The sequence below is a fragment of the Castor canadensis genome, chromosome 13 (genome assembly GCF_047511655.1).
Source record: "Castor canadensis chromosome 13, mCasCan1.hap1v2, whole genome shotgun sequence".
NCBI classification, from domain to species: Eukaryota; Metazoa; Chordata; class Mammalia; order Rodentia; family Castoridae; genus Castor; species Castor canadensis.
Window position 1 is genome coordinate 95151614 of NC_133398.1, and position 71782 is coordinate 95223395.

The 71782-nt window shown below is 40.7% G+C and overlaps 1 protein-coding gene, 2 non-coding genes and 3 pseudogenes across 6 annotated transcripts; 3 read left to right on the forward strand and 3 right to left on the reverse strand.

The window, feature by feature from the left end:
• Positions 1 to 1706, forward strand: part of LOC109676392 (cyclin-dependent kinase 20-like) — a 9487-nt pseudogene extending 7781 nt beyond the window's left edge.
• Positions 1707 to 9360: 7654 nt separating this feature from the next.
• Positions 9361 to 46979, forward strand: LOC109676391 (F-box/WD repeat-containing protein 12-like). Of its 4 annotated transcripts, none has more exons than XM_074052320.1 (11): positions 9429 to 9539; positions 12597 to 12684; positions 12915 to 13014; positions 16005 to 16165; positions 16595 to 16713; positions 37686 to 37895; positions 41843 to 42001; positions 43151 to 43361; positions 44326 to 44504; positions 44586 to 44713; positions 46456 to 46979. In XM_074052320.1, the coding sequence occupies exons 4-11, from the start codon at positions 16048 to 16050 to the stop codon at positions 46562 to 46564; spliced, it is 1233 nt and encodes a 410-aa protein (XP_073908421.1). In that variant the 5' UTR covers positions 9429 to 9539; positions 12597 to 12684; positions 12915 to 13014; positions 16005 to 16047; the 3' UTR covers positions 46565 to 46979. The 4 variants fall into 4 exon arrangements, with proteins under 4 accessions (XP_073908418.1, XP_073908421.1, XP_073908420.1 ...); XM_074052318.1 differs by having other exon boundaries at positions 9446 to 9539; positions 12597 to 12634; XM_074052317.1 differs by lacking the exon at positions 12915 to 13014 and having other exon boundaries at positions 9361 to 9539; positions 12597 to 12634.
• Positions 10154 to 12472, reverse strand: LOC109676390 (ribonuclease H2 subunit B pseudogene; annotated as a pseudogene).
• LOC141415533 (small ribosomal subunit protein eS8 pseudogene) lies at positions 13022 to 15985 on the forward strand (annotated as a pseudogene).
• Positions 28143 to 28279, reverse strand: LOC141415984 (small nucleolar RNA SNORA42/SNORA80 family). Its single transcript, XR_012440923.1, has one exon. It is a non-coding gene; the product is annotated as a small nucleolar RNA SNORA42/SNORA80 family (small nucleolar RNA).
• Positions 28312 to 28411, reverse strand: LOC141416046 (small nucleolar RNA U13). The gene has a single exon (XR_012440972.1). It is a non-coding gene; the product is annotated as a small nucleolar RNA U13 (small nucleolar RNA).
• Positions 46980 to 71782: the final 24803 nt, after the last annotated feature.

Sequence of the window (71782 nt, forward strand, 5' to 3'; positions counted from 1 at the left end):
GGCAGGTACTCTTACCACTTGAGCAACTCTGCCAGCCCTTTTTTGTGATAGGTTTTTTCAAGATAGGATCTCACAAACTATTAGCTGGGGCTGGCTTTGAACTGCAGTTTTCCTGATCTCTGCCCCCTGAGTAGCCAGGATTATAGGTGTGAGCCACTGGTGCCAGCTTAGTGATAGGTTTAAAACATTTCACTGGCTTCTTAAAAAATTAAACATAGATCTGCCATATGATCCAGCAATCCTACTCCTAGAGATATACCCAAAGGAATGAGACACAGGTTACTTCACAGGCATCTGCACATCCATGTTTATTGCAGCACTATTCACAATAGCCAAGTTATGGACACAACAAAGATGCCCCACTACTGACGAAAGGATCAAGAAAATGTGGTATCTATACACAATGGAATTTTACTCAGCCACAAAGAAGAGTGAAATTTTGTCACTCGTAAGTAAATGGATGGAACTGGAGAACATCATCTTAAGTGAAGTTAGCCAGGCTCAGAAGACCAAAAATCATATGTTCTCCCTCATATGCAGATTATAGACCTAAAACAAATGCAGTAATATTATTGGACATGGGTTACACGCTAGGGGGAGAACACGTACATGAGGAATAGGGAAAAGTAGGAAATCCCAAAACTTGAAAGTGTTTGATGTGTCCACTGTAGAGGAGTTAATATAGTAACCTTAAAATGACAGAGATCAATATGGGAAGGTGACCAGGAAATAGTGAAGAGGTCTGGTAGAGATGAACCAATTCGGGTTATAATACACATGTGCATGGAAGCAATGCTGGGAATCTCTCTGTATAGCTATCCTTATCTCAACTAGCAAAAACGCTTTGTCTTTCTTATTATTGCTTATGTCTTCTCTTCAACAAAATTGGAGAAGAGGGAAGAACAGGTTCTGCCTGGAAGCGAGGGGGGGTGAGGGGACAGAGGGAAGAGGTTGGGGTCGGGGGAGAAGTGGCACGAGATATATGCATATATGAATAAATTTTTAAAAACCACTTCACTAAGAAATGTAAGGAGAATAAATGTTCTGGCTGAGATAGATTGTTGCCTCAATTAAAAAAGAAGCAAAACTAGTATTTTATTTTGAAGGGGAGGGGTTGAGACAGGGTTTCACCAGGTGACTCAAACTGGCCTTGAATTCATGCTCCTCCTGCCTAGTCTTCCTAATTGTGGAATTACAGGCCACCACACCCACCGTGTTTTCAAGAGAGAAATCTAAATTATAAATTTCAAACATTTGCAAACAAAAGGACAAAAAACAAAATTTGTGGTTACTTGATATCAACAAATTTTAAAGCAAAGAGAATTACTGGGGGTAAACAATTTTAATGGTAAGATACTCAGTTAACTGGCAAATTTGTTTACATTTGTATACAGGTAATATTCTTTTTCCTGGAAGAGGTAACTTTAAAAAAAAAATTTACAGTGGGATACAACAAAATGTAGCAAGCATGAAAAATTCATTTCGGTGAGCTTTGACAATTGTATAAATGTGTATAACTATAATCCAAACAAGATACAGAACATTTCTACCATTCTAGAAAGTTCCCTGTACTTCCTTCTAGCTAACCCACCCCTCATTTGTATTGTCATTGCTTAGTTTTGACTGTTCTAAATTTTGTACAAGTAGTCATACAATATGTATTATTGTTTTCTAACCTTCTTTACAAACATGCATTTGAGATTCACCCCCGTTGTGTTTTATGAGTGGTTCATTCTTCCTCTTTTTTTTTTTTTTTTTAATTTTTTGAGACAGAGTCTCACTGTGTTGCTCAGGCAAGCCTCAAACTCACGATCTTCCTCCCTTAGCCTGCCTCCCAAGTAAGTGGTATTACAGATATGCACCACTGTGCTTGGCTTTAAATTTTGAAATAAATATGAACTAAATAGTAAAAGAACTAAAAAGGAGACAAATCCACTTCCAAAGTAGTTGGTTTAAATTAGGCATCCAAGAAAAGGACAGGAAGACAAAATAATTCAGAAAGTAGGGAATTTGACCTTCAAGAAGGTGAACAGATTCACCTAATGGTTGTATATTCTTAAAAACAAACGTAGACTTTAGAAACCATTGGAAAAGCCTATTTCAGTAAGGAAAACACTCCAACCTCAGGATCGGTGAGCATCTCAAAATAAGTGGAAAAGGCTTTTTGAGGCGAAAAGGTAAGCAGAGCTAGTGGAAAGTTTTTGAAGGAGGAGGCAAGTGCTAGGAGTGAGCAGACAGCGTGAGCAAGATGGTTTTACAGGAATGTGTATTTCCTGTCTCTAGATCCTTGGGATGAGCTCTAAAGGGAGTACATCTCAGTACTTGCCTAAACTTAGGGGTGGGCCACCATTAGGGGTTTGGGCATGGAGAGAAGACTGACTAAAGTTTGGCCAAATCAGTGAGTGGTTACCAGGCAGTCAGGTAATTGTGAACACTTGGTCAGTGTAGCACACAACCAGATGGTGCAGGATGCATGTGTCAGGCACAGAGCAATACATTGACCACCCAGGGCCAATAACAAATCTCAAACAATCCAAAGAATATGAGATAAATACTTTTTAAATGTAATTAAAACCAGTAAGAAAATAACATCTTTTCCCCATATGTTTGAAATTTAAGGTCTGCATTTCTAAAACAACAGAACAAAGATAAGAAAATAGAAAACACTGTTTTGATGCTAATAATATACATCAATACTTGTGCTGCTGCAAGAGTGCTTAGAGATTAATTTCTAATCTTGATGATACAGAAATAACAAGATTAAAGTGGTTTGCAATGCCCTGGTGACAAGCCTCTGTAGTCCCAGCTACTTGGGAGGCTGAGGCAGGAGGATTGCCTAAGGGTTCCAGACCAGCTAGGACTAGGGGTATAGCTAAAGTGGTAGAGCATTTACTGAGCATTTGAGAAACCCTGGTTCAATCCCCAGTACTGCAAAAATAAAAGCTGGGAGTTGGAGATTACAGTTCAGTGGCAGAACATATGCTTAGCATGTGCAAAGCCCTGGGTTCATTACTCTGCCAAAAAAATACAAAGGCTGAAAATAAGGGTCTACCCATTATAATTGTAATAAAAGCAATTACATTTAAATAAATAGAAATAAATCAGAACAGAAATTAACAAAATAGAGAAGTGAATAATATATAGAGGAACAAAAATAAAAATTGGTTCTTTAAAGATATTAACAAAATTTGGGTGATGATCAAGAAAGAGAAAGTACAAATTCTCAATATCAGAAATGAAGAGGACAAAATACTAGAAATAACTGTTTAGAAATTTGAGATTTGGTAAAAACAGATGCACAGAAAAATGCAATTTATAATAACCAAGGAAATTGAAATGTCTTTAAACTATTAAAGAAATTGAACATTTAAATAAAAATATTCCCATAATGCAATCTTCAAGTCCTGGTAGCTTTGCTGCTAAATTCTATCAATCACTGAAGAAAGAGTACAAAGATACCCAAAAGTAGAAGACAAAGCCTACTTATGTTGTGACATCAGCAATGGTCTTTAATACTAAAGTGCAACAAGGATGTTACAGAGAAAAATTACATGGTTATTCTTAAGAATATAAAAACAAGAAAATAGATATGACTTGGTAATAACCATTTAAAGTAATAAAAGAAAATCAGAATTTTTGCCCAGTAAAAATTTTTTTTTTTTAGGGGTGTGTGTTGGGGGGGGGATAAGTGGACAGTTGGGATCTTGCTATGAGCCCAGGCTATTCTCAAACTTGCAATTCTCAGGGCTGGGGGTGTGGATCAAGCAGTAGATCAAACCCCCTTGCCACCAAATTCTCATTTCTCCACTTAAGTCTCCCAAGTGCTAGGATTACAGATGTGTGCCACCATACTGGCAGGAAAAGTATCTTTCAAAAACATAATTGGCCCTTTGCATTTTGTAGGTTGAGTCAATTACAGATTGAAAATATTTGAAAAAAAATACAATAGAACAACTATTTATATAACATTTATACTGTATTGGATATTATAAGTAATGCAGGGATGATTTAAAGTATCCAGGAGTATGGACATAAGTAAATTATTAGCAATTATTATAAGCAAATACTGTGCCATCTTATATAAGGGAATTGAGCACCTGCGGACTTTGGTCTCCATGGGGTCCTGGAATAAATTTTCCACAAAAACTGAGGGATGACCATAAAGGAAAAATGAAGACTTGCCTTGATGTATAAAGCTGAAAGAATTCATCACTAGCTGAAAATGACAGAAGGAAAATGATACCAGATGGAAATCTGCATCCACACCAAGGGATAAAGAGCAATGGGAATCCTAACTGCTTTTTCTTACTGAAGTGTTTAGTAGTGTTCTCTAGTGATACCATCTGAGCTTGTAAAGGTCATCACAAACTAACAAAGTCTCAGAAATTATCACAGTCCAGAGGAATATAGTGAAACACGACAACTAAATATACATAAAAGAAATAGAATATGGGTCAAAGAGAAAAAACTTTTTTTGGTGGCACTGGGGATTGAACTCAGGACCTCATGCTTGCTAGGCAGGCCTCTATCACTTGAGCCACTCCACAAGTCCTTTTTTGTGTTGGGTATTTTTGAGATAGGGTCTCCCAAACTATTTGCCTGGACTGGCTTTCAACCACAGTCCTCTTGATCTCTCTATCTCCTGAGTAGCTAGGATTCTTAGGCATGAGTCACTGGTGTCCTGCCAAAGAGAAATTCTTAAGTGAATCTTAAAAAGAATTGAGTGAGAAATGAAGACACGATCACAAGTTCAAGACCAGTCTGGGGTACAGAGACACACCCCATCTCAAAAGAAAAGAAAAGAAAAAAGAAACTTGATACCAATGGTGACATATAGACCAGCTACTAGGGAGGCTGGTGTCTGAGGCTGAAGAATCTTTGAGCTCAAGAGTTTGAAAGAAAGAACGTTAGGGAGGCTGGGAAACTTAACAAAAAAAGATAAAATTAAGTCTACAATGTGCCAAAGAAAGAAAACAATATAGCTCAGATTGAAACAAAGAGACAAACAGTAGAGAAAATAAAACCAAAATCTGGTTCATTGAGATCTATAAAGTTGACAAACACCTAGCCATACTGATCAACAGGAAAAAAGGAAAAGAGACATACTACCAATTTGGGGAATGAGAGAGATGTTATTACCAATTAGATTTAAAAAAAAATCAGAGTATTATGAACTTTATGCTCATAAAATCATCAACTTAGATAAAATAGTCCATTTTTTTGAAAACCAGAAATACCAAAGCTCGCTCAAGAAGAAATATGTCACTGGAGTAGCACTGTATCTATTAAAGAAATGGAGGTTGTAATTAAACCTTTCCACAAGGAAAATTCCATTGCAGAAGAACATTAAAAATATACTGCTTTTGTCTTAACCTTCAAACTGAACTTTACTCTGATTCTGACACTGACAGTATAACTTTCTTACTGACCCTGACTTAACCCAATTTTTAACCAGGCTTAAAATTGGCCTTGGCCCACCCATTCTCACCAGGACTCTGAAATTACCAGTGACCCTGCACGCACCCTGTCCTTAATCTGACCTTGGATTAACCCCAGTCCTACACTACCTTGAGTCTAAACATTTTCCTGGCTCTAATCCTGAGGGTGAAAATCATACCCTAACTCTAGCTTTGCCTCAGAACCCACGTATGAATCATTTTCAGATTGACTCTGAACCTCAACCTTACTCTGTCCCTAAAGATAAATTACACGGTGACAGTGATTACAGTTACCCAACCTGAATTTGAAATTGACATGGAACTTGAGCATCGCTCTGACACTGAACCATAACAAAGCCCTGACTCTCACGGGTTATGTCATCAACCTTGACTGCTCTGGAACTAGACTTAGAACCTAATCCTGTTACTGAACTTCATCTGAAATTGATGTCAGTCCAGATACTGACCCACCTTGACCTTCAGCCAATTCTATCCACACAGACTCTTAAGTATGACTTCACCCTATTCTTGAACTTGACCACAGCCCTAGCCTTTCCTTGATGTTTAGACTTATACGAAACCTGACTCAAACTGAAATCTGACACTTAACCTTATGCTTAACTTGAATGTCTCTTAACCTAAGCTTGATTTAACCTCAAGCTTAATTCTGACTTTATGACCCTGACATACACATGCCCTCACCCTCACTAAATGCTTTGCCAGACTATGACATATTACTGTGACCCTTGCTATACTTGGCCTTGAATTTGACCAGAACTCTGAAACTGATTCTCACAATGACTCTCACCCTGATCATAGCCCCACTCTCATGGACCCTGACCTTTCACCTCACCTGACCTAGAACTTAACCTTGTCCATGTACGTCATCCTGAATGTAATAATGAAACATCTCTCATACTGATCATGACCTTGAATCTGACACTATCCTAGAACATTACCCTGAATGGAACATTTGCCTTCAATCTGACTTTGATTCTCAACCTTAATCTTCCCCTGGACTGAATCCCCACCTAGACAATGACTATCATCCTGACACACTCTGACCTTTGACTTGAATTGTACACATACATAAAACTAAGCTGTACTTTGACCTTGGGTACTATACTGACATTGACCTTGACTCAACTTTATCATGACCTTGAATGGATGCTGACATCAACTTCACATTGAAACTGAACCTGACCTTATACTGACTCTTCCTGCCTGTGACCCTCAAAAACACTGACTCTGTGATCATTACATCTCCCTCACCCTAACACTGATGCTCAGGCAGAACCAAATTTCACCTTTAATCCACCTTAATTCCATTTTGACCTTGAACTTGTTTTTGAACCTGGAGTCTGACCCTGAAATTGTACTTCATCCTGACATTGATCCTCATTATTATGCTGACCCTCATCCTGAACCTGTTCATCCTAGTTCTGGTTCATTCTCACATTGAACTTGAACCTGACTTTGTCCATAACCAGACACTAACCTTCACCTTGACACACCAAATACATCCATGTTGTATGTAACTCACGAATACGTTGCCTCATATGGTGACACAGCTTGGCATGGTTTGAGTGTGTCCCTCAGAGGTTCATGTGCTATAAGCTTGTCCCCAGCATGGTCATGTTGAGGTAGTATAACCTTTAAGAAGTAGGGCCTAGTGTAAGGTGGTTAGGTTATTGGGCAGGGGGGAGGGGTTTGCTGCCCTCAAAAGGCATCAATGTAGCTCTTGTAGGAACCCACATAATTCCCATGAGAGCAAAGCAAATTGCTTTTTTTTTTTTAAAGGAAGTCTGGCCCCTGAAACCTGGCTTCCTGTCTTACCACTTGATTTCTTTCACGTTTGTACCATAATACTGAGGTCATCACCAGATAATGAACAGATGGCACCACCTGATCTTGGATTTGGGTTCTCTAAAACTATGAGCTAAATGAAACTCTTAAATTTTACTGATGTGGTAAACAGTACAGAGCTTGAAATGGAACAATATTCTGGATTATACAGGTAGGCCCAATCTAATCACATGTAGAGAACCTTTCTTGGGTGCACTGAGAGAGAAAGAGATGAAGTGGAAGAAGGAGAGGATCTTAGTCCATTGGTGACTTTGAAGATGGAATTAGGAGACCAAAAACCAAAGAATCCAGGTGGCCTCCAAAAATTGGGAATGGCTGACCACTGGCAGTAAGGAAATGGAAACCTCATTTTTTTGCTTTGTTGCCCAGGCTGGCTTTGAACTCTGAATCCTCCCGCTCAGCCTCCCTAGTGTCGGGATTACAGATATGAACCACCATGCCTGGCTCCTGGAAACTCATTTTTATTTTTATTTGTGGTGGGACCGGGGTTTGAACTCAGTGCTTCATGCTTGCAAAACAGGCAAACAGGTAGAGTTACCACTTAAGCCAAACTTCCAGTCCTAAAAACAGTGTTATTAGCATATGATAGTTATATAGGGGTTTAGATGTGACATTTCCATACCAACATAAATGGTCTTGAGTTTGACAATGTTCACCCAGGTCAGGGTGAACAACCTCAATGCTGACCCTGACATTATCCTCACACTGATCTTGACTGTGAATTTAGCACGACTGTAATCCTGAACATCAACTTCATACTCACACTGTACATTTACCATCAACTCTGAACCGTGCCTCACCTGACAGTGGCCATCGTCTGACCCTTTCCTACCCTATCCCTGAACTTGGCTTTGATTACGAATTTGACCTTCACCGTGTCACTGACCATGACCTCCATATTCATCCTGACCTTAACTTGATCTCAAACTTAACTTTGGCCGTAAAACTTCCTTCACACTGATTTTGACCTTGAATGTGATTTTTATAACTATGACCTTTCTCACCTTGATCCTTCACCTGCTACAGACTTTTCCCTGACCTGGACACTCAACCTCACTTTGATTCTGATCCTCTTCACTCTGCTCTGATCATACTTCCTACTGACAATGACTGTGACCTTGAAAGATTTAGATCTTGACTTTCACCCTGAACTCTATCCTTAACTAAATCTCATCTGAACTTCGCCAGGGACAGGACCAAGATAGAGTAATGTCTGGGATCAGTATCAAGGCTATGATAAAGGCCAACGTAAGGGCAAGAGACGCTGCAAGGGTGAAGTCCAGTTCCAAGGTGAGAGGGGGGCTGAACTGAGAGTGAAGCTAGATTGAGGGAGGAATAGAGTCAGGCTCAAGGTCAGGATGAGGGTGAAAGGAAGAGTGAGGGCAAAGATAGGGGTCAGGGCAAAGACCAGGACCAGGTTTAGGGCAGGATGAAAGGATCAGTATTATGGCCAAGGCCACGCCCAAGACAAAGGACAGTGCCAAAGAGAAAGTCAGTTGTAGGGGAGGAACAGTGAGGGTCAGTGCCAGGAAAAACACTAATGGTAAGGAGGACAGTTAGGGTCAGAGCTAGGGCCAGGATCAAGTTGAAGATCAATGGTAGGAAGAGGGTCTGTTGAGGGTTTGGAACAGGGAAAAGCCAATGATAGAAATAGGGAGTGTCAGGGTCAGAGCCAGGAAGAAGTCCAATGGTAGGGAGTGGGATAGTGAGGTGGGGAGAGGGACAATGAGGCCTTGGGTTAGGAAGAAGGCCAATGACAGAGAAAGGGACAATGAAGGCCAGGGTCAGGACTAGAGTGAATGGCAGTATAGAGGGTGGGCAAGAGTTGGGGCAGGGATAAGTTGATGGTCACTGAGAAGCAGGGAGAACTATTTGGGGAGGAATCCTTCCAAAGGGAATAAGTAGGCCTAGCCACCTGGAACTGAAGTACGCGGCAGCAGTTCCGCTGGGTACACAGCACTTAATTAACGGCCCGGAAGTGCAGACGGGCGGGCGACGCAGCGCGTGCAGGCCGGAAGTGCGGCTGGGGTGGGTGGGGTTTAGGTGAGCGGGGGACGGAAGCGGGGCGGTCGGGTCGCCGCCGGCGGCGCGGAGGAGGGCGGCGGCCGGTGCCCGGCGGGCGTGGCCGGGAAGTCCGGCGGCGGGATGGTGACGCAGCTGGGGCTGCCCGAGCTGCTGCACGTCTTCTCCTTCCTGGAGGCGCGAGACCTGCTGCGCGCCGTGCAGGTGAACAAGGTACGGCGCGCTGAGCTGAGGCGAGAGCGGGACGCGCGCACCCGAGGTTGGCTCGGGGAGCGTTTTCCTTCCGGTTCCCGGCTTGCCCGAAATACCCTTCCAGAAACTTTCTTCCTCCGGGGTTGTGCCTTACCCGCTCCCGGTGCACGGCACGCCCCTCTTCTCCCCAGGGCAGCTCCTCTGCCTGTGGTCTCCCGTGGCCCTCGCTTGTCCCCTGTCGTTTCCTTCATGACTGCGCCCGTGGCACCCGTGTTGAGAAAATTGATGTCACCTGCCCTCCACGCACTACCACCCCGCGTCCCCTCTCGGGGGCCCGGCACAGCTGTAGTTAAGTGGGTCTCAGTATGATGCATTTGTGTAATGTCTGGTTTTCTCTGCTAGACGCATTCCTGCGAGGGAGTCTGTCTTTTTCAACACTGTCTCTAGCACCTAGTGTATGCCCTGACATTTAGTGTCCCCTCAATAATTTAACTAAAGGGTTCACAAGCATCCTGATTTGAATGCCAGCATTTTTTTTGCTTTATTGGACTTTATTTTTAGTTTCAGTCTTCAAATTAAAAACACGTTTGTTTATTTGCACAAAAAAGGCATTAATACTGTTCATCCCACTCTTGTTAACTTTAGCCAAAGACTTCTGGGCTGCATTTTGCTATTTTTCTTTTCAGTCTTCAAATCTTTAAACTTAGTGTAAGCTGTTGCTCATACAAACTCATCTGGTAACTTTAGTTTCTTGGATAGAGGGTTTGACAATGAAGCTGAATATTCTAGAGACTTCAAATATTTCAATAGGTCATTACTTAATACTTTTGGCATGTAATCAGATATCAGACCATAGCAAACATAATCCTCTTCCATGTCACTAGAAACCTGGTGATCAGAGAAAACGCACCTGACTGTAATGCTGCCATAGCTGGATCAACGTTTTTTCCCTCCAGCCACTTTAATGTCTTCTCTTTGCTATACTTGTGATATTTTTTGTTGTCTATTTCTTTTTTCTCTGTTACATGGTAAAGTAACTTGTCAAGGTTTGGAAGTTTCAGGAACAAGATAAGATTTGGAAATACCTCATACACTATAACTTGATCTAGGGGCCGAAACTTTCCCTCTTTATCAGCCTGTATAAGGTAGTGGAAGAGCGGAAATAGAGGGTCCATAGAAGTGGCAAAGTGGAGAAGACCTCCTGATTGAACTGATTGAGTTGTAAACCAAGAATGGTGTTTTTCCTTGAAAACTGATGTTAAACAGCTGTGCTGTGGGAGACACAAATTTAACAAGTAAATGGCTCCTTCCCCTGAACATGGGTTACAAACAATTTTACAGACATAAGGCCACATTTAGTCTTTGAGGCATCTGGTATTCTGGAACCAGGAACATGTGCTGCTGGATGTGACTCCCCTCTCCCACTAGTCCCAGCCTACCCTACCATAAATGGCAGGAGGAGGGTCTGATCTGGGTGGTGCAGCCCATGAAGGGACTGGCAGAGCTGGGGAGGCACCTGTGGGACTACCCCACACTTGTGTTCTTTTGTTGTTGTTGTTGTTGTTACTGGGTTTGAACTCAAGGGCTTTCATTTCCTAGGCAGGCACTCTACCACTTGAGCCACTCCACCAGCCCCAACACTTGTGTTCTGTTTTTAAATTTGCCATGTCAAGGTTCTTCCAATTACCAGTGCAAGGCCCCAGCTGGGGAAGGAGTGGCAGAGGCTCTTACCTCTCCTCTGTGTTTCTCTGCCAATGGTAGGTGCTAGGTGTTCATTGTATGCCTTAGGACTCCAAGGCCATAATTGTAATTTTAAGTATATCTAGTAAAACATTGGGTTATCACCTCCACTTTTACTGATAAGGAAACAGTATTACACAGTGGTTTGTCTAAGGTGACCCACATTGTCACACACTGGGCAGTTTTCACAGAAGTAGTCTATGGGAAACTTAGGGGCAGAGTTTGAAAAGAGATGCCTTCCACCCTTTGGTAGCACCAACATTTCATTGTCTTAGTTTACCATAGGTAAAATTAAGTCAGTAATCTCTACCTCGTGATGTCATTGTGAAGGCTGGAATCTAATAGACGGATCCTCAGAGGTGGATGGCATTTATTTTGTAGGGCATGTTACATATTATAATTCTCCATTGGGAAAATAAGATTTCAGTTGGGGTTTGAACTAGAAACTATAGAAAAGGAAATGTGCAGATCTTTGTTTTGTTTAATTTTGCAAAATAAAAACTTTACATTACTACTAGCCAAAAGATGGAAGTCATTTGGGCTCCAGAATCCAGGGTGGCAAGCTAGAGAGGTCAGGAAGCAGGCCTGGACCTGAGATAGGTGTGGTACCCTGACCCCCATTCCATGTGGGGACCATCCTGACTTTCAGAGGGAAGATACTTTGGAGAAAGAAGTTTGTAAGAGCAGGGCCCGCATAGTATCCTTGCCTGTAGTCTGTTCCCATTTTTACCACTTTGGCATCTCTGGGACATTTCCTTGGTCAGTGCCTTAATTTACTCCATTGATGCAACCCTCATCTAAAGTCTCCTCTGATCTCCTTTCCAGTCCTTCCTGCTCATAGCAGCCAGAGCCATCTTCCTAACATGGTTTGACCCTTTACTCCCCTGTTCAAAGTTCTCAAGTAGTTTCTCATTTTTTTTTTCCATGAAGACTTCAGGAAGCTGGTCTCAGCCAAATGCCAGCTCCTTTTTCCATTTCATCCCCACCAGAACCTCATGTTCTAATTAAGGTAAATTACTCACCCATCTTTTCCACACTTGAATCATGTTTGGACAGCTGTTCTGTTTCTCCCTGCAATGCTTTGGTGGTTCTCTTAGAGAATAGCTACTCACCCTTTGAAACTTGATACATAGTTACTACTCTAGCCTGTGGCTCCCTACCCACCACCCCCTCGAGTCCCTCCTTACTCTCATTGTTTTTATGTCCAAATACATCTCCGATTCGACAGAGTGCATTTTCTGGAATGCAGAGACAGGGTCTGCTTTAGCTCTTTGTCCCTTCCACAGGTTGGCAAGTGAGGTGCTATTGACTGACTCACTTCTTTCCTTCCTTTTATAGGTGTGGAATGAGGTTTCAAGGACCAAGGAACTGTGGAGGTGAGTGAAGAGCCAAAGCTGATCCTGCACAGGAGAGATGGAGGTGCTGAGTAAGCATTCTGGGCATTGTCTGCATTTCTGGCTCTGTTGAGTGTGTAGAAAGAATTATTCTAGGACCTCACCACCAGAAAACTTCTCTTTGCTTAGGGATATAGAATAGAATGGAGGATTGATATAAAGTATGCTTACCAACTCAGGGCCAGAAATATATAGTGAAAGAATACAGGTGGCTGGCAGAAGACAAATCAGAAATATGACTATAGCTTTTTTTTTGAGACAGGATCTCACTGTGTTCAGGATGGCCTTAAACTTGCTGTATAGTCCAGGCTGGCTTCAAACTCACAATTCTGCTTTAGCCTCCTAGAGTGCTGAGATTACAGGTATGTAATCACATCTCAGTAACTGCACAAATTACTGTTTTGGTTTTTTTTTTTTTTCTGGTACTGGGGTTTGAACTCAGGCCCTACATCTTTCATCACTCTACCAGCTCTTTTTTTGTGATGGGTTTTTCCGAGATAGGGTCTCTCAAACTATTTGCCTGGGCTGACTTCGAACCAGGATCCTCCTGATCTCTTCTCCTGAGTAGCTAGGATTACAGGCATGAGCCACCAGTGCCTGGCTTCACATTACTTTTAATTCAGCTTTGGTTTAATGACACAGCAATATAAGTATGCATGAAGTATGCATGAAGGTGAAAATTGAAAACATTTTAATTATTAAATGTCTAAACTTTTCTTTCTATTCCATTTCTTCTTTGGAACCTAACTTCTTTTGTGCAAAAATATAACTATCAGAAGCTGGAAAAAGAAAAAAAGAACTATCAGATTTCTTACCTCTTGCAGAATACAGTACAGCCTTGACTTTCAACTAGGAGTTTACTTAATTTTAGTCACTCATAATGAAAAACACTGTTCATGCATGATGGTTCTTCAGAACATGGAGGGAATTTTTGTTTCATTTTTAGGATCATTAAACCTTGAGATATTTGGGAATTTATTAAGGCCAATCTTACTTAGTTTTTAGTATTATAAAACACTTTTCTATTTGTTGGGTTTTTTTTATTGCTAATATTAATTAGAAAAATAGTCTTAGGATTTTTATTTTGTTTTTGGGATTTTTGAGGGAGGTTTTACTATGTAGCTCAGACTGCCTTAAACTCATGCTCCTACTCCTTCCTGAGTTCTGGGATTACAAGGTATGTACACCATACCCAGTTTATAAATCTCTTTTCATGGCATACAATGTATAAAGATGTAATTTTTGACAAGAACAACACAAAGGAGGGAGGAAATAGACTCATGTAGGAGATGTTTTATATACTACTGAAATTAAAGGTTGTAGTAAAACTGGATTGTTGTAAATTAAGATTTAAATTGTAATCTCTAAGGCAACCGCTATAAGCATGGTGGAACAACAGTATGGTAGAAGAGCCAGGGTAGTTCATGCCTGTAATCCTAGCTACTCAGGAGGCAGAGATCAGGAGGATTGTGGTTTGAAGCTAGTCCCAGGCAAATAGTTCGAGAGACCTTATCTCGAAAAAAATTGACTGGTGGAGTGGCTCATGCAGCAAGAATACCTGCCTAGCAAGTATGAGCCCTGAGTTCAAACCCTAGTGCTGCTCTTTCCAGCCAGCACCAAGCGATGAGCATCTCTTGGGACAAGTGGCACAAGCACCACGAGACTGGGGGCAAGAGAAAGCCCTGTCACAAGAAGCAGAAATGTGAGCTAGGACACTCTGCTGCCAACACTAAGATTGGCCCTTGACGTATACGTATAGTCTGAGTTTGAGGCGGCAACAAGAAGTACTGTGCACTGAGGATGAATATGGGGAACTTATCCTGGAGCTCTCAGTGTTGCACTCACAAAACAAGGATCATTGATATTGTCTGTAGTGCATCCAATAACGAGCTGGTCTGCACAAAGACCCTGGTGAAGAACTGCACTGTGCTCATGGACAGCACACCATACCGACCATGGTTCGAGTCCCTCTGTGCACTGCCTCTGGCCGCAAGAAAGGGGCCAAGCTGACCCCTGAGGAGGAAGAGGTTTTAAAAGAATGATCAAGGAAAATTCAAAAGAAATAACAAAGGAAGGAAAAAGAGTGCCAATATCAGCAGTCTTCTGGAGGAGCAGTTCCAGCAGGGCAAACTTCTTGCCTATATTTCATCCAGACCAGACCATTGTGGCAGAGCAGATGGCTATGTACAGAGAGCAAGGAGCTGGGAATTCTATCTGAGGAAGAGCAACGTTGGGAAAGGCAAATAAGTTGTCCACTATGCTTAGCTCATGCAATAAAGCTTATGTTTATTGTTCTAAAACAAACAACAAAAAACCCTAGTGCTGCCAAAAAAAAAAAAGGTAGAAGAAATGACAAAGGAATTAAAATAGTACACTAGAAAATATTTAACACAAGAAGGCAGTAATGAGGGAATAGAGGGGAAAAATGCTTAAGTCCTAGTAAATAAATAGCAAAATGATATGTATATCTGCTCTTGCCAGTAACTACATTAAACACACATGAATTATGTAGTCTAATAAAAAGGCAAAGACTGGGGTGGGGACATGGCTCAAGTGATGGAGTGACTGTCTTGCCGTGAATTCTATCCCCAGAACTGCCAAAAAGAAGAGGCAAAGATTGACAGTGGGCAATGAAAAATGCTTTCTGCATGAGACATACTTTATTTTGTTTGTTTGTTTGTGGTACTGGGGATCAAACTGAGGGTCTCATGCATGCTAGATAAGAACTTACCACTGAGTTACATCCCCAGCCCTGAGACAAATTTAGATTCAAAGACAGATTGACAGTAAAAGAATAGAAAAAGATATACCATGCAAATAATAACCAAAAGACAGCTGAATTGCTATACCAATATCAGACAAAATGGACTTTGAGACAAAACAATGTCAGTACAGACAAAGGTGTTGTATAATGATAAATGGGTTAGTCTAATAAGATATGTCAGTGACATGTGCCTTTTGCAGCACAGCAACAAATACATGAAGGGGTGACCAAGTTGAGAGAGAAATAGATCAGCAACAAGAATTGGAGACTTCACAGAAAGTAGGCTTGTGAATCCCAGTTGTTTAACCTGTGTACCCTCAAGTGTACAGTAGTGATGATACTCTACTTCTCAGGGTTACTGTGAAGGTTCTTTGGATGTACAGAAGAGCACTTCATGCCTGACACATAGCACTCATTCAGTGTTATTGTCCTCATTTACAGGAGAGGAAGTTGAAGCCTAGGTAGACAAATGAGTTACCCAAGGTTTCTAAGCCAGCAAATGGAAAAGCCAGGATTCAAAACTAGATCTTTTGGCTCCAAAATCTGTGACTGCTGTTTCCTGTCTGGGTTTGTGGGTTTGTTCTTCAGGCAGTTGTGTCTGAGACGCTGGTCCTCCTGCAAAGCCTCCCAGATGGTTTTGAGCACACAGACGTGGAAGCAGTACTATCTCTGCCGGTCTGAGCTGGAGTTCCGAGTGGAATCTGGGCGCCCAGAAGACTTCACCTGCAAAGCTATTGATGGGCACACAGGTATGAGGTGGGGAGTGTGGTAGCTGTGCCTCACCCCAACCCATTCCCTGGTCAGGTCTCACGGAATTTAACATTTCAGCCAATGACTTGGAAAGTGCTACTTGATGAGTAAGTATCCTGCTGGTTTCTCTATCACTTGTGTTATACATTTGATCCTCACAACAACCCTGTTAGTTCACAGTAGACAGAAACAGAAACCAAGAAAATGGGGAGTAGTTTAAGGTCTCATGGTGTGTGGGTGACGGTCCTGAGAGTAGAACCCAGTTGTAACTAACTCTGAAGGCCTAGCTCTTGTCTTTGTTGTGTCCTGAGTAAGCACATACTGTGTTCTTGAGACAGAAAAAGAGTAATTAATGGTTTTCCTGCCAACCCTTTTCACCAAGCAGAGTGTCCACATCCCAGGCCCTTTCTGTCTGTGTTCTGTTACAGGACAGATAGATCAGCTGGCTTACATCTCAACCAATGAGTACCGGTTTGATGGAAGGGAGAAGTCTGTGGTTTGCACCGTGTCCACTGACTGTACTGTGCGTGCCTGGGATTTGCGTGAGGTGAGCTGGCCCCTGGGAGAGGAAAGCAAGGATGAAATTGCTTGGATCCTTACTGTGTTCTTAGTCTTAGCCATGCCCATTGTCTTGTATAATCTTATTTATTAATTTTGGAAAACTTCTGAGGTAGGAAGTGGCAGCCCCATTTTGCAGATGAGAACGCTGAGGCCACAGGAGGCTCAAGTCACTGTGCCAGGTTACATTGGTAACAAGTGAGGGGTTGTACTCACGTTTGAAGCTTGAGCATGACCAGTCTCATGTGACACATTCTCAGCCTCCTGCTGTGTGCTGGGCATCTTAGCTGCTGTGCCTGTTCTCACACTGTTGTTGCCAGCATTATTGGATTTTGATCTTGAACCACTCAGTCATGTGCTCTTCCACATGGTGCTGGCCCACTAGCAATTTTGCCAAGACTATTAGACCTTTTAGTCATTGCCATGTGCAGACCTGGACAATTGATAAACATTTAAAAATTTTATCAATGTATTTGTTGTATGGGGGGATTCTTGTGACAATTATAAATAAGCTTATATTGTACATTGGTTATATTACCTTCACCTTTTCTCCCCCTCTACCCTCTCCCTGCCCCACTTAAAGCTATTGTAAGAGGTTTCTTTGTTCTGGTTCATATAAGAATATGAAGTCCATCAACTGTATGATAAGCATTTTAAATTTCATTAGTGCTTATAATTAAAAAGTTTTGTTTTCATATCAGTTTTCTCATTGCAGCAGCCAAGCAAGACATTCATTATTATCATCCTAACTTTACAGAAGTATAAACTGATGAGCTGTGGGCCTGGGACCACACACAGTTGGAACCAAATCTCCTTTAATGGGCATTTTCCTGGAATCTGTACATCACTTTGCATTTTTAGGCACCTTTAGTGGCTAAAAATTTTTATTTTTATTTTTTGTGGTGTGGGGGACTAAACCCAGGGCTTTGCACATGTTAGGCAAGTCCCCCTCTTCTGAGCTACATCCCCAGGCCTAGTGCCTTACTTTATATGTAATCTCTTGATAAGTGGGTGCTCATCCCTCAGGTTTGCTGGAAGTGACAATTTCCTTCCAAGTGAACTTAGTATACAAGAGAGCCATGGCCGGTGAGAAGAGGGACCACAGACCAGGACTAATCAGTGCATCAGGAGACCTTGCTGAGCCCAGGTCCTGGCTTAACCTTGATTCATTGTGGGAAAGAGACCTGCCTGCGGGTTGTGGACATGTGGCTACAGGTAGGCTTGGGCTCAGGGACCCTTGGGTAGCAAGACCTGAGGGCTGGGGCCATTCATAGTTGGCAGAACGAAAAGATTTTAACAGACCTTCAAATAGATTGAACACAGTTCTTTGGGCCAGAGGCCAGCACAGTTTTTCTTTCAAGAGCTAGTCAGTAACTATTTTAGGTTTCATAGGCCACAGTCTGTCATAACTACTAACTCTGTGGTTGTAGCACTAAAGCATCATAGACAATACATAAACAAATGAGAGTAGCTGTAGTATAATAAAATCTGTATTTATGAACACTGAAATATGAATTCCACATTATTTTCAGATGTCATGAAATATTCTTCTGAATTTTTTTTAAGCCAAATAATCTAACAATAGGCAATGGACTAGATTTGGCTGCAGGCCATATGTGCTGGACTCTGTCCAGTCTGGGATATCTGGGAACCAGAGGTTGTTCATGCTGTTCTTCTGGCTTCTCAACCACAATACCTTTCATGGGCAAATCCTCAACCTTTTGTTTTGTGGTTTTTTTTGGTGGCCCTGGGGTTTGAACTCAGGGTCTTCCTTGTACTTGCTAGGCAGGTATTCTTGCCACTTGAGCCACACTCCCAGCAAAAGCTTTAGTTATTTTTCAGGTAGGATTGGCCTCATGCTACAATCCTCCTTCCTATGCCTCAGCAGCTGGTACCACAGGAATGCACCACCATACCTAGCTTTTTACTGATTGAGATGGGTCTCAATAATTTTTTACTTGGACTGGCCTCAAACCATGATCCTCCTGTCTCTGCCTCCCCTGTAGCTGGGATTATAGGCATGAGTCACTATGCCTGGCTTCAACCTTATTTTCTTTTTAAAAACATTTAGTCATATGCTATGGCCTGAATGTTTTCATGCCCTCCAAGATTTGTGTTGAAACTTAATCCCCAGTGCCACAAATTGGGAGGTGTACCCTTGGGGTGGTGATCATGTGGGCTCTGCCCTCATGTGTGGGATTTAGGTGTCCTTATAAAAGGTCTCGATAGAGAGAGTTGGCTTCTCTCCTCCTTTCCACCTTCTGCCGTGTAAGGACAAACCACTCCATCTCCTTTTGATGATGCATAAAGGAGATTTCGCCAGACAATTGAACCTACCAGTACCTTGATTTTGGATTTCTTAGCTCCAGAAATGTGAGGAAATACTTTCTGCTCTTTTCAAATTACCCAATCTCAGGCATTTTGTTATAAGCAGCACAGATGACTAAGACAGCTGGAATCATAGTGTGTAACCTTTTTGTTTTTTTTTTTTTTTTTTTTTTTTTTTTTCATTTTTCTTTTATTATTCATATGTGCATACAAGGCTTGGTTCATTTCTCCCCCCTGCCCCCACCTCCTCCCTTACCACCCACTCCACCCCCTCCCGCTCCCCCCCTCAATACCCAGCAGAAACTATTTTGCCCTTATCTCTAATTTTGTTGTAGAGAGAGTATAAGCAATAATAGGAAGGAACAAGGGGTTTTGCTGGTTGAGATAAGGATAGCTATACAGAGCATTGACTCACATTGATTTCCTGTGCGTGGGTGTTACCTTCTAGGTTAATTCTTTTTGATCTAACCTTTTCTCTAGTTCCTGGTCCCCTTTTCCTATTGGCCTCAGTTGCTTTAAGGTATCTGCTTTAGTTTCTCTGCATTAAGGGCAACAAATGCTAGCTAGTTTTTTAGGTGTCTTACCTATCCTCACCCCTCCCTTGTGTGCTCTCGCTTTTATCATGTGCTCATAGTCCAATCCCCTTGTTGTGTTTGCCCTTGATCTAATGTCCACATATGAGGGAGAACATACGATTTTTGGTCTTTTGAGCCAGGCTAACCTCACTCAGAATGATGTTCTCCAATTCCATCCATTTACCAGCGAATGATAACATTTCGTTCTTCTTCATGGCTGCATAAAATTCCATTGTGTATAGATACCACATTTTCTTAATCCATTCGTCAGTGCTGGGACATCTTGGCTGTTTCCATAACTTGGCTATTGTGAATAGTGCCGCAATAAACATGGATGTGCAGGTGCCTCTGGAGTAACAGTCTTTTGGGTATATCCCCAAGAGTGGTATTGCTGGATCAAATGGTAGATCGATGTCCATCTTTTTAAGTAGCCTCCAAATTTTTTTCCAGAGTGGTTGTACTAGTCTACATTCCCACCAACAGTGTAAAAGGGTTCCTTTTTCCCCGCATCCTCGCCAACACCTGTTGTTGGTGGTGTTGCTGATGATGGCTATTCTAACAGGGGTGAGGTGGAATCTTAGTGTGGTTTTAATTTGCATTTCCTTTATTGCTAGAGATGGTGAGCATTTTTTCATGTGTTTTCTGGCCATTTGAATTTCTTCTTTTGAGAAAGTTCTGTTTAGTTCACATGCCCATTTCTTTATTGGTTCATTAGTTTTGGGAGAATTTAGTTTTTTAAGTTCCCTGTATATTCTGGTTATCAGTCCTTTGTCTGATGTATAATTGGCAAATATTTTCTCCCACTCTGTGGGTGTTCTCTTCAGTTTAGAGACCATTTCTTTTGATGAACAGAAGCTTTTTGGTTTTATGAGGTCCCATTTATCTATGCTATCTCTTAGTTGCTGTGCTGCTGGGGTTTCATTGAGAAAGTTCTTACCTATACCTACTAACTCCAGAGTATTTCCTACTCTTTCTTGTATCAACTTAAGAGTTTGGGGTCTGATATTCAGATCCTTGATCCATTTTGAGTTAATCTTGGTATAGGGTGATATACATGGATCTAGTTTCAGTTTTTTGCAGACTGCTAACCAGTTTTCCCAGCAGTTTTTGTTGAAGAGGCTGCTATTTCTCCATCGTATATTTTTAGCTCCTTTGTCAAAGATAAGTTGCTCATAGTTGTGTGGCTTCATATCTGGATCCTCTATTCTGTTCCACTGGTCTTCCTGTCTGTTTTTGTGCCAGTACCATGCTGTTTTTATTGTTACTGCTTTGTAATATAGTTTGAAGTCAGGTATTGTGATACCTCCTGCATTGTTCTTTTGACTGAGTATTGCCTTGGCTATTCGTGGCCTCTTGTGTTTCCATATAAATTTAACAGTAGATTTTTCAATCTCTTTAATGAATGTCATTGGAATTTTGATGGGAATTGCATTAAACATGTAGATTACTTTGGGGAGTATCGACATTTTTACTATGTTGATTCTACCAATCCATGAGCATGGGAGATCTCTCCACTTTCTATAGTCTTCCTCAATCTCTTTCTTCAGAAGTGTATAGTTTTCCTTGTAGAGGTCTTTCACATCTTTTGTTAGGTTTACACCTAGGTATTTGATTTTTTTTGAGGCTATTGTAAATGGAATTGTTTCCATACATTCTTTTTCCGTTTGCTCATTGTTAGTGTATAGAAATGCTAATGATTTTTCTATGTTGATTTTATATCCTGCTACTTTGCTATAGCTATTGATGATGTCTAGAAGCTTCTGAGTAGAGTTTTTTGGGTCTTTAAGGTATAGGATCATGTCGTCTGCAAATAGGGATATTTTGACAGTTTCTTTACCTATTTGTATTCCTTTTATTCCTTCTTCTTGCCTAATTGCTCTGGCTAGGAATTCCAGTACTATGTTGAATAGGAGTGGAGATAGTGGGCATCCTTGTCTGGTTCCTGATTTTAGAGGGAACGGTTTTAATTTTTCTCCGTTAAGTATAATGCTGGCTGTAGGTTTGTCATATATAGCTTTTATAATGTTGAGGAACTTTCCTTCTATTCCTAGTTTTCTTAGAGCTTTTATCATGAAATGATGTTGGATCTTATCAAAGGCTTTTTCTGCATCTATTGAGATGATCAAGTGGTTTTTGTCTTTGCTTCTGTTAATGTGGTTTATTACGTTTATTGATTTTCGTATGTTGAACCACCCCTGCATCCCTGGGGTGAAGCCTACCTGGTCGTGGTGGATAATCTTTTTGATGTGTTGCTGAATTTGATTTGCCATTATTTTGTTGAGGATTTTTGCATCAATGTTCATTAAGGAGATTGGCCTATAGTTCTCCTTTTTGGAGGTGTCTTTGCCTGGTTTTGGGATAAGTGTAATAGTGGCTTCATAAAATGTGTTTGGCAGTTTTCCTTCCCTTTCTATTTCATGGAACAGTTTAAGGAGGGTTGGTATCAGTTCTTCTTTAAAGGTCTGATAGAATTCAGCAGAGAATCCATCAGGTCCTGGACTTTTCTTTTTGGGGAGACTCTTGATTGCTGCTTCAATTTCATTTTGTGTTATAGGTCTATTGAGGTGATTAATTTCCTCTTGGTTCAGTTTTGGATGATCATATGTATCTAGAAATCTGTCCATTTCTTTTAGATTTTCAAATTTATTTGAATATAGGTTCTCAAAGTAGTCTCTGATGATTTCCTGGACTTCCATGGTGTTTGTTGTTATCTCCCCTTTTGCATTCCTGATTCTACTAATTTGGGTTTTTTTCTCTCCTCATTTTAGTCAGGTTTGCCAGGGGTCTATCGATCTTGTTCATTTTTTCAAAGAACCAACTTTTTGTTTCATTAATTCTTTGTATGGTTTTTTTCGTTTCTATTTCGTTGATTTCAGCTCTTATTTTTATTATTTCTCTCCTTCTATTTGTTTTGGGATTTGCTTGTTCTTGTTTTTCTAGGAGTTTGAGATGTATCATTAGGTCATTGATTTGGGATCTTTCAATCTTTTTAATATAGGCACTCATGGCTATAAACTTTCCTCTCAAGACTGCCTTAGCTGTGTCCCATAGGTTCCGGTAGGTTGTGTTTTCATTTTCATTGACTTCTAGGAACTTTATAATTTCCTCTTTTATTGCATCGATGATCCATTCTTCATTAAGTAATGAGTTATTTAGTTTCCAGCTGTTTGCATGTTTTTTGTCTTTACTTTTGTTGTTGAGTTCTACTTTTACTGCATTGTGGTCAGATAGTATGCATGGTATTATTTCTATTTTCTTATATTTGCTGAGGCTTGCTTTGTGCCCTAGGATATGATCTATTTTGGAGAAGGTTCCATGGGCTGCTGAGAAGAATGTATATTGTGTAGAGGTTGGATGAAATGTTCTGTAGACATCTACTAGGTCCACTTGATCTATTGCATATTTTAGATCTTGGATTTCTTTATTGAGTTTTTGTTTGGATGACCTATCTATTGATGATAATGGAGTGTTAAAGTCTCCCACAACCACTGTGTTGGCGTTTATATATGCTTTTAGGTCTTTTAGGGTATGTTTGATGACATTGGGTGCGTACAGATTGATGATTATTATTTCCTTTTGGTCTATTTCCCCTTTTATTAGTATGGAATGTCCTTCTTTGTCTCGTTTGATCAATGTAGGTTTGAAGTCTACTTTGTCAGAGATAAGTATTGCTACTCCTGCTTGTTTTCGGGGGCCATTGGCTTGGTAAATCTTCTTCCAGCCTTTCATCCTAAGCATATGCTTATTTCTGTCGGTGAGATGAGTCTCCTGTAAGCAACAAATTGTTGGATCTTCTTTTTTAATCCATTTTGTCAAACGGTGTCTTTTGATGGGTGAATTAAGTCCATTAACATTAAGTGTTAGTACTGATAGGTATGTGGTGATTCCTGCCATTTAGTTATCTTAGTTGTTTGAAGGTTTGATTGTGTGTACCTAACTTGATGTTACTCTCTACTGTCTTGCTTTTTCTTATCCTGTGGTTTGGTGCTGCCTGCCTTTTCATGGTTAAGTTGGGTGTCACTTTCTGTGTGCAGGATCCCTTGCAGAATCTTTTGTAATGGTGGCTTTGTGGTCACATATTGTTTTAGTTTCTGCTTATCATGGAAGACTTTTATTGCTCCATCTATTTTGAATTATAGCTTTGCTAGGTAGAGTATCCTGGGGTTGAAGTTATTTTCATTCAGTGCCCGGAAGATCTCACCCCACGCTCTTCTTGCTTTTAATGTTTCTGTTGAGAAGTCTGCTGTGATTTTGATGGGTTTACCTTTGTATGTTACTTGTTTTTTCTCTCTTACAGCCTTCAATATTCTTTCCTTAGTTTCTGAACTTGTTGTTTTAATGATGATATGTCGTGGAGTAGTTCTGTTTTGATCTGGTCTGTTTGGTGTCCTGGAGGCCTCTTGCATTTGTATGGGAATATCTTTCTCTAGATTTGGGAAATTTTCCGTTATTATTTTGTTGAATATATTACGCATTCCCTTCGCTTGCACCTCTTCTCCTTCTTCGATGCCCATGATTCTCAAGTTTGGTCTTTTGATGGAGTCGGTGAGTTCTTGCATTTTCTTTTCACAGGTCTTGAGTTGTTTAATTAATAGTTCTTCGGTTTTTCCTTTAATTACCATTTCATCTTCAAGTTCTGAGATTCTGTCTTCTGTTTGTTCTATTCTGCTGGATTGGCCTTCCGTTTTGTTTTGCAGTTCTGTTTCGTTCTTTTTTCTGAGGTTTTCCATATCCTGGCTGTTTTCTTCTTTATTGTTGTCTATTTTTGTCCTGAGTTCATTTATCCATTTATGCATTGTGTTCTCTCTTTCACTTTGGTGTTTATACAGTGCTTCTATGGTTTCCTTTATTTCTTCTTTTGCTTTTTCAAATTCTCTATTTTTATTGTCTTGGAATTTGTTGAGTGTCTCCTGTACATTTTGGTTGACCCTATCCAGTATCATCTCTATAAAATTCTCATTGAGTACCTGTAGTATGTCTTCTTTTAAATTATTCTTGTATGCTTCATTGGGTCCTTTGGCATAGTTCATCTTCATTTTGTTGGAGTCTGGCTCTGAGTTTCTGTTCTCTTCATTCCCCTCTGGTTCCTGTACTAATTTTTTGCTGTGGGGAAACTGGTTTCCTTGTTTTTTCTGTCTTCCTGTCACTGTCCTTGGTGTTGTTACTGTCCCTGTACTGTGTGTAATTAAGTATTTTCTAGCTTGTAATAATAACAATGGTAATATTGAGAATGGAAGAGTGAGCTGGGATGGAAAGCAAGAAGTTAAAGAAAAGGGGAAAACAAATATACAGACAGGAGGGAGAAAGCAGAACAAGGTATCAGACAAGAGAGTTTCAAAGGTATAAACAGGGAGTGTTAGTGTACTAATCGACAGTAAGCTGAACAGACAATAGAGAGACAGAGGATTGAAAATCAAAGATAAAAAAAATAAAAAATAAGTATATGAAAGTAATATCTATTTATAAAAATGAATTAAAATAAAATGGAAAATAGGAAATTAAAAAAAAAAAAATCCAAAAAACTTCCAAGTTTATATGCAATGCAATTTCAGTCTTAATAATTTGGATGTCCGTCTTAATCTCCAGTCCTGGAGTTGGTGCCTCAGATGTTGTTCTGTAGTTGTCTCATCAAAGGGGATGCATAAAGTAGAACAAAACTACACTCACACACACACAGAAGAAAAAAAAAAAAAAGCCCCACCAAGTGTCCCCAGTTCAAATGCAATACAGTTTCAGTAAGTTTTTCGGCTTGCAGGTGTAATTCGGTTGTTCTCTCATCAAAGGTAGGGAGAAAAAGAAAAAAAAGCGTCTGGAGACAGTTCTGAGAGTGGTATCTGCAACTGTGGTTTGCCTGCCTGCTGCTCTCAGCCTGTAGCTGGAGGCGTTATTTATGCAGATCTCTGGGGTGAGCTTAGCACTCACCTGGTCCCACAGGCTTTGTTTGCTCAGAGTTCTCCTGTGCGGTGGCCTCTGCTACAGCCTTTCCCCTTTCCAAGCACTGGGAAAGGTGCCACTGCCCTGCGTTGTCAGGCCTGCGTGTTTATTTACAGTTCACGTGGGAAGTGGGTCTTCCCTCCTCTCACAAGCGTCCCCGCTCCTGGTTGCTGGGCGCGCTCCGCTCCCGCCAGAGCCTCTCCGGCCCGCCCGGCTTGTTTATTTACAGTCCCGGGAAGGATTCCCTTACCCCAATCTTCAGCGCTCAGGGCGCCCCACCCTCTTTCCAGCGTGTCTTAACTGTTCTTATTGCTTAGTACTCAGTTTCTCTTTTTTTCCCGGGTGGAGGTCAGTCTGTCCAGGGGGCTATGCTGCTCTGGCCCAGGCTTGTCTGTGGGGCTACCGTGGTACCGCGAAGCTTACCTCGTCCGCGTCTTCCCAAGCCGTATGGGCGCCGGCCACTGGCGGCCCCGGGGGCCTCCTTGGTTCTCCGTTTAACGTGAAGTGGAGATTCTCTGCGCCGGCTGGAGATGTGGAGGGGTCAAAGTTATGCCTTTTCTCGGTGATTATGCCTGCAAAGTGTGTCTCCAGCGTCTCTCCAAGATTTCACTATAGGAGGCTCGCTTTCTGCTTCCTACCTCTAGTCGCCATCTTGGAATTCTCCGTGTGTAACCTTTTTGAATTGGCTTGTTCCATTTAGCAGTATGCAGTTAAGGTTCTTCTGTGTCTTTTTGTGGCTCCTGTCTTTTTAATGCTGAGTAATACTCCATGGTGCAGATGTGTCAGTTCATTTACTGTTAAAGGACGTGTGGGTGCTTCAACATTTGGCAATTATAAATAAAGTTGCTTTCAACATTTGTGTGCAGGGCTTTTTTGGATCTAAGTTTTCAACTCATTTAGGTAAATACTAAGAAGTGTGATTGCTGGATTGTGTGGTAAGCATATAGATCCAGTGAAAACATCAGGGGTTGCCTGGAGTTAGGTGAGGGTGAACAGGTGGAGGGTAGCGGATCATGAGGGCAGTGAGACTGTTCTCTATGATACTGTAACATGACACTATGTATGCAAAACCTAGAAAATACACAACACCAAGAGTAATGTAAACTATGAAATTTTGTAAATGGTGGTTCACTGTTAGTTCATTAGTTATAATAAACATAAGTAGGAGAAATGCAGAGAGAGGAGGCAGGGATGCACAGGTACTGTACTTACCACTCAGTTTTTCTGTAAGCCTAAAACTGCTCTAAAAAAGTCAGTTAACTTAAAGATTTAAGAGTCAATTCAAATTAAAGACAAAAAATGTATATTTTAATACATATATATAAATATGTAATTATGTATTTTGGTAGGACTGGGCTTTGCACTTGCAGAATAGGTGCTGTATGGCTTGAGTCACACCTCTAGTTCATTTTGCTCTGGTTATTTTGGAGTTGGGGGTCTCCAGAACTATTTACCTGGACTGGCCTCAAACTGTGATCCTTTGGATCTCAGCTTCCCAAGTAGCTAGGATTACACATGTGAGCCACCTGTCCCCAGGAAGGCAAACATTCTTATAAACATTTGAACAATAAATGTGTCTAAAGTAAAACTGATAGCCTCTGCCTCTCCTTCCCAGTCCTTCAAATTAATGGTACAGTATTAACCATTTGATTTGCACCCTGTTTTATTATACAAATTAATTTAATAAGTGCTTGGTCACTTGAGAATATTTAATTTTAAAACTAAGATCATCTTGTATGCACTTGTGTAGGTTGCTTACCACTTTCCTGTATTGATGGACATTCCTTCTTGTGAACTCTTAGTCTCTAGGCAGACACTGTTACCACTTGAGCCACTCCACCAGCCCTCAGTCCTTATCTATATAGCATTGATGTACCGTAATCTGTTTGGGCCTCTCTCTGTTGAACATTTAGGAGTCTTGCCGCTTTTGTTATTATACAGGTGCACACACATGCACCTGCTTTAAGCTCTGTAATGCTTATACATGCACACTTAGAGCTTTGGATATGTTTTGTTATATTTATTGACCATTTATTGACCCACATTTTTTTAGTGTGGGTGGGGGCTGGTTTCTGTATCTACTCTTTATCAGTGTGTACTTTCTAGAGGGAGTGATAACAGCAGACCCCTGTGCCTGGGGAGAGAATTACCTCCATTTCTCAGCAGAAGAAACGGAAGTTCAGGAAGACGAAGCAACTTACTAAGAGTCAGACCACCTAGTGTAGGCTCTGACCCCTACTGTTAGCAGCTGTACTCTGTAGTCAGCGAGAATTACTTGGGGTTTGCTGCTTAACTGGCAAAGACTTCGCAATAAAATTGAATTGAATTTATATGGTCATAATGTTTTCTTTTTTTGAGAAAGGATCTTGCATGTAGCCCAGGCTGACTTTGAACTTACAATCCTCCTTCCTCAGCCTCCTGACTGCTGGGATAGCAGGTGTGCTTCCCTATGCCTGGCTAAATTTTTTTTTTGTTTTATGACTTCTCTGTATTGGTTTAGAAGGCCTTAGCCTCCTTTATCCCAATATGAAGCTCTTTTTTCCCATATTTTCTTATATTAAAATTTTATTTTTTGTTGTCAAATTGTGCAACCTTCTTCAGTGCTCACAGCACACAGGTAAGATAGCTGGACAATGGTTAGAGGCTGGAGTTCACTCTGGCACAGGTGCACCATTAGAGGTCCCCAGAGAAGTGTTTGCCATAAGTCCATTACCATGCTGTATTTATTATTATTATTATTATTATTTTTATGTCAGAAGGATAATGTGCCCACGTTGTAACAAGGTTTGAGGGTGGCACATGTCACACAGAGGCACGAAACACTCAGTCATGTTTATGAGTCAAATCTATTTTTTATTTTTGGTATTTATAAGAATTCCTTTTCCTGTGTGAATGGAAGCATAGGGATTTGATTAGTATCTTCAAAGCCGGTAGTCATCTGTTCCAGCATAACTATCGAACAAACCTTTACTGACTTAATATCTTGTTTTATGTTTCTGTTTTCCATCTCCATTTGGGCCTGTATTTGAACTTTCTGTTTCGTTCACCTGAATGGCTGTTGTGCTTGCACTGGGTCAGTTTGAATACAATAGCCTTGTAAAAGTTTGAGTGTCTAGTAGGGTAGGTTGTCTTCACAATTGTTTTTTCAAATTTTCTTCACATGACCAGATTTAATGGCGCACACCTTTAATTGCAGCTACTTTGGAGGCTGAGACTAGAGAATCACTTGAAGTTCAAATCTGGCCTGAGCCACATAGTGAGGTCTGTATCCCAAAAAATAAAAATTTCTGCCATGTGCCGGTGGCTCATGCCTGTAATCCTAGCTACCCAGGAGCCAGAGATAAGGAGGATCACAGTTCAAAGCCAGCCAGGGCAAATAGTTCATGAGACCCTATCTTGAAAAAAAAAAATCACACACACAAAAAAAAGAGCTGGTGGAGTGGCTGAAGGTGTAGGCCCTGAGTTCAAACTACAGTAGCATAAAAAATAAAAATTTCTTTACATTCTTCTCATGAACTTTGGAACTTTTTTTTTTTGAGCTCCTTTTCCATAATCTGAAATTTAAAAAAAAAATAGTACAGAAATAACTGGTCTGGTGAAATGCCTGTAATTCCAGCTACTTGGGAGGCAGAGATAGGACTGGGGTTCAAGGTCAGGCTGGGCAAAAATTAGCAAGACCCCCATCTCAACAGTCAAGGCTGATGTAGCAAATCTGTAATCCCAGCTATGTGGGTGAAAGGTTGGAGGATCGAAGCCCAAGAGTGACTCAGTCATAAAGCCTGAGACCCTGTGTGAAAGATAACAAAGGAAAAAGGGCTGGGCTATGGCTCAAGTGGTAGAGTGCCTGCCTAGCAAGAGTGAGGCCCAGAGTTCAAAACCCAGTACTGCCTCCCCACCCCCCCCCAAATAAATAACGTAGGTTTAAAGCATTGCTGAAAGACAATAAATTTGCTGTGGGCGGCCCAGGCCTTTGTCTCCGATGATTGATCTTTATCAGCTTTTACAAAAAAAGCTCTCCCATAGAGAGGGCTCTCCTGTTTTCTGTGTTGGGATTACAGATGTGCACCACCACACCTGACTTTTACCTGCTCTTAAATCTCACTTTGCTAGAAAAGGTATCATTCCTTATACATTTTCAAATATGTTGCCTTAAAACTGCCCACTGTTGCTATGATTTTCTCATCTTTCAGGCTAGTGTGTGGTCTTTTTCACTAGTGTGTCAGTCTTTTTATATACCTAGTAGGGTTCAGTTTGCCAATTTATTTAAAACTTTTGATGTATACCTATGAATATTTTTCCTCATTTTTAACTTATTTACTGAGAAGGAATAATTGTAAGTATTTTATGGGATGCAATATAATTTTTAAAATTTTTAATTTTTAAGAAATAACTTTTGATAAATGAACCTATGGCTTTGCGTGTTTTAGGCATGTGCTCTACCACCTGAGCTGCGCCTCCAGCCCTTTGCTTTAGATTATTTCTCAGATAGGGCCTTGTGGTTTTGCCCAGGGCTGCCCTCAGACTATCATCTTCCCACTTATGCCTCCCATGAAGGTGGGATTACAGGTGTACAACACTAAGCCCCACTTATTTGTTGAAATAGGTCACTCTTGCTATCTTCTTACCTGGGCAGGCCTCAAACTGCAGTCTTTCCAATCTGCCTCCCAAAGTAGTTGAGATTATGAACCACTGTGCCTGGCCTTAACATTTGACAATGTTTGTACATTATTATTTGACAAATATTATTTGTACATTATTATACAGTAATTTGATAGGAGTATACAGTGTAATGATGAAATCAGGGTTACTAGACTTTCCATCTCCTGAAACATTTATCCTTTATGTTGGAAACCTTCTGGCTCCTTCTGGTTATTGTGAAATTTAAATTGTATACTGTAGTGACGTTAGTGTGCTATGAAGCACCAGAACTAATTCCTACTAATGACCATATTATTGGTAATCTGTTACATAAAATTTCTCTGTCCTTTCTCCCTACTCTTTCTGTGATTCCTGTTAAGACTCTCTTTCACGAGATGGAGTTTTTTTTTTTTTTTTTTTTTGGGACAGGGTGATGCTATGTAGTCCAGGTTGGCCTCAAACTCGAGATCCTCTTGCCTCTGCCTTCAAAATGCTGGGGTTACAGGTGTGTATTACCTGCCTAGCTTGAGAAGGACTTCGATAGCTTCCACTGATAATTGAGAGCATACTATCTTGACCTTTTTTTTTTAACCTAGCTTGTTTTCACTTACCATTTGTTGCTGCAAATGATAGCACAGCATTCTCTTTTTTGGTGAGTAACATTTCTATAGTGTGTATATATCACATTTTTATCCATGCATCTATCTACGGACACCTTGGTTGATTCTATATCTTCAGTGATGCGAACAGTGCTGCAGTAATCATGGGAATACTGGACCTCTTTGAAATAATGATTTCATTGTTTTTTGCATATGTATCCAGTAATGGAGTTGCTGGGAGTTCTATTTCTAGTTTTTTGTTGTTTTTTTTTTTTTTTTTTTTTTAGGAACTTCCACACTATTTTCATAATGGTCAATATTAATTCACACTCCTCCGAATAGTGTATGGGAGCTTCTCTTTTTCCATATCGTCATTAGCATTTATTATTTTTCTCAAATTATTCTTTTTTTTTTTTTTAAGTAGTATTGTAAAACTGATGTGAGTATGATCTTTAGAGGACAAGACCACCAACCAATACATGCAGATTTTGTGGACAGAAAGTACTTTTGACATTCAGTTTTACTATATAGAAACAATGAATCTTTTTTTTTTTTTGCAAGAGGTAAGTAAAAGCTTCTATTTGATTCTTCTAGAGGGGAAAAGTAGTTGAAAGTAGGTGTTCATTTTGCAGTCATCATCTGGATGATTTCTTCATAGGTGACTTGTCTCATCTCTGTCTCCTGTGATCATTTTCTGCCTCTTCACCTGTTGGTTTTTCTGTTAAGTTGTCATGACGTGACGTAGTTTTGCATCCTTGTCAAGACTGGAATGTTTCGCGAAGGGTCTCCTCATCAGTGTCTTTCACTTTTCTAGCCTTCACAGTGAGGAATTCAGGAAGGCCAGTGGTGGCGTTTCCATGAGCATCCGCTTCATTGATCTTACCTGCAATTCGACTGCCCTGGGGTTTTGACCCAGTGACCTCAAGACCGTACCAGCTTCCTCTGCTGTGACGGTGCCATCACCATCTTTATGGAATAGGGGAGAAGGCTTCCTTGAACTCGGCAGTCTGTTCCTCGGTAGCTGGTCAGCCATGGTGCGATGACAGAGGAAGGTCAGGGAGTGAGTGCGGCTGCACCAGCGCAGGGGCTGTGACCAGGGGGTGCATCTGCCGCTGCAGCCGGCACCTTTGTGCGCCTGCCTGCTGCTTCCCTGCTGCCCCGCTGAAAGCGCACCGCGTCCACCCGACTCCCAGCACCCTTGTCTCGCTAAGTCCTCACAGGTACTTCATTGTGCTTTGATTGCATTTCCCTTATAATTAGTGATATCGAGCAGTTTTCATTTACCTTTGACCATTTGTACATCTTCTTTTGAGAAATCTGTTCAGGTCATTTGCCTATTTTTGCAATCATTATTTGAGTCTTGCCCCCAGCTAAAGTGAGATGGTTTGTTCTTTTGCTGTAGAGTTGTTTGAGCTGCTTATATGTTCGGGATATTAATCTCTTGTTGGCTGAATTATTGACAGATATTTTGTCCATTCTGCAAATTGGGTCCTCATCTGTTGTTTCCTTTACTATGCAGAAGCTTCTTAGTTTGATGTACTCACATTTGTGTAGTTTTCTTTTCTTGTTTGTGCTTTTGGGGTGTTACAAAAAATTCTTCACTTATGCCATTGTCTTTAATTCTCCTCCCCTCTTTTCTCCTAATCTTTTCATAGTTCTAGGTCTGTGATCCATTTTCAGTTGATCATCGTGTATAGTAAGAGGTAGGGATTTAGTTTCATTTTTTTCTGCATTATATTTAATTTTCCCAAAGCCATTTTGTTGATGAGACTTGTTTCTCCAATTTATGTTCTTGCTGCCTTTGTTGGAAATGAGGTATTAATTTCTGGATTTTCCATTGTGTTCTATTGGTGTGTGACAGTTTTTATGCCAGTACCATGCTGCTTTGGTTACTGAATTTTTGTTATTGTGGCTCTGGCTTTGTTCTTCTATTCAGAACTGCCTTAGCTGTTCATGATCTTTGGTGGTTATACATCAATTATATAGTGTGGTTTTTTTTCTTCCGTTTTTGTGAAGAATCTCATCGATACTTCGATGGGGATCACATTGAATTCTAAATCACTTTGGGTAGTATAGACATTTTAATAATATGAATTCTTCCAATCCGTGAAAATATCTTTCCATTTTTAGTGATTCCTCTTCAATTCCTTTCATCAGAGTTACAGACAGAAAGATAGACAGACACCCACACACCCCACCAATTTGTTTTCGAGACAGTGTCTCCCTGTGTAGATCAGGCTAGCATTAAACTCACAATTCTCCTGCCTCTGCCTCTTGAGTGCTGAGATTACAGGTATGCACCACCACACTTGGTTTATTGTTTTGTAATTTTTATTGTAGAGATCTTTCACTTCCTTGGTTAAATTTATTTATATATTTTATTTATTTATTTATTTATTTTGGTGGTACTGGGGTTTAAACTCAGGGCTTCATGCTTACTAGGCAGGCACTCTACTACTTGAGCCTCTTCACCAGCCCTCCTTAGTTAAATTCCTGAATTATTTCGGTATTGATTCTGAATGGAACTCCTTTCTTAATTTCTCTATCAACAAGTTCATTTATCAGTGTACAAAAATGCTTCCCTTTTTTGTACATTGATTTTTGTATCTTACAACTTAATTGAATTTGCTTATCAATTTTAAGAGATTTTTGGTGGAGTCTGTAGGTTTTTCTCTATATAAAATTATGTCATCAGCAAATCGTCTGATCTCTTCCTTTCCAGCTTGGATTTCTTTCTTTCTCTTGTTTCATTGCTTTGGCTGAGACGTCCAATACTACAGTTAAAAAAAAAAAGTGGTGAAAGAAGGCATACAACCTTATGTTATTCCAGATCTTAGAGGAAACCCTTTCTGCTTTTCTCTGTTCAGAATGATGTTGGCTACAGGGTTGTCATATATAACCTTTATTGTGTAGAAGTATGTTCCTTCTATGCCTAATTTGTTGAGAATTTTTATAATGGATGTTAAATACTATTTCAGGCTTTTTCTTCATTGATTGAGATGATCATAACACTTTCGTTCTTCCTTCTGTTGATGTGGTACATTATGTTTATTGATTTGTGCATGTTGAACCATTCTTGCGATAAATCCCACTTGGGATTTATGGTGAATACTCTTTTTGATGTGCTCTTGGATTCAATTTGCTAAGTAACTCATGGCCTCGGCAGGCACTCTATCACTTGAGCTTGAGCCACTCTGTCAGCCTAGATTTTTAAATTTAATTAATTAAAACATTTTATTTATTTATTTATGTATGTATGTATGTATGTATGTATGTATGTATGGAGTATTGAGAATAACTCAGCTGGGGCCCAGGCAGATGTGAGGGACCAGGAAAGGAAACTTGGAGGGGTACAGAGCTTTGCATGTCCATGATCAGGAGAGGGACCTTGAGGACACAGGCGTCTCTGAAGGATAGGAACTCTTTACCTCTGTTATGCTGAGATTTGACTTGAAGTGGTATGTGGTAGCCTCCCTCCCCAGCTGCCTGTTTAGAACAACCAGGCACTTTGGAGCCCCACCACAACTCTAGGAGGAGCCTGTAGCTGGCTTCTGCCTATCACTCTTCTAGAAGGTAGAGGTAAGAGAAGGGAGCCTGTCTTCCATCTTTATGTTCTACAGTGTATGTCTGCTGGGTTGAATTCACAAGATGCATCAGCTTTGGCAAGCTGACTTCTTTGGCATCCACACTGGCAGGGTCCTGGGTAAAAAATCTTTTTTATTAATTGAATTCTTTAGCTTGATGATTTCTACCTGTTGGATTTCTTGTTCACACAGTGAAATATTTTCCTCATCTCACTGAATTGTCTATTCTCTTGCATCTCTGAGTTTGTTTAGGATCATTATTCCTTTTCAGGCATTTCATAGGTTTCTTTTACATTGGGGTCTGTTTCTGGAGATTTACTATGGTCTTTTGTAGGTGTCATGCTTCCTTAATTTTTCTTGCTTCTTGTGTCCCTATGTTGATATCTGCACATCTGGTGTAATAGTTGCCTCTTCTAATTTTATGGAGTAGCTGTCATAGAGAAGGACTTTTTCATTTAAATGGGATATAGGGTGTGAGGTAGGTACTTTTGCTTTTGCTCTGATTTTGTCCAGAAGTATAGTCTCCATGTAATTTCTCTCTCTTTCTCTCCTTTTTTTTTTTTTTTTGCAGTACTAGGGTTTGAACTCAGGGCCTACACCTTGAGCCACTCCACCAGCCCTTTTTTATGATGGGTGTTTTTTGAGATAAGATCTCATGAACTATTTGCCCAGGGCTGACTTCCAACTGTGATCCTCCTGATTTCTGCCTCCTGAGTAGCTAGGAGTACAGATGTGAGCCACTGGTGCCGGGCTCATAACTCAGTGTCAGTTATGAGGAACTTGTCCTGAGGCCTCACAGAGGTAAGCAGTGGTGATGCTGTGGTTACTTAGGGCAGCAACAATGCTGGGGTCACCTACTGGTCCCTACCGGAAGATGAACTCTTTTAACAGTGGCTCCATTCCAAAGAAAGCACCATGCTGGCACCATGGCTGTAACAAGCTGGGCTCTGGGGGTAGAGAGAGGTCTGATTGTGAGTTCCCTTCTAGAGCAAAGAAGTCATGTACACCCAAGACAGTTTCCCAAACTGGGTTCAAAGCCTATGATGTTTTCTCTTAACTAGGACTGCCAAGATGCGCCTTTCCTGCTTACTTCCTCATGGCAATGTGGAGACCCCAGCCAGGGAACTGGGTCCCAGTTGCAGTGCACTTTGTTTCTCTCTCCTGCCATTCTGCATCTCTATCAAAATTTAAAAAAATATTAGTGTATTTGTAAAACTTATTATGGTTATTTTGAAGACAATAAATGCACAGCGATACTTTGTAGTCACTTTACATAAAGGTGATAGAAATGAAGATGCTACTTACAGTAGCATTTCTACGTACTTTGCAGTTGTACATAGTTTAAAGGGAGGGTTGGGGGCTTGGTAATAGAGTGTTTGATTAGCAAGTGTGAGGCCCTGTGTTTGAAACTCAGTACTGGCTAAATAAATAAATATCCCCAAACCACCACCATCAACAAAAACACCTAAAAGCATTGGTTTTGAAACCCAATCATGCCTTGCCTGTTTCCTCAGAGGAAAGGATGTTACCAAAGGGATCATTAGGCATCTGATTATTAGGCATCTGTTGGGTGATGAGGCTGGTGATGTAGTGCTTTCCTCCATGTTTTTACCCTTTGTGTATGGAAATAAGTACATTTTGTTTAGGTCAACATTTGTTTACATTTCTATAATTATTAATGTAAATGGTCTTCATAGCTGAGGCATGAGATGAACTATCTTTACCATTCCTTTCTCTTCCTACCATAACTTTTTGCTGCCCTTTGAAGTTAATAATGTTTTTTTTTAAAGCGCTGAATTTTTTGTGCTTATAATACTCAACATCACATTTTGACAAGTTGTCTACATTGGTGTTTGGTGTTTTCCCACACTATATGTTAGTCTCTGACCCCTGGAAAATGCTAAGGGTTGAGTTTGTGTGGAGTCACAGTTTCCAGCATTAGCAAAAGTTTCTATCTGCCCTCAGCTCCACAGTCCTTGGGAGTCATGGCATGGGTTCCTTCCTCACGCGAGGCACCAGGAGTTGGAGACCACAGGTAGGGAATTGACTAGTGTGCTCCAGCAGTGTGTCTGGCTGCTGTTTTGCTATTTGGAAATTGAAAAGGGACTTGCACTTCAATACCACTAACCACTAATAAAAGCTCTATATTTTTCTGAGCATCACTTGCCATTAGTCCAGTCCCTGGTGCTGAGGTCTGTACCAGATGGCTGATATGGGGTGGGGGCTATGTCTTAGTGGGAGAGAACTTACCTGGTTTGCACAAGACCTTGGGTTCTATCCCCAGCGCTGCAAAGAACAATTCTTGTCAGATGACTGGTATGATACATACCAGATATGATATCAGGCTAAATACATATTCTTGTTAGGATCAGATGATCAAATGGGATAGGATTATTAGCTGTTTAAGTAACAGAAATCAAATGACAGAGGAAAAAACTAATAGTGGAATATCAAGATGTTATGATTGGAAAACCGATCTGATAAAGAAAAGAGATCACCATGACTCAAAGTTGGGAAGAAACCTCATCATGAGGTCTAGAATTCTGGGACAGCAGTCAGAAATGTACCCTGATGCCCTGTCTCAGTGATGACAGGCCCAGTGGTTTCAGTTTTCAAAATCCCAGGACAGACCTTGGAATGGACTCAGCTTGGGCAGTTGTCTCCCTCTGGATCAGTGGACTCTATGTACTGAGGCCTTGGCTAGGGCTGGCTGAAGGTGGCACTACTGGGACATATTGCAGAAAATGGGGAAGCATTCCAAGCAGGGCAACCATGTCAGTAACATAAACTGTATCAGTTTGTCAGTAAAACTGGGCTACCATAACTCTTAAGTGAGATAACACAGAGTTCTTTGCCAACTGAGAGCAATGTGGAACAGTGCACAGCTCAGGCTCCTGTGCATAGTGCTGGTGTTGCATCTGACCTCCCTGTCCAGTTTACAGCTTCCTTCAGTTGAGCCCTGGGTAACCACCAGAAATGCTTCAGATTCATTGTGCTATTGTGAATGAGTCTCCCTCTATCTGTTGGTGCTCCTGTTAGATGTTGCCCAGTCTTCAGAACTTTCCAGATGACCCAACTAGGTTCTTATCCTTTGTGTATCTGGGATACACCTGTCTTTCTATTCTTCCTACAATACTGTAGGATGGGATCACAGCCTTTTCACCCATGTGCCTGCCCCTGTGTATACTGTGGAGCCTGGCCCAGAGTAGGCACAGATAAATAATGTATGCTGAAATGTGCATAAAATTAATGTGTTTATTATACATGTATCCCATGTCAGTTATGTTCATTTTGTTTTGCCAGGGTACAGAGATCTGGTCCAGCCCTGTGCAGCCTGCTCCTCTGGTGAATTTGGTAACCTATCCTCAGTGGCAGCTGGTTGTCACTGTGGACACCCAGGGATTGATCAAAGTGTGGAATGCAGAGACTGGGTGTGAGTGTGCCTCCTTCTCCTTACTGACCTACTCTTCTGTGATGGAGACCTGTGACCATCCACAGGGTCTCTTCCTGCTGGTGAGTGATCTGGCTTTCTGCAGAGTTTGGCCACCTCCCTGGGTCTGGACACTTGCACTGTGACTGCCACGATGGGTGGAGTCTTGAACCAGGCCCTCTGCATGGCTTACCGCACACTCTGGCTCTTCCTTGCCCACTCCGGGAGTGCAGACTCCTGCTCCTGTCCTGGCTCTACATGTAGTAGCATCCTGTCTCTGTAGCCTCTCCCTTTCTTTCACGGTGAGGGTGAGATCGAGCTGCGTGGACTCCTAGAGTTTTGTGGCACGTGCCCTTGCTTTCTTGTCTGCAAATCTGTGCCACAGTATGTCTTCTACCTACAATTTCTCTTAATGTTCATTCCTATTTTCAAGACCTTGCTAAGGTTCAACTCAGAAAAAACTGAGGGCGATGTTGTTCCCAGTCCTGTAAGAAGGGGAATGGTGAAGGCAGGTAGGCAAAGCATTGTCACTGCTTCTCTTTTTATTTTCTTGTTTTTTTGGGACGGGGTACTGGGGTTTGAACTCAGTGCCTCACCTTTGCTACGTACAAACTTTACCACTTGAACCACTCCTCCAGCCTTTGTTTCTGTGTTTCAAAGGGTTGATGCCTCTGGGTGGCATGGGTGTTTTTCTAGTAACCCAGAAAATCAGGATCTTTGTTACTATGGAAACATTAGGCAACAGCAATAGCTCAGGCATTTTCTAGGGTCCTGGTGAAATACCTTTTAGGGAGTAAGCACATAGCGTAGTGACTGGTCTCACACCAGCTACCACCTGTTGGAGCCATATGTCACACAGATTACCAGTCTTTCCACTAAGTGTTCGGTAGAGTGGAGACACACAACCACTGGTCTCAGGGTGAGAGCCATTCCTGACCCTGGTGACAGTTCCACAGAAGACACAGGTAAATCTGGGGCAAGAACATGACCTAAGGTAACTTTAAAGAGGCCACTTCTGTCCCTAAATACCAGTTACTGAAACTAGGCTTGGTGGAACCCAGCAAATGCAGGACATAGTAGCACAGTACAGGCATCTGCTCCCAGCCAGCTTCAGAGCACGTGACAAGCAAAGCAAGAGAAGTGTGAGGCACCACCTTGACACAATGCTTGCTGCTCCAGTTTGCTGTGGTTACCCTGGGGTGGGTGGAGATTGGGCTCCACCTTACTGCCGACTCCTCACATGCACCAGGTGTGTACAGAAGGATGATGCTCCCATAATGAGCCTTTTGTTGCAGGAGCAGGAAAGGTCCCCAGACAAGTTCAAAATTGGCTCAAGAAAGTGTGACTGGGGAGTAAGAAAGGCCAAGTGCAAGCTTCTGATTTAGGGTGTCCTATTGCAGGTGCTGGTGACGTAGGTGCAGCTACAGATCTCTTCTTGGTTGTTCTTGAGGGAAGTGTTTCCTTATCTAAAATGTTTTGCATCTTATTACTGTTTAACTTTGAATGTTGTCTGCCATTCATATGCATTTGGAAAAAATTTGTGTATTTTTATAAAGTAATAATAGGTATTTCTACCTAAGTTGAACAGAATAGGAAGTCCAGAGTGGACACCTTGTGTAAAGTCTGTGGCAAAGATGGTCTTTAAAAAGTAGGTAAAAGGCAACCTGTTTGCAGAGTGGAACACTTGGCCATTAGGAAAGCAAAACCCCTATCTCATTCCATTTACAAAAATAAATTAAGAATAATTAAACTGAGTGTAAAAGACAAAGGTATAAAATTGTTGGAAGAATAGATAAATGATTTAAAAAAATAAACAATCTGGGATATGCAAGGCCTTGCCAAGCAAGAGAAAATCTGGAATGAGAAAAAGCTATGCACATTTGACTTACTTAAAGAATTAAAAACATCTGAACAAAAACATCTGAACAATATGGTAGCATTATAAAATTAAAATATGAAAAATTATGGTCTTTATCTTACTTTAAAAAGGCCTTAAATCTTGGCATTGGTGGCTCATGCCTGTAATCTTAGTTACTTAGGAGACTGAGATTGGGAGACTTCTAGACCAGCCTGGGCAAAAAAGTCTGTGAGATCCCACTTCAAGAAAAAGCTGGGCATGGCGGCATGTGCCCTGTTATCCAGCAGTGGTGGAAACTTAAAGTAGGAGGATCACAGTCCAGGCTGGTCTGGGCAAAAAGTGAGACCCTGTCTCCAAAATAACCAGAGCAGAAGGTCTGGAGGTGTGGCTCACGTGGTAGAGCACCTTCGAGCAAACTCGAAGCTCTGAGTTCAAACCTCCAGTACCATAAAAAAAAAAAAAAGGAAATATATCAGACCAGATGTAGGGCTAGGGAGGTACGGCTCACTGGCAGAACTCTTGCCTAGCAGGTTCATCTTAGCACTTGGGGTGGGGCTAGAAGCCTAGGTGAAATAGGTAAAGTTATAAGCAGTTAATTCAGAGGAAAAAGTGCAAATGCGCATAATATGTAACGATGTAGAACCTAAATAGTTTTCAAGAAAGTGACATTAAGCTGGGAGAGGATGAGACAGGAGGATCACCAGTTGGAGACTAGCCTGGGCTATATAGGAAGACCTTGTCTCAAAAGGCAAAAGAAAAAGATTTTTCACCTACCACTCGAGCAAACATTTTTCAGTATCAGTATTCTAAGTTGGATGACAAGACATAGGTATTTTTATACATGGTAAGGAGGAGTATGGTTTGAAGCTTTTTTTAGAAGCTTTTTTTTTGTTGTTCAAAGTTTTAAATATGCGTACTCTTTGACCTAGTGATGTCCTGACAAAATCCTAGCCTCTGTGCACAGAGGTGTGGGCAGAAGCATTCATTGTACAGTGATTGTTTGAAGTAACAAATTTGTAAACAGTTTAAATTTCCATTAGTGTGAAAGGAAGTAAAAGAAAACATCCACAAAGGTGGCTAGATTTTCAAGGAGTATTTTATTTTATTTATTTATTTAATTAATTTATTTTTTTAATTCATAGATGCATACAATGTTTGGGTCATTTCTCCCCCCTTTCCCCACCCCATCCCTTACCCGCCCGCCCCCTCCCTCTCCCCCCCACCCCCTCAATTATACCCGGCAGACACTATTTGGCCCTTATCTATAATTTTGTTGAAGAGAGACTATAAACAATAATAGGAAAGAACAAGGGTTTTTGCTAGTTTAGATGAGGATAGCTATACAGGGAGTTGACTCACATTGATTTCCTGTGCATGTGTGTTACCTTCTAGGTTAATTCTTCTCAAACTAACCTTTTCTCTAGTTCCTGGTCCCCTTCTCCTATTGGCCTCAGTTGCTTTAAAGTATCTGTTTTAGTTTCTCTGCGTTGAGGGCAACAAATGCTATCTAGTTTTTTGGGTGTCTTACCTATCCTCATACCTCCCTTGTGTGTTCTCGCTTTATCATGTGATCAAAGTCCAATCCCCTTGTGTTTGCCCTTGATCTAATGTCCGCATATGAGGACAAACATACGATTTTTGGTCTTTTGGGCCAGGCTAACCTCACTCAGAATGATGTTCTCTAGTTCCATCCATTTACCAGCGAATGATAACATTTCGTTCTTCTTCATGGCTTCAAGGAGTATTTTAAAATAAGCCATAGAACACAGGTTGCAGAATAGCACCCCAGTGTGATCCTGTGTCCCTTTGCTAATGGAGGGTCACATGCTGAACTTTCACCAGGAAGGGAGTAGAGGATTTGCTCTGAAGACATGCTGTTCGAACATATCCATTTTTGTCTGTGTGTTTGCTTATTTACTTTTGCAGGGCCTTGTGCACGCTAGGTAAGTGCTCTACCACTGAGCTACATCCCTAGCCCTTGTCTCTGTATTTGAAAAAATATTCCAAGGTACAATTTAAAAGTAACACACCCAGTGGGGGCAGCAGTTAAGCAGTTATCTCCACCCTCCAGGAGAGGACACAGCTATTTCAGAAGGCCATGGTGCGTTACTTGGGCCAGGAGTCTTAGCACCTCTCATGCCATGGTGTTCTGATGCTTCCTTTCTGTTCTAGGCGGCCTGTGCAGAAGGAAACCTCTATGCACTGATGATGCCTCAGCTGCAGGTGGTCTCCAAAGTGACTGTCTTTCCCCACTCCTCTGTGAACCTCGTGGTCTCACCTGATCAACTGTGGGTGTTTGCATCTGCACAGGACTCAGACCTGGGCCCAAAGGTCAGTGCCTGCAGAGCTCTTTTCCCTACGAAGCCTGGCTCTGAGGGAAGAAGATGGTCTGGAGCCTTGAGTCTGTATTTGCAAGTTCCTTCTTGCCCAGGACCAAGTCCTGTCTCCTGGTAGTAGAGGGCCCTGGTGGCTCCCTGATATCCACTTTCTGCTCCTCATAGGAGTCAGCTCCTGGAACTGTCTCCTGTGGCAGCTCAGGGGCTCGCCCACCCCAGCCTCACTCCTGGTGGCTGCTGTGCTGCCTGTGAGCCTGAAGGGGCCAGGCTTCTGCTGGGGAGGGCAGAGGACACTTGTGAACAGGTTCAGGTCTTAGAATCATCCTGATCAGCAGTTTGGTGTTATGAGGACAGAGCGAGGGTGAGCAGTGAGGCACAAAGGAGGTGCTGAAGAGGAAAGCAGCTGTGCTTGGAGAATGGTGTGGCAGAGCTTTGCTGGGCCTCCTGCAGCATGGTTGGGAGTGGCACCAGATCCTCATTCTCTGACATCCTGTTAGCCACTTGCAGGCATAGAGATGTGCAGTTTTTGCCAGCATTGAAGCACCTTTTGAGTGCCAGGGATTAAAATGGGAAGTTAGACCACAGTAAAAAGCAGACAGTTGGCAGTAGTGCTGTGGAACGGGAGGGCCAGAGAGAGAACCAGAACTGTCACAGAGCAGGAAGAGACTGAGACCCTAGGGACCTGGTAATCAGGGATGCACGCAGTCAGAGAAGAACAGTGAGTGAGATGCAGAAGCCCCATGGACCCTTTCCTAGGGAGGCCTAGGAGAGAGGAAAGGAATGTTAGGAAGACGTGCAGCACCAGCAAAATGACTACTGCTTTTCAAAAATAGAGAACTGCTGTTCAGGTGCTTCAGTCCTGGGGTTGGCATGCCAGGATATCCCCAGCAGGGCCAGATGTGAGCTGGGATTAACCTTCAAAAGCCCCAGGACCATCCATAGCCTGGAAAGGAGACATGCAAGTGTCTTGGGTTTCCTGTAAGGCACAGTAGGGTGGGCGTGTGTGCATGGGCAGAGCCAGCTGCCTGGCCAGCCCCTGCCAGAGGCACTAAAATCAGGTTGGGCTGGGGGTTTTTCTGAGCTTGCAGGCCCTGAGAGGCCTCTTCCTCACCCGCACGGTGACCATGCAGGGGTATTTCTCCAGGTGTTCTACACTCAGTCCTTGCTGGAGCCGTTGGAAGATGAGCCTCCTATCTGCACCACCCTCCTGGTCAGGCTGAGTTCCAGAGCCTGCTGGGCCTCCGATGAGGCAGCCAGGCTGATTGTGATGCACAGAAATGACAATGGTACGCAGCTGGTTGTCACTACCTTTGAGTTAAAGGCTGAGAAGTTCAGAGCTAGAACGAACATTCTGGGTAAGGGCCCCTGTGCTGACCAGTCTGCAGGTTACCACCATTGCAGTACTGGCCTCCAGGGTAGGTTTCTTACATTTCCTTTGGGACAATTTTTCTTCCCTCTCGGGGGAACCTAGTGGCGTAGTGACCAAGCAAAAGCTTTGTTGTGATTTTTATGCACTGGTTGAGTGATGGAGCATTTGCTACATGTTGGACACCTTGTGTGGCCCTGGGATTCCGACAGTAAATACGCCTGTCCCCACGGTGTCCCCTCCTAACTCATCTTCTTGCTTCCATTCATTCCTTTTCTGACTGTGTCAAAAGGCCCTGTTCTCAGCAGTGATGCAGACAAACATGAGTAAATGCTGGAACTCTCTTTTCCTCAAGGAATTCTTAGTCTGATAGCAAAACAGATCCACAGCCCTCCCCACTGTCTCCCCTATTTCTTAAACCCCACAGTACTCTGACAGGCCTTCCCTATGCTCCTTAGCATTTTTTCCTTTGCCTTATGCTCATTTGTTTTCATGTCATTTGACTATAAATTCTACTTTGAGCTTCCTGGCAGCTAAGGAAAAAAGGGAAATGGGAATGTGTAATATACCCCTCGTCTGATACAAGAAAACACACAAATTCTTCACAAGAAGTAATTTTTTCTCCTGGTATAAAGAAGTGCTATTCAGTATAAAGGACAGTATCTTCAACAATAATTTTAGCAGATATGTCATAATGCTTATATGGCCATTTCTTACACCAGCCACCTTAGATGGGAAAGGGAAGAAGGCAGGGAAACCCCCATCCCATGAATGGCTCTATGCACCAGACACTATTCTAGTCCCTTCACAAGCATAATGCATTGAGTCTACAACTCCTTGTGTATCTCACTATATTGTTGCAGATGAATTAGGACTTGGAGTGAGTACGGAGGTTAGGGATGAGTTGTATGTTTATACCAGACGAGCAATCTGTGTGCTTTCATTCCTCAAAGTACAACAGATGACCAGTTTCCCCTTACCAGATGCCATGATGCCTCCTCATCTCATGAAGGGCCCTGGCTCTCAGCTGATCCTATTGGCCTCTGGGTCAGAGCTGCTGCTGTTCACCATACATGGCCTACAGCTAGCAGCCTTCCAAGACTACCAGCAGCCCATCACATCCCTATGGGTGGTGAGTGCAGCACCCTCTTCCCGTGGCATGCTCTCTGCCCTCAGGAGTCCACATCCATGTCTCACTTGACTTCATTTCAAGGACCCAACCCGAGTCATCACCTCTTCCTTGGACCTTTCCTTGCACATCTATGTGTGGAATAAGGAGAATAAATACCCGGTCCTCAAGAGCTGCTATCACTTGCTTGGGGGATCCCACAGATGGGCCAGGTAATTGGCTGTTTTCCTACACTTTGCCTGTAAAATGGCAAAGCAGTGTTTTTGTTTGCTTGTTATATTTTGAAACAAGGTCTTACTGTATTGCTCAGGTTGATCTTGAACTCCTGTGCTCAAGAGATCTTCCTGCCTTGTTCTTCTGAGTAGGAGTAGCTGGGACTACAGGTGCATGCACTGCATCTGCCTCAAAGCAGTTTCTTGTAGGACATCTTGGAAAGGGACATGTAGGACTTAGAATCATAATCCCAGCCTTTCCCTTACTAACTGGGTCTTGAGGCAGCCACTACTCACAATCTTTCTCCTGTCCTGTTCAAAACCAGATTTCTAGCTGTAGCTGTGCAGTGTATGCGTTACTCCCTCTAACATACAAAGCCATCACACACACTTGGCATCACCCATGCTGACAGGTGAAACAGAAGCTGAGAGATGTGGGGATTTTGTCTAAAGTCCCACAGATTATTGCAGCACTATTCACCATAGCCCAGTTATGGGAACAGCCAAGATGCCCACTACTGACGAGTGGATCAAGAAAATGTGGTATTTATACACAATGGAATTTTATGCAGCCATGAAGAAGAACGAAATGTTATCATTCACTGATAAATGGATGGAATTGGAGAACATCATTCTGAGTGAGGTTAGCCTGGCCCAAAAGACCAAAAATCATATGTTCTCCCTCATATGTGGACATTAGATCAAGGGCAAACACAACAAGGGGATTGGACTTTGAGCACATGATAAAAGCAAGAGCACACAAGGGAGGTATGAGGATAGATGAGACACCCAAAAAACTAGATAGCATTTGTTGCCCTCAATGCAGAGAAACTAAAACAGATACTTTAAAGGAACTGAGGCCAATAGAAGAAGGGGACCAGGAACTAGAGAAAAGGTTAGTTTGAGAAGAATTAACTCAGAAGGTAACACACATGCACAGGAAATCAATGCGAGTCAACTCCCTGTTCAACTCCCTGTATAGCTATCCTCATCTAAACTAGCAAAAAGCCTTGTTCCTTCCTATTACTGCTTATACTCTCTCTTCAACAAAATTAGAAATAAGGGCAAAATAGTTTTTGCTGGATATGGAGGGAGTGGGGTGGAGAGGGTGGGGGGATTAAGGGGGGGTAGGGGACAGGGGGGAGAAATGACCCAAACAGTGTATGCACATATGAATTAAAAAAAAAAAAAGTCCCACACAGAACGCATGACTGAGCCTAGGTTGGACCTTGACTCTGGTCTCGTGGAAAATGACTGTACCCATGAGCTCCTAAAATTACATCTCCTTCAGTCAGGAGAGCAACAAGAGGGGAGAGGGGAATAAAGAAAAATGGAGGGGGTGAATTCAAGTATGATGTATTTGACATATTGTAAGAACTTTTGTAAATGCCACAGTGCACCCCTACCCAGCACAACAATAAATAAATAAGTAAATAACCAGAATAAAGCAAGTTAATTCATGTGAAACAGAGAGCAACAAGACCAAGACCAGCCAGAAGTTTCTTAGAACGGTTAGAATCACTGTGGTTAAGGTAGCTAATATTAGGAGAGCCCTGAAATGATATTTCCACTTACGAATGTGATAATGTTTTCCAATTATGACAAACACATTTAGATCCTAAAATTAAAGCCCGGAGTAAATGAGAGAGATGGGTTGACCGGGTGGGAGAAGATACAGAGGCTGAGCTCCATCTTCCTGTAAAAGCCTCTACTATTTAAATGTTTGTCTGTTTTCTTTGCAGTGGATTTATCCATGTGAAAAGTGACAGTATGAGCATTGTGGGCATGGAAGCCAGAAGCATGGGAACAAGCATCCTGAGGTCGTACTGCTTCAAAGTTCAGCGCAGCTAAGAGGATCGCACCAGCTGAAGATGGTCTCACTTTGGTAAAGCGCTTGCATGCATACAAAGCCTAAATTATGTTACCAGCATTGGAAAAGGAATTGGTAACTCTCAGATGCCTGCTGTGCACCAACTGCACTGTGCTCTGTGACTTGACTTTTAAATCCTCATCAGAAGTCAGTGAAGTAAGAACTAGTGTTTGTTTTTCTGATAAGAAAATGAAATACAATAGGAGAGTAATTAGCCATTACTGCCCCTATTTTCCAGCCATTAAGCAGCCGGCCTAAGATTTTCCAGATTGTAAGTGGAAGACAAGAGTTGAATATACCTCACGGCACTAGAAAGCTTATGTTTAAATGATTAGGATTATAATGTAATTGTTTTTGTTATTCAAATATGTAACGAAGTAAATACTGTTTATCTTCCTAGTCTGTATTCTGTCTTGTAGACACACATTGATTCATAGTTCTTGCTGTCACTAAGGTAGATTTTGTGGGACCATGTTGCATAACTCTAGAACTGCCATTTTTATGTTGTCTTTGGTGCCCCCTGAGTTGGTCAGCATGGAAGCCCTGGCTGGGTTAGTAGGTGAGTCACACAGAGTTCTGAATTACAAGCAATAGGTGCTGATACTGACTAGCTGAAACTGAAAAGCAGCCCAGGAGGCAGTGAAGTAGTCCACTGTCAATGGGAAGGATGGAACCAAGGGCAGCCAGGAAGCAGAACACAGGGAAGACTTGTTCCAGTGGGTTTGGCTTGAACTATACCTGGCTCTGTGGTGTCATCACCATCATTTCCTCAGGCTTCACCCTTTGCTGCTGCATCACTCATTTCTTGTCACTGATCAGGTAGCACAGCCACCACAGAAAAACTTCCTAGCTGCTCCTAATTCAGAATGCTGTGTATGTGTGTGCACGCACACACTTCTGTGTGTGATTTGTTGTCCTTAAATCCTGCACCCACACTATCAAGGCCAGTTGGGAGAGAAGGAAAGTCTGACTCCTTCAGCTTCAATAGTAGATGTTCCTGATAATCATTCACATAGTGGAAAATTCTTCAAAAATAGAAAGGAAAAATTCCTCAAGAATAGAAAATAAGGATTAAGAAGCTGTTTACTTGCCCAATGTGCCATTCCCTATGTTAGCTCTTTAAAGGCAGATTTTACTTACGATAGCTAGCAGCGACACTCTGCATGATCACGGCTAAGGCCAAATGGAGTCACTGCCTGAGGTCTTCATTAGCTCTTGAAGCTGTCAGGGTGGCATCCTCTCCTAGTTCCATCACAGTGCTGTGTGATGTTCTCAGACTCCTGGCCTGAGTGGTGAGGATGATCAGGACTGAGGCATCTGTAGACTGCAGTGAGGAAGGGGACAGGGACAAAAGAGTAAACACAAATACCAAAAGAGCTGACACAAATACCATGGCACACCAAGAAAGATAAGTACAGTTACATGAAGATGAAAGGAAGATCAGGTAAGTTGAGAACACAGAGGTTTTTGTTGAAGTCACAGGGAAAGGGATTGAGGCATCAGCAAGAGATTGGACTCAAATAAGGGAATGTTAAATTTCCAGGTCCTCCTGAGAAGGACGCCTGGGACTGAGGGCCACAGATGCAGTTCTCTTAAGTCGTAAGGGGCAGGTGATGATCAGATCCAGATTTACCCTCCTTGAGAGGCTGTGTGTGAACTCTGACATTAGAGGAATGTGTTGGCCCGACACAAGAACATGGAGCTCTATAGCACTCTAGGGATCCTTGCTTGGGGCTGTGTGGCAGCTGAGTAAGGGCAGTCTTAAAGGGAACACAGAAAGCTCTGAACTTTTTTTTTTTTTTGGGCAGTACTGGGGTTTGAATTCAGGGATGCACACTTGCCAGGCAGGCACTCTACCACTTGAGCCACTCTGCCAGTGGAACACAGGAAGCTCTGATACTAAGATTGACAAGAGTAAATTTGGCTGAAGGTGTATGCTGAGTCTGGTGGACATACTCTTATCAGGCCAACATGGTCTCTGGGTTGTGGTGCCCTGGTTCTAGGGAGAAGCGCCTGGAGAATATGCCACACTCTAAAGTTCTCCATCTGCACATTCTGGAGGTTGCTTCCATGGCATAAGCAGCTCTGCTTCCTGGAGGAGTGTGAGGCCCATAGAAGTTCCAAAGAGCCTTCCTCAAGTTCTCTCATTAACCAAGTTAGAAATAAGGTTAGGGTGATGATTATCACCTTAATTAAGTATTGCCCTGGCAGTGCTAACACATGTAGGACTTACAAAAATATATTTAAGTTTTAAAAATCTTAGAAGAGTTATATTTACCATAATTTCTAAACAGCATTGTCTGTTTTAGAATCCAAAGAAAACCTTTAGAATTACTAAGCAAAAATTCAGCATGACTATAGGTTATCTACATATTAAAGTGAGTGTACCAAAGACAGAAGATTAGAGGCACCTAGCCCTTTCCTGGGTCTCCAAGAATTTGAAACAAAATATGTGTGTGGCTGTTGGGAGAGGTGGGTGGTGAGAAAAGGCAAGGGAGAACAACAGTAGACTGAGATCAGGTGAAATTCAGAAATGTTGAACTTTAGATTTATAAAAGAAACAATAGACCCTAACATAGAGCAGTAAGAAAAGTAATAGGGAACAGGGAGAACCCCAAAGCTGGGCTCCAAGCAAAAGAGAAAGGGGAAGCCTTGGGAAGCGTCACAGGTGCACAAACTGGCACTCAGCAGAAGTGAAAGTTTAAGATGGAGAAATGCATGCCATGCACCAAAGAGATGCCTGCACTTCCTAGCTTGTTCACTAGCGCCCTAAAGAAAGATTGTCTTAGAAGAGGTCTTAGAATCAAACATCTTCACTAGGGAGAGCAGAAGACCTCTTATTTTCATACCACCAAACCCCAAAGGCCTTTCCCCTCTACTGGCTTAAATGAGTGATTGCCCTGAGAATCAGTGTGGACCCAGGAAACTGGTTGCAACTTTGACTTAAGATCCACAGACAGAGATCTATTTGGGTGGGAAGAGCAAACTGTAAGCCATGCTGCAGAGGGAAGCTATGAGGGGGCATTAGTGGAACTACAACCTGAACTCCAGTAAGAGGAGAAAGACCAGGCATGTGTGAATACAAGCAGGACACTGTGATAGAGAATTGTAGGGAAAGCAAGGAAAACGCAAGGGAGGGCAACAAGTGGTAGGGAAGGGGGTCAAACCCCACCAGGCTTGATTGCTGTGTACACTCCCAAGGGGCCAAAGAGTTTGGTAGAAAGCAGCACTTCTCAGGAATTTCCCATATCAAACCAACACAGGCAGAGCACCTCTGGTATGAGAAGGTATCCAACAGTTGGGGGAGGAGGGCCTGGACTCAGCTTGAGAGCACTCTGAGGAAGGCTCCTGCATAGAAATTGAACCCAGCAGAGAAGACAGGACAGATCTCAGCCTGGTCTTTTCTAGCCTAAGTTGTTAGGACTTCAGAGAGAAAAGGAGCTGTCCCTATCCCAAAGTCAACTGCAAAAGACAAGCTGGGGGTGTGGTAATCCATCCTCTTCTTGTCAGAAAGGAAGAACTATTGACTGCTTTTTAAAAGTTGTTGTCTCTTTGTACTTATTTTATTGTATTCTCCCTCACTATTGCTTCTTTTTCTTTCTTTTTTTTTTGTAGCATCAGAGTTTGAACTCAGGGCCTCATGCTTGCTAGGCAGGCACTCTACTACTTGAGCTACTTCACTAGCCCTCTGTCATCATTGTTTTTTATATCTTTATCTTATATACTTGTCTCTTTCCTATCTTGCTTTTTCTTTTTTCCTTTCCCTGTTTCTCTTCTTTTTATTACTTAATTATTAGTACCTTCAGTTTTAACAAATTTTAAACACCTAATTTATACTATAGGTACCCTAGTTCCTTTCTTTTCTAACTTTATTGAGTAGTTGATGTTTCTCATTGTTTTTCTGCTACATTTAAATTTGATATTTTTGATATCAAAAAATTGATATTTTTGTTATTGCTGTCTACTTTCACTCCTCAAGTGGTAGTGGGATTGTAATTACAAGAGAAGCTATGCACTCCGTAACACTGAAAACACATAAACAACTGAGAGATATCCATCCCAACAGATGTGCAAATTGCAACATAAAACACAAGAAATATGAAAAAGAGAACTATGACTCTTGTTGAAATGCTGGACAAAGAATTCAACAGACTAGTTTTAGAAATGATGAGTGACCCCAAAGAGTATTAAAATGAACAGATAGATGAAGTAAGGAAGTCAGTTCAAGACCTGGATGAGGGGCTGGGATGTAGCTCAGTGGTACAGTGCTTGCCTAGCATGCGTGAGGCCCTGGGTTCGATCCCAGCACCAAAAAAGAAAAGACAAAAAAAAAAAAAAAAAACCAACCAAACAAACAAAAAAAAGACCTGGATGAGAAAATAGCAATGCTGATGAGAAATTCAGGAAATAAGTTGAGATTCTGAAAAAGATACAAACATTGGAAATGAAAAACTCAGTAAATCAAGTTTAAAATATAGTGGAAAGGATCATCAATATAGAAGAAAGAATATCAGGTATTGACTAAAAAGTTAAGGAAATACTACATTCAGACAGCAATAAAGAAAAAAAGCATGACCACAATTTTCAAGAATTTTAGGACATGAACAAGAAACCAAACCTAAGAATACATGAGGTAGAAAAAGGAACTGAGATACAAATTAAAGGCATAGAATTCAGTAAGATTATAGCAGAAAGCTCCCCAAATCTAGGAAAAGATATGGACATCCAAGTATGGGAGGCATTTAGAGCCCTAAATAGACATAAACATGAAAGAACTTCTCCATGTCACATTATAGTAAAATGCTAAGACTACAGAATAAATAAAGAATATTGAAGGCTGCAGGAGAAAAATGGTAACTTACTTAACAAAAGCAAACCCATCATAATCACACCAGACCTCTCAACAGAAAGCATGGAGTGATATATTTAAGCTCTGAAAGTAACTGCCAACCAAGATTACTATATCCAGCAGTTATCCTTTAAAATCGGTTAAGAAGTAAAGACCTTACAAGATAAGCACAAGCTAAAGCAACTCATGACCACTAAGCTAGCATTTCAGAAAATACTTAAAGGATTCCTATATACAGATGGGGGAGAAAGACGGTCACAAACACAAAAGGTTAGGAAAGAATACATTTCATGAGAGAATGTAAAGATCTTAAAAGATCTATAAAGAACAATGATATTAAAGCAGTAACAAAATCTCAGGATCAGACAGATGAACTGCTGAACTCTAAGACCTTTAAGAAGAACTAAAACCAATGCTCCTTAAATTATTTTGCAAAATAGAATGGGACAGAACACTTCCATAATCATTCTATGCAGCCAGTATTGCCAAAACCAGGTATGAACACACACACACACACACAATGAAAAAAATTAGGCCAATTTCCTTGATAAACACAAATGAGAAAATCTTTAATAAAATACTTGCAAATTGAAGTAAATACATTTAAACCCTCATACACTATGGACAGGCTGGTTTAATTCCTAGAATGGAAGGATGGTTCAATGTGTGCAAATTAATAAACCTAACACAGTACCTAAATAGAATTAGGAACAAAATCAGTGATCATCTCAATAGATGCTGAAAAGGCCTTTGACAAATTCATCCTTTCATGGTAAAAGCCATGAAGAATCAAGGAATAGAAGGAATGAACATGTCAACATTATAAAGGCTGTATATGACAAACCTAGGGTCAGCATTGTACTGAATAGGGAAAACTGGAAGTATTTTCTCTAAAGTCAGGAATGATACAAGGGTGTCCACTCTCATCCACAGTATTGGATATGCAATATAGTGCTTGAGTTCTTAGCCAGACCAATAAGGCAAGAAAAAGAAAGAAAAGGGGTACAAATAGGAAAGGAAACTTTGAAGCTACTAGAGGAAAACATTTGAAGATATAGGCAAAGGCTTTTCTGAATAGAACTCCAATAACACAGAAAATAAGGGGAAGAACTGAAAAGTAGAATTCCATCTGATTAAAAAGTCCTGCACATCAAAGGAAATAATCATCAGAATGAAGAGCCCACAGAATGGGAGAAAATTTGCCAGCTATTCATCCAACAGAGAATATCCAAAATGTCTAAAGAACTCAAAACATTAAACATGAATAATCCTGTCAATATGTGGGGAAATCAATTGGCTAGTTCTCAAAAGAAGTACAATGGCCAGTAAATACATTTAAAAATGTTCAAGGTCCTTAGCCATAAAGGAAATGCAAACAAAACTACACCGAGATTCCATCTTACCCCAATCAAAATCATTATCAAGAAAACAAACAACAAATGTCGATGAGTCAGTATGCAGTGAAAAGGGAACCCTTATATGCTGTTGGTAGGAATGCAAATTCATGCAGCCACTGTGGAAGTTCCTCAGAATATTAAAAATAGGCCTACCATGTGATCCTCCTGTGCCACTCCTGGGCATGTATCTGAAGGAGTGTAAGTTAACAAGCAGCCGAAGAGACCTGTACACTCGTATTTTTAGCAGCACCATTCATAATAGGCAAGCAATGGAATTAGCCTAGTGACCATCAACAAATGAATGGCTAAAGAAAATTTGGGATGGGTGCCAGTAGCTTCACACCTGTAATCCTAGGTATTTGGGAGGGTGAGATCAGGAGGATCATGGTTTGAGGCCAGCCTGGGCAAATAGTTTGTGAGACCTCATCTCAAAAACCAAACAAAAAACCCCAGCGAAAATGGATCGGAGGTGTGGCTCAAGCGGTAAGAGTGTCCGCTTTGCAGCACAAAGCCCTGAGTTCAAATGTCAGTCCCACCAAAATGCCACTCCCTGATTAATGGTGCTAAATGAAAGGTTAAGCATCAGTCTGTGCTACCAGCTGGACTGGCCTTTAGTTGTGGCAGCTATCAGAACTGATGAAGGAAGGGGTGGGGGGAGCTGGCCCAAACAATGCACACACGTGAGCAAATGTAAAAATGATCAAATAAAAAAATAATTGATAAAGGCCTTTTTTATTTGGCCATAATTGCTTTTATCTCTTCAATTGTGTACATGGGCGCCTTGCACAAAGACAAGATTGGTGACAAGACAGGCTCCCTGATAGGTGAGCATATGTCACCTGCTTATTGAGAGCCTTCTCTGCAGTGCGTGGCCTCTGGTGGACTTAAGGTAAGACAAAACACCTGCATGCGCTCTGTTGATGGGTGAGAGATTATTATTCTGTCAGGAAGGGCTCTGAGAAATCGAGTGGGGGCAGCAGCCATGGTGTTGGTAGGATTTTTAGACTGCTCACTCAAATGTCACAATTCCAAGTCTTGGAGTCTTACTCCTTCTCTCTCTGGGCCAGACTTATGCACAGAGACCTGCTGAGGCCATATATGTGGCCTCCTTTGTATTTCTTTGTATTTCTCCTTCGTATTTCTGTCACCTTAATAATCAGATTTTGGGCCAGATTTCAGCAGTTTCCCCACTGATTTCAGAAGATAATGTTCTCTGGCTTTCAGAGAATACCTGATGTTGGAAGTGAGCTGTTATTTTCATTTTTGTAAAGTGATGTGATTGTATTTCATCTAATACTGGAGAGGAAAGTAATCTCAGGAAGACCATTAATAAAGAGAGAGAAGCAGGAATTACAGAGAATGTAAGAAAGTACACAAAATATTCTCTCAATAGACATCACATCTACAATTTAAAAATGCATTTCTACTAAGCAGATACAATGTAGTAAAATATTGGAATAAACAAATACATTTTTGCATTGATTTTTGGTATTTTTAGTGTGAAGAATATTTTTAAAAATCCTGTATAGACATCTAATTATCTCATGAATCTCTTATCTTTGCTACTACTTTAGCCTCAAAATCTCACTTGAAAAATTATGTAATACTATACATTATTGACATTTGAGTTGTATTAAAGGGAAGAAGTAATTAACATGAATTACTTTTAATTTTCCCTCAGCTGTCTTATCCACCTTCAGCATGAAAAATATTAACTTTCCATAGATTAGGCACATTGCAACTTTTTTTTGGCAGGACTGGGGTTTGAACTCAGAGCCTCATGCTTGCTAGGCAAGCACTCTATTACTGAGCCACTCCTCTAGCCATTTTGTTGGTGTGCATGTTGGGTATTTTTGAAGTAGTGTCTCGTGAACTACTTGCCTGGGCTGGCTTCAAACTACAACCCTCCTAATTTCTGCCTCCTGTGTAGCTAGCATTACAGGATTGAGCCACTAGTGCCTGGCAGATTGCAACATTTTTTAAGAGGAGACAGAAAATGGTAAAACTGATGATTATGCCATAAAGTTGAAAGAAAAACTCCAAAATAAGCTGGTGAATGTGAATGATGATTTCTCATTTGCCTTGCAAGTATTTCTACTGGATACTTTTGATTATATAACCTGCTCTCCTAAAATAGAAATATGTGCTATGTGGCCTCCTGAGCTATTTAATAGTTCAGGTATCAATGACAAGTTCTCAAATCAAATTTTGAACAATAATTATCTAAAATAACTTATTGAGACCTTCCTCTCATGTTGAAAGAATAAAAAAAATCTAAATTAAATGAGCTGGAGTGATAGCAAAATAAGTCCATGGTTGTGACTTAATACATATTATTTGTAGACTAATTTTAACTAAAATTAAATTTCAATTTTTTTTTCATTTTTCTTTTATTATTCATATGTGCATATGAATAATAAAAAGGCTTGGTTCATTTCTCCCCCCTGCCCCCACCCCCTCCCTTACCACCCACTCCACCCCCTCCCGCTCCCCCCCTCAATACCCAGCAGAAACTATTTTGCCCTTATCTCTAATTTTGTTGTAGAGAGAGTATAAGCAATAATAGGAAGGAACAAGGGGTTTTGCTGGTTGAGATAAGGATAGCTATACAGGGCATTGACTCACATTGATTTCCTGTGCGTGGGTGTTACCTTCTAGGTTAATTCTTTTTGATCTAACCTTTTCTCTAGTACCTGTTCCCCTTTTCCTATTGGCCTCAGTTGCTTTAAGGTATCTGCTTTAGTTTTCTCTGCGTTAAGGGCAACAAATGCTAGCTAGTTTTTTAGGTGTCTTTAAACTATTTCTTCTTGATTTTGAAGTTGTCTAGCACACTGCCTATTTACTTATAGTATGAATATGGACTGAAAAGTCATCAGATATGAAAAAGGCATAAGCTAATACAAAGGTCGTCCAAACAATGAAAGGTTGCAAAAGTAGTCCAAATAAGGCAAATACTAGAATCATGTTAACTTATGCTTTCAATTTAAACAATTCTAGTCTAATAATTAAGTTATTAACTAGAATTCTTAATAAATGTAAGAGTACCCACTGAAAACCTAGACATCAGGTTTAGATTTTATACAGATAGGTTTCATTCAAATGAACATAAAAAGTGGACCTCAAAAACTTCCATTTATATGCATATAGATGTTCTCAATGGCTCCATGAATTCTCTACCATGTTCATTTCAATATGGATACACAGAGTATTTACTTCAGTTCAATAAAAATGGGTCTAAAACTATCTATAGAAGTTTTTATAGCATTTAAAAGACTTCTAATCATCCATGCCAACTGCACTCCTTCCTCACACAAAACTGCTTTTTGCTTTTTGAAACCAAGCATTGACTGGCTAAAATAAGACATCTGCTCTTAAGGGGATTGATCATCCTGGGGCCCGACCTAATTGAGAGATTAGATATGGTTCTCTATTCTGGTTAATATTATTTGTACATAAAACACTGATGGTAAAAAGAGCAACGTTCTTTTAAATACAAATGACCTTTCATTTAATTCTAATTTCTTTTACATAGAAACAGTCTTGTAAATGTCAGGTTGCTGTGTTATGAATTCTATATTCATTGAGTTGACTAGGTCATTTCTTTACTAACAGGTATATATCATCACATAAACCAAGCATTCTCAAAGAAATGATCCCACAGTTCCATGGAGTTCAGATGATGGTATAAAACACACACACACACACTCATACACACACACACACACACACACACTCATACACACACACACACACACACACACACACACTGTAATGTGTATTGCTGATGGTGTCATTTTAGTGTTTCTATTGTCAGTTAGGTATCAAATTTTTCCCCAAATGCAGGCATAACCTTTTTCTGTGGCTATTTGCATTTTTCTTCCTAATCTTTGATAACCAGACCTTTATTAATGCTATTCACCAATACACGAGACTAAGATCATCCATCCAAAACACCACAAAAGACCCAGATGCTCATAAAAATTGCACTCCCACAAAGTACTAACCTCCTCCTCCACGCAGATACACATCATGACCTCTCCCATTTTTGTTGAGCCCCTTTGTTTTCATATAATGTGTCATGCTTGGAAAAAGTGGTTATTCACAGGCTGTATGATACGTTATGCTTGTTTACATAATAAATCAAACAGCATTTCAATTATGAAGTTAGATATAATTTTTTAAAAAACATGATAGCTTACTCCATTTGGTTTCTTTCTATCCATTTTTCTTACCCCTTCTTGAACTCTTGAGATAAAACCAGTTTAAATTGGCCTCTTCCACCTAGGAAAAATGGGGACAAAATCTTTAGAATAGAAGTATTAAGCAGGAGTATAGGATGGAGTAATTCATAAAATATTGCCTTTGTCAGTTTTACTATTTATGCTTTAATGCAGTTTGCATTAGGCACTAATTACTCAGAATTTGTACCTTCTAAAGCCCAAAGTAACTTAAAAATAATTTTAAGATATTTAGAAACTGCTAGAGTGATGCTTTTAAAGGAAGGTCATTACAGATTCAAATGTGGATGTAAATAAATCTATACTCCAGAACTAGACTGAATTCTATTAATTCTATTAATTTTTCATCCCTTATATATTTAACCTCATATATTTCAATATTAACTAAATTTAGACATAAGTCACTGTAAGAGAAGGTAGAAAGAGACAATTTTCAGACAGAAACCAACAACAGCACTTTGGTATTTTAAGTTGCCTTAAAAACATTAAAGTAACATAGATGAGTTTTGGGGACTTTACTTTAAAGACCTTCAGCTTTAATTAAAATTTAGTAAACAGGTAAGAAATATATAAGGTAACAAGCATTAGTTTCTTTCTGTTCAGCCACAAATATAACTACACTAAGTTTAATATACTTGTTAGGCAAAATATAGTGAAGCACAACAAATACTTTATTGAGTTTATGTGATATGGTGGCATAAAACGTTAGTAATCATTAAAGCTTATAAAGTACTGTGGAGTGCACCAATAACATTTGGAAATTAATGTCACAAGTCATGAGTTTATTGGAATTCTTTATGGTGAGGATGAAGTACACTTCTCTACTGTCAAATGAAGTGTAAACAGAGCAGGAAAGCTCATAGAAAAGAGCAATGGACACAAGTATGAAACAGGGAGACCAGTGGAAGTGGGAATAAGCAGGAGGGTAAAAGAAGCGAGTGAAGGGGGATTTTGTAAGAGCAAACTACTTCATATGCAGGTATAAAAACTGAATAAGGAAACTCATCAAAATTGCTTTAAAAATAGTTGACAGAAGGTGAGCACAATGGCTCACACCTGCAATTCCATGTGCATGGAAGATAAAGATTGGGAAGATTGTGGTTTCAGGACAGCCTGGGCAAAAATCTACTGAGACCCCATCTCAACTAATCTAAGCTGGGAGTGGTGGCACATGACTGTCACCCTAGCTAAATAGGAAGCATAAATAAGTGGATTAGAGGTGAGGCCAGTCCTCTAAGTTTGAGACCCCATTCAAGTAAAACTAAAACAAAAAGGGCTGGAGGTATGGCTCAAGTGTACAGTTTCTGTCCAGCAAGAACAAAAGGCACTGAGTTCAAACCCTAGTACCACCAAAGAAAAATTAAAAATAAAAAAATGGGACAGAAAAAGGGCATAAGAAAACCCTTATTGAAGGGTGAATTTGATCAATTTACATGATATGCACATATGGAAGTATCACAGTGAAATTCTTTTGTACAATAAATATATGCTAAAAAATAAATTGAGCAAAAAAAAAAAAAAAACCCCAAAACAAAGAACAACAGAAGACAGTCTAGGTCAAGAGGAAAGGACAGGAGCTAAAAGGGACAAAAAAACCTCAAGGACACTGGCAGATAAGAGTGGGAAATTGGTGAATCTATGATAATGAAAGAAAACCAAGAATTTTTCTTGGTAATTAAAGCATTCACTGGAAATGATGAAGAATAATTAAAATAGTGAAGTCTTCAGTGTTTCATACCTACAGTGTAACCATACCTTTTTAATCTGTACTTCACATCAGCTATGATAAAGTTACTAAAACATTACTTGAAAATTCCAAACTTTTAGCCTGCCACAGACTCAGATGTGATCTGATCATATGAAGATTGTCCCAGGGAAAAAGTGAGTTGGTTTGATGCTTCCATGCTTTGGTTCCATTATCTTTAAACTATGGGTCTGTGATGCCCTCTCCTACATTTTTACACCTACAAATACTTTTTCCTACCTTTAATGGCACAGACCGGATTTCATGTTCTACATTAAACCTTCCACAGTAACCACTTCTGTCAAACCACCCATCTTTGCCTGACAAAGTACTGTTTAAGTTTTAGGTCCTTGCAGACCTACATAATTTCTTTATTTAATTTTTTTGACTCAGAGCTTAGTGCTTGTGAGGCAGGTACTCTTACAACTGGTGCCACTCTGTTAGTCCTTCCTTTAGGCTGTTTACATTTTACCACAAATGCATGTACTCACTCAGTTCTCATCTCATTGCTCCTTATGTGCAACGATTTTTGTGTACTGAATCTCCAACTACATTTACCTAGCATAGTATGAATTCATTTTCTTTTTCTCCTTCTCATTTCACCCTAGCAATGGTTACTTGACAGCTTGCTTTTATCAAGGTGGTAGAATGATTCTTAACACAATTCAGTAATCTGGCTTAGTCTTGGATGCAATGCTGCAAGATCAAGATTATGAGTCAAATTAATATTAAAATTGTTTTGCATACCATTTTGTCACTTGAAACCAATTTGTAGGGCTGGGTATGGTGATCCATACCTGCAATCCTAGCTCCCTGGGAGGTGGAGATCAAGAGGATTGTGGTTTGAGGTCAGTCAGATGAAAAGTTTTTAAAACCTCATCTCAAAAAAAAGCTGGTGTTGTGGCCCATAGTTGTAATGTCAGCTACTGGGAAGTACAGGTAGGAAAATCATGGTAACTGCTGACCTAGGGCAAAACTGCAAGACCCTACTTGAAAAATATTTACAGCCAGATAGATTGGGGGTATGGCTCAAGTGGTAGAGTGCCAGCCTACCAAGCACAAGCTCCTTAGCTTAAAAACCAGTAATGACATAAAACCAAAAATAAAAGCAGTTTGTAAACTTTTTATCTCACTTGATTACACATTTGTCCTATGAATCAGGCAAGTTCTCTACTGGATTATTCTCATTGGTATATATTCTTCTACTTTTCTTATGCATTAGTCATTTTTTTTCTTTTGTGGTTGTGGTACTTGAACTCAGGGTCAACACCTTGAACAACTCCACCAGCCCTTTTTTTGTGATGGAGTTCTCAAGATAGCGTCTCATGAACTATTTGCCTGGGTTGGCTTTACTGTTCTCCCCCTGATCTCTGCCTCCTGAGTAGCTAAGATTACAGGTATAAGCTACCTGTGCCTGGCTGTAAGTCATTTTTAATCACTGTGACAATATACCTGAGCAAAAGAATTAAAGAAGGAAAGATTTATTTTGGTACAGAGTATCTGAAGTACATAGTCAGCTTTATCCATTGCTCCAGGCATTTCTACTGTCAAATGAAGTGTAAACAGAGCAGGAAAGCTTATAGAAAAAGAGCAATGGACACAAGTATGAAATGGGGAGGCTGTTGGAAGTGGGAATAAGCAGGGGGGTAAAAGAAGAGAGTGAAGGGGGATTTTGTAAGAGCAAACTACTTCATATGCAGGTATAAAAACTGAATAAGGAAACTCATCAAAATTGCCTTAAAAATAGTTGATGGAAGGTGGACACAATGGCTCACACCTGCAATTCCATGTGCATGGAAGATAAAGATTGGGAAGATTGTGGTTTCAGGACAGCCTGGGCAAAAATCTACTGAGACCCCATCTCAACTAATCTAAGCTGGGAGTGGTGGCACATGACTGTCACCCTAGCTAAATAGGAAGCATAAATAAGTGGATTAGAGGTGAGGCCAGTCCTCTCAGTTTGAGACCCCATTCAAGTAAAACTAAAACAAAAAGGGCTGGAGGTATGGCTCAAGTGTACAGTTTCTGTCCAGCAAGAGCAAAAGGCACTGAGTTCAAACCCTAGTACCACCAAAGAAAAATTAAAAATAAAAAAATGGGACAGAAAAAGGGCATAAGAAAACCCTTATTGAAGGGTGAATTTGATCAATTTACTTGATATGCACATATGGAAGTATCACAATGAAATTCTTTTGTACAATAAATATATGCTAATAAATAAATTGAGCAAAAAAAAAAAAAAAAACCACCCCAAAACAAAGAACAGCAGAAGACAGTAGGTCAAGAGGAAAGGACAGGAGCTAAAAGGGACAAAAAAAATCAATGACACTGGCAGATAAGAGTGGGAAATTGGTGAATCTATGATAATGAAAGAAAACCAAGAATTTTTCTTGGTAATTAAAGCATTCACTGGAAATGATGAAGAATAATTAAAATAGTGAAAGTCTTCAGTGTTTCATACCTACAGTGTAACCATACCTTTTTAATCTGTACTTCACATCAGCTATGATAAAGTTACTAAAACATTACTTGAAAATTCCAAACTTTTAGCCTGCCACAGACTCTACAGAGAAGACTCAGATGTGATCTGATCATATGAAGATTGTCCCAGGGAAAAAGTGAGTTGGTTTGATGCTTCCATGCTTTGGTTCCATTATCTTTAAACTATGGGTCTGTGATGCCCTCTCCTACATTTTTACACCTACAAATACTTTTTCCTACCTTTAATGGCACAGACCGGATTTCATGTTCTACATTAAACCTTCCACAGTAACCACTTCTGTCAAACCACCCATCTTTGCCTGACAAAGTACTGTTTAAGTTTTAGGTCCTTGCAGACCTACATAATTTCTTTATTTAATTTTTTTTGACTCAGAGCTTAGTGCTTGTGAGGCAGGTACTCTTACAACTGGTGCCACTCAGTCCTTCCTTTAGGCTGTTTACATTTTACCACAAATGCATGTACTCACTCAGTTCTCATCTCATTGCTCCTTATGTGCAACGATTTTTGTGTACTGAATCTCCAACTACATTTACCTAGCATAGTATGAATTCATTTTCTTTTTCTCCTTCTCATTTCCTCCGTCACCTTCCCCCTCTTCCTCCTCCTCCTCCTCCTCCTCCTTTCATAAACACAAAGCAACACACTGTGAGTTAAGCAGTGCTGAACTTGTACTTAATAAATGTCCACTGAGGAAGAAGGCTTGTATTTTCATTGTTGACTTCTCATGCCGTTCTCCATCATGACTGCTATAAATGTCTTTCCAACTTTTTTCACGTATCTGACTCCATCTCTCCCCTTCCCCACTTTCCTATCTTGTCACTTCCTCCACTAAAAAGCTAAAGATAATTTTTCACTTATGTTTCACGAAAAGTAAGAATTTTTCTATTCTAATTTTTCCTTTCTTCCATATGTCCATTTTCCATTTGGGTCCTTGAGGTGTCTGGCTCTATTAGATACGCCTTTCCAAACTTTCCTCTAAATATACTAAAAATAAATTCATGGCCAGGAAAGATGCACATGCCTGCCATCCCAATACTTAGAGGCTGAGAAAGGTGGAACGTGAGTTCAAGGCCAGCCTGGGCTACATAGCAAGGCTTTGTCTCAAATCAATCAATCAAATTCTCAAGACCTAGTGAGCTTATCCCTACTTTTTATTTCTCTTACAAGTCTTTCACTTCCGTTCTTTGTCCCTCATTTCCAAACAATTTCCAAGAAGTCCATTGCCTACCATGTGACATAAATTGCTTCCTCTTTGTTCATAAAAGATCTTTTAAATACAAAATTCAATGACATTTCCCAGTCATTCATTTGTGGTGATTGTGTACTAAACTACTAAAATAGTGTTCTTTTCTTTTTTTTTGGTGGCACTGGGATTTGAACTCAGGGTCTCATACTTGCTATGCAGGTGCTCTTGCCAGTTGAATCACTCCAACAGCTTGTGTTATCTATCTAACACAAGCTCATTTTGGCGGTCTTTACAACACTTGTCTTCATGATTTGTTCCCTTCTATTTGATCTCTTGTAAATTTCCATCACTGCCTCTTATCTCTCAATGTGTTATTTTATGAGTGATTACACTTTCCATGAAAATCCCTCCCTTCCTGACCTAAAATCACCAGAAAGTAGACTAACTCAATACCATAAACTTGGTCATCATCTCAATGTATACAGCTCATTATAATCTCTAAGAATTCAGGCTTTGTCCTTAAGGTTCAACCAAAACATCAAACACATTTTGAATTACCTCTTAAATTTGTCATCTTTTTATATTCATGCTGTACTGTTCATTCTCATTTTCTTTTGTTGTAACCACCAGCAGAATTGACAGATCAAACAATAAGTTGGATTTCAACTGCCATTCTACACTTTGCTTAGAATATTTGTGTAATGTAATGGACAATTGTTTTTAATTTTTTTCTATTATTTTTATGTATTTATTTTTATGCACTCGTATTAATGACACATATTAATGGTGTTTAGTCTGATAGTTCTGTCCATGCATACGGCACACACTGACCAAATCCAGACACTCTTTCTCCCCACTTTCCACGACCCTTTCCAATACCTATTAGTCCCTATTCTACTTTCAGGTCAACTATTTTTAGCTTCCACATATGAGGGACTATGCAGTACTTGTATTTCTGTGTCTGTCTTATTTCACTTACTATCCTTTAGTTCCATTCACTTTGCTGCAATGGGCTTCATTCTTCCTTATAGTTGCCAAGTGCTTCATTATGTGTATACATTTTCATTATCCATTCAGGTGTTGGTGTGAACCTAGGTTGATCCCATATCTCATCTATTGTGAATGTTGCCATAATCAATATGGGCATATAAATATCTCTTTGGTATATTGATTACATTTCCTTTGGACTTATACTCAGAAGGGGAATAACCTAGGTTACCTGGTAATTCCCTTTTTAAGGTTTTTTTTTTTTTTTTGGAAGTACTGAGGTTTGAAGTCAGGGCCTCAGTATTCCTAGGTGGGTGCTCTATCACTTGTTTCATTCTGCCAGCCCCGCTTTTTACTGTTTTAGTGAACTTCCATACTTTTCTCCTAATGGCTGTATTGTACCCCAGCGCTGTATAAGGGTTCCTTTTCCCGATATCCTATCTGACTGGCATTTGATATTTTTATAATAGCCAATTTAATGGGAGTAAGCTAGTAACTCATTACAGTTTTGATTTGTATTTCTGTGGTGGCTGATAAGTGACCATTTTTTCATATGGTTTTTGCCATTAATATTTCTTCTTTTCAGAAGTATCTATTCAGCTCTCTTGCTCAATTTTTAATTAGGTTACTTGGAAAAAACTATTGCTGTTATTGAAGACACACCATTAAGATTATTGGGCCCCTTATCAATACGTGTAATAATCAGTACTGTGCTAATAGGAATTTCAGAAAAATTATTATTCATTCTGGCTTTCAAAGAAAGGTGACTTTTAAAACTGAATAGAATTATTAGCTTTCTGTATTTTGTTCTAAATCGTCACTAAAGATAAAAACTTAATATCCTATTTATGCAACTGGATCCTTAAATATTACGAACTCTGTGGAAATATATTTGTTGATTTTTAAATTCTTGTTAATTAGCGTGTTGTGATTCATATTCATCTTGTCCTCTTTTGGAGCACCTGCACCAACAGAGTCCTTAAGAGGAAAGTAAATTGCATTGTGCAGTTTGGTTCTTATGTCATGAAAAAATAGAAATTCATTAGATCTACAAAATGAACTTTAAGTCATCAGAATAGAAAATTACTGATTTATTTTAATTCCTGTCCTTTACATAAAAACGAAATATAATCAGTTGGACAGAAAAGCAGACGATTATCTCCCAGGAGAATCCCCTTTCCACGCAGAAATCAGGCTCTTCTCACGCAGCTCCTCTGGAAATCCCAAGGCATCTGGCAGAAGTTTCTAACATCCACTAGACATCACTGCGGCCATGCCAGACGCAGCTGGTAGACAGTTTACGTAAATTTGAAAATAAAAAATTTGAAACTGAGAGATTGTGCTCCCTGATTGTTCAACCACAGGAATAGGCAGCGGCGCTCCACTTCAACCTTCCAACAGACACCTGCAGAGTTTGACAACCTGAGTGCGAATGTCCACCCACTGCGCCTGCGCAGACAGCCTGTTCCGCGGTGGGCGGGGAGACCCAGGGAGTCTCGGGGGCCGCCTGCGCTTGCGCAGAGGGCACGGCGGCGAGTTCCGTCGTTATTTTTGAAACGTCTGGCGGGAAAACTGATGTGGAAACCTCTGCTGGAGGGGTCTGCTCACTACAACCCGCATCGTAGTGAGTGGACCTCTCCATGGCAAGGAAGCAAGGAATCCTTCTGCGGGAAGCCGAGATCGTGTCCGATTTCTTTTGCGAGTCCTCGCGCAGGACACGGCGAGGAGACCTGGGCTCCGGCGGCCTCGTGGGCCTGAGGCTCGGCCTGAGCGACCCGGAGGCCCTGCCCGCCCAGGTACCGGCCCTCTGCAGGAACCTGGGAATGGGATGCGGGCTCCTCCTGAGGGACTGATGTGCTGCTCAGATGGAAGGAACGGCCCGCACGCTGCTGAGGCCTGGCTCACAGGGCTCCCCCTTCTCCTGGGCTGTTTAAATTTCCCCCCACCGCCCACACCCCCAGCTATGTCCTTAGGTTTGGTGGGAACTGCTGGAGAAGCTCAGTGAGTCCTCTTGGGACTCATATCGCTCTGAAGCTCATCTGAATCATGCATAGCCTGCAGGAGTGCAGAGAGATCACTAACTAGCTCTTCTGTGAGGCCTCACGCATGTGCTGCCAGGAGATCTGGGCTCTGGTGGCCTCCTGGACCCAAGGCTCTGACACCTGCATAGTTTGACAACCTGAGAGTGCAAACTTCCACCCACTGCGCCTGCACAAACAGGCCACTCCAAGGTGGGCAGGAAGACACAGGGAAGCTCCGGACTCCCCTGCACTGTGCACAGGGCCACGGGAGACCTGGAGGTCCTGGCCGCCCATGTACTGGCTCCCAAGAGGAACCTGGGAGAGGGTTGCCCGCTAGTCCTCACTCCTGACATGCTGCTCAGGTGGGAGGAGAGGCCTGCATGCTGATGATGTCTGGATGGCAGGGCCTCCTCTTCTCCTGAGCTGTTCTTTAAAGTGCACACCCCCTCCCTCAGTCTTAGGCCTAGTGTGCCTGGTGGGGTCTGGCGTGGATTTTTACCCAGACTCAACCCTATTCAAGCTATGGGAGTTGCTGTGCCCCTCCAGGACTCCTGCACATTCTAATGGAGCCTGAAGAGATGAGGAAGTATTAGAAGGTCAGGCTTGCCTGGGAAGTGGGAACAGTCAGTTACTGATTCAAACAAGCAGCCTGATTTGATCTCCTCTGACCATGTGCTCTCAGTTTAGGTGGATTGCAAAGAGGTGAAATTTGGCAGTGGTAGCTTAATGTCCTTTGACATTTTTCTCTTACTGCCATATAAATGCCATTTAGTTTTCCTTGGATGGAGAATTTTAAGGATTTTTCATGCCACTTTACTCTGCTTTCAGCAGACATACAAGCATGTGTTTAGACATTTATAGCTTTACCATTTCTTTTACTTTAAGCATTTGGTATTAGCAGCATTTTATATCAGCGTGGACCATATACAACTGCAACCTTACTGAAGTGCAGAAATACAGACTCACCTTGCTCATCACTACTGATCCTGAGCTGAAAGGTATTTAATCACTACAAACGATGAGTTTTGCATGTCTTCTAGGGTCCACATTTTTAAGCATCTCAAGTGGTCATTTTTCAGCTCTTTTTGTAGAAGTGAAAAACCACCATCTAAAATACACTGATTTTCAAGGGGCCCAAGGAAGCAAAGATACAGAAATTGAAAAGCTCACCTTCCCCCACCCCCGACCCAGTACATTATTTTAAGTGGACTGAATCATTTGATTTTGCAGAATCTTATGTCTTCACAAAACAGTCTCCTATCATTTCTCTTTGAAATAGCTTTTGCAGTTAATATGTCCAAATGAAAGAGGCTGGAATTTTTACACAATTGTGACGATATCCATTATCTGTTTGAGAAAATACACATTGTATGTTCTTTGTCTCATTCTGTCTATTCTTACTATGATAAATTAATTTTCTGTAACTTGTGTCTATTGTCATAATAGTAAGATCAAAGAAAATAAAATTGGATCCAACTAGGGAAGCAAATTAAGAACCATTTACTAAATAACAGAACACCCAGTAGAGTTTTATTTTTCAACTATTTCCATTTGATTTTTTAAAAAATATTCCCTTTGATTCAAATCTAGGCAACTTTTGTTGTTCGGGAAATTTTTGTTTCACCTTTTGGATCAGTGCTTGTTCATCTAATTTTTTTCCTTCTAGAATTCCTCCCACTTCCTCATGGTTGTCTCTGCTCAGGTGTCTCATATCTAATTTGTTGTAGCTTGCTTCTCTCCATTTAGTCTTCCATAATTCCATATAGTGTTGCAAGTGTCCATCTTTTTCCCTTTTGAGTGTTGGAATTCAGAAACCATTGTCTTTTGGGATTTTGAAGTTTTTTTCAATCAGAACTTTATGATTTAAATTATACTTTTCATTGCATTTATGTAACCATCAGTCTTAGAAGGACCTTCTGTTGATGGCCATCTGAACTTTGTTAGCTTGACATCATTTTTGTAGTGGGGTTGAACAGTGAAGGGAAGTTTTATACCACTTCAGCCTTGGCCTGGCCTTTTTGTGTGTACTTTTTTTTGAGACAATGTCTGGCTAACTTTGCCCAGGCTGGACTTGAGCTCAGTACTCTGCTCTCAGGAACATGGGATTGCCATGTACACCATCATGCCCTGCTGACTTTTCTCTTTTAAGCGGTATTCTTTAGTGGTTCCCTACCCTTCATATCTACAAAAGTTGAGTCCCTTGATACTTGAGCAGGTCAAGTCCCAAGACTGAAAGGCAAAGGAAATTTATTCTCCAGTACAGGCCTTCTCATCCTGAGTGCTATTGATATTTTGGCCTGGATATTATTGCAGGGTGCTTTCCTCTGCATTATAAGATGTTTAGCAACATCCTTGCCTCTACCCTCTAGATGTGTGTAAGCACACCTAGCTTTCACCATCAACAATGTCTCTGAACATTGCCAAATGGATGCTGGGGGCAAAATTCCACTTGATTGAAAACTTGTGCTCTCGTAGGTGAGTACTGGCAGAAGAGCAAGATGACGGCTTTGTGGGGATGATGATAGACTTCTGCTTGTAAGTGTAAACAGGAAACACATAGATAAGAGCAGCCCACCTCTCTCAAAGTACTTTAAAAAATGGAGGTCAGTGCTAAATCATCTATCGTCATAAAAAATGGAGGTCAGTGCTAAATCATCTATCGTCATTCATATTCAGATCATCTGCCCAAGGTCCTCTAGGACACTATGGGTCTTTGTCTTCATTTTGACAAACTTCTCATTGCTATCTTAGTTAAAATAGTCAAATTGCCCTTCCTTTTAGGCAAATTATTCCAGTTTTTTTTTTGAATCCCATTTCCTGTAGTCTTTTTAGAGGATTTATCTTATTCTTTTCTCTTATATTTTCCGTGTATGTGGTGATTTGAATTGTTCCTGTTGGTTTCATCTCTTTCCAGTTTTAATCTCTCTAAAAAACTTGTTCTGAATATGCTGTCCCAATTTCAAGATTAATTCATTACTCATTCTGAAACTCTTCTCTTTATAACCTCTGTCTAGGTTATCTCTGAAATGTGCTGAGCTTCACTAACAACTTTTGTGTAGTCAACCCACACTTCTAACCTAAGTCTCATTTCAGAGCTGTATATCCAACAGCTGTATCTGGATATGGCTGTCCTTAAGATATTTTGTACTCAGCATACTAAAAGCTAAATTTCAGATGATCTCCCAAATTGGTTCTCAATAGCCCAACCAGAAAGATAAATCAGAATATTAAAAGCTACTGCTTACTGTTATAGCTAATGTGGTAAATCTTAGTAATGATAGCCATGAACTATCTTGGCACATCTCTATTTATCCTATAAGCTTTCATTCCTTTTTTGCTCAAATTACTAATGAACTAACCTATGTACCTAGATCCCCTTTCTATGTTCTCTAGTCCCTGTCTACATGATAGTGACCATGATAGTTTTGGAATTCAAGTCCAATTCATCACATTCTGCTTCAAACACAGTAGTGATTTAATTCATTCTCCCTTTCTTTATACTTGAATTGGCCTGCTTCAACCGTCTGGTCACACATTGTTCCCTTCAGAGTATACAAAGCCTGTACTTTCTTCTCTGTCCTTTTCCATACTAAATGATGTTAACTCTCAGGACTAAAACCAATACCTTCATCTCCCCTGTGAATGGGTCACATTTTCCTTTTTCTTCTTTTTTTGTCCCAGATTTTCACTCTTTAGTTTGCATTTATAAATGAGCTATTAAAAAAGAAAGAATTAGGAAGAAGAGCAGAAGGCACCATAGCACTATAAACAGGACTTGTCTAAGAGATGGGTAACCTGGGACTTGATGTAAACTTAGCAACAGTCATCTGTGGACCTCCTGGCTTCCTTAATGTCACTTCACATGGACTTCCCTGTACCTTACTGGCTGTTGCTACTCACCCTTTATTCTTTTTGTTTTCTTTTATTCATATGTGCATACAATGTTTGGGTCATTTTCCCCTTTCCCCCCACCCCCTCCCTTACCTACCCCACTCCCTCTTTCTCCCCCCCACCCCCTCGCTAGCAGGCAGAAATTATTTTGCCCATATCTCTCATTTTGTTGAAGAGAGAGTATAAGCTATAATAGGAAGGACCAAGGGTTTTTGCTAGTTGAGATAAGGATAGCTATACAGGGAGTTGACTTGCATTGCTTTCCTATGCATGTGTGTTACCTTGTAAATTAATTCTTCTCAAATTAACCTTTTCTGTAGTTCTTGGTCCCCTTCTCCTATTGGCCTCTGTCATTTTAAAGTATCTGCATTAGTTTCTCTGCATTGAGGGCAACAAATGCTATCTAGTTTTTTGGGTGTCTTACCTATCCTAATCCCTCCCTTGTGTGCTCTCGATTTATCATGTGATCAAAGTCCAATCCCCTTGTTGTATTTGCCCTTGATCTAATGTGCACATATGAGGGAGAACATACGATTTTTGGTCTTTTGGGCCAGGCTACCTTGCTCAGAATGATGTTCTCCAGTTCCCTCCATTTACTTGAGAATGATAAGAATTCATTCTTCTTCATGGCTGCATAATATTGCACTGTATATAAATACCACATTTTCTTAATCCATTCGTCAGTAGTGGGGAATCTTGGCTGTTTCCATAACTTGGCTATTGTGAATAGTGCTGCAATAAACATGGGTGTGCCCATGTCTCTGGAGTAACCTGTGTCACAGTCTTTTGGGTATATCCCCAAGAGTGGTATTGCTGGACATGTGGTAGATCTATGTTTAGATTTTTAATTAGCCTCCGAATTTTTTTCCAAAGTGGTTGTACTAGTTTAAATTCCCACCAGCAGTGTAAAATGGGTTCCTTTTTCCTGCATCCTCACCAACACCTGTTGTTAGTGGTGTTTTTAATGATGGCTATTCTAACAGGGGTGAGGTGGAATGTTAGTGTGGTTTTAATTTGCATTTCCTTTATGGCTAGAGATGGTGAGCATTATTTCATGTGTTTTTTTGCCATTTGAATTTCTTCTTTTGAGAAAGTTCTGTTTAGTTCACTTGCCCATTTCTTTATTGATTCATTAATTTTGGGAGAATTTAGTTTTTTGAGTTCCCTGTATATTCTGGTTATCAGTCCTTTGTCTGCTGTGTAGCTGGCAAATATATTCTCCCACTCTGTGGGTGTTCTCTTCAGTTTAGAGACCATTTCTTTTGTTGAGCAGAAGCTTTTTAGTTTTATGAGGTCCCATTTATCTATTCTATGTCTTAGTTGCTGAGCTGCTGGGGTTCCAATGAAAAGTCCTTGCCTATACCTATTAGTTCCAGAGTATTTCCTACTCTTTCCTGCACCAACTTTAGAGTTTGTGGTCTGATATTAAGATCCTTGATCCATTTTGAGTTACTATTGGTATATGGTGATAAACATGGATCTAGTTTCAGTTTTTTGCACACGGCTAACCAGTTTTCCAGCAGTTTTTGTTGAAGAGGCTGTCTTTTCTCCATCATGTATTTTTAGCGCCTTTGTCCAAGTAAGTTGGGTATAGTTGTGTGGCTTCATATCCACGTCCTCTATTATGTTTCACTGGCCTTCATGTCTGTGTTTGTACCAGTACCATGCTCCTTTTATTGCTATTGCTTTATAATATAGATTGAAGTCAGGTATTGTGATACCTCCAGCATTGTTCTTTTTGCTGAGTATTGCCTTGGCTATTCATGGTCTCTTGTGTTTCCAAATAAATTTAATGGTAGATTTTTCAATCTCTTTGATGAATGGCATTGGGGTTTTGATGGGAATTGCATTAAACATGTAGATTGCTTTTGAGAGTATAGCCATTTTTACTACGTTGATTCTACCAATCCATGAGCATTTGTGATCTCTCCACTTTCTATAGTCTTCCTCAATCTCTTTCTTCAGGAGTTTATAGTTTTCCTTGTACAGGTCATTCACATCCTTTGTTAAATTCACACCTAGGTATTTGATTTTTTTCGAGGCTATCGTAAATGGGATTGTTATCATATATTCTTTCTCAATTTGTTCATTATTAGTGTTTAAAAATGACAATGATTTTCCTATGTTGATTTTATATCCTGCTACCTTGGTATAGCTGTTGTTGGTGTCTAGGAGATTTTGAGTAGAGTTTTTTGGGTCTTTAAGGTATAGGATCTTATCGTCTGCAAATAGGGATATTTTGACTGTTTCTTTACCTATTTGTATTCCTTTTATTCCTTCTTCTTGCCTAATTGTTCTGGCTAGGAATTCAAGTACTATGTTGAATAGGAATGAAGATAGTGGGCATCCTTGTCTGGTTCCTGATTTTAGAGGGAATGGTTTC

What these genes read in the sequence shown, in the direction of transcription:
- LOC109676391 (XM_074052317.1), top strand. Translation starts at nt 9,450, where the DNA reads ATGGTGACGCAGCTGGGGCTGCCCGAGCTGCTGCACGTCTTCTCCTTC. An exon ending in CACAGGGTCTCTTCCTGCTG is followed by an intron (nt 37,896 to 41,842) that starts GTGAGTGATCTG and finishes TTTCTGTTCTAG; the next exon opens with GCGGCCTGTGCAGAAGGAAA. An exon ending in AGCTAGAACGAACATTCTGG is followed by an intron (nt 43,362 to 44,325) that starts GTAAGGGCCCCT and finishes CATTCCTCAAAG; the next exon opens with TACAACAGATGACCAGTTTC.